At 34.1% G+C, this 72,089-nt stretch overlaps 4 protein-coding genes, 2 non-coding genes and 1 pseudogene across 7 annotated transcripts; 6 read left to right on the plus strand and 1 right to left on the minus strand.

Moving 5' to 3' along the window:
• The first annotated feature begins 16,371 nt into the window (after positions 1 to 16,371).
• LOC148563338 (small nucleolar RNA SNOR75) lies at positions 16,372 to 16,459 on the plus strand. The gene has a single exon (XR_015885276.1). It is a non-coding gene; the product is annotated as a small nucleolar RNA SNOR75 (small nucleolar RNA).
• Positions 16,460 to 16,573: 114 nt separating this feature from the next.
• LOC148563339 (small nucleolar RNA Z105) lies at positions 16,574 to 16,650 on the plus strand. Its single transcript, XR_015885378.1, has one exon. It is a non-coding gene; the product is annotated as a small nucleolar RNA Z105 (small nucleolar RNA).
• A 1,893-nt stretch (positions 16,651 to 18,543) lies between these two features.
• Positions 18,544 to 22,082, minus strand: LOC107640090 (uncharacterized). Its single transcript, XM_088486745.1, has 5 exons — positions 22,010 to 22,082; positions 20,039 to 21,318; positions 19,830 to 19,970; positions 19,107 to 19,355; positions 18,544 to 18,552 (listed from the first exon to the last, which is right to left on the minus strand). Exons 1-5 carry the CDS (start codon positions 22,080 to 22,082, stop codon positions 18,544 to 18,546), a joined length of 1,752 nt encoding a protein of 583 aa, XP_088342871.1.
• A 1,033-nt stretch (positions 22,083 to 23,115) lies between these two features.
• Positions 23,116 to 25,060, plus strand: LOC107642819 (CASP-like protein ARALYDRAFT_485429). Its single transcript, XM_016346296.3, has 3 exons — positions 23,116 to 23,708; positions 24,425 to 24,557; positions 24,671 to 25,060. The coding sequence occupies exons 1-3, from the start codon at positions 23,575 to 23,577 to the stop codon at positions 24,863 to 24,865; spliced, it is 462 nt and encodes a 153-aa protein (XP_016201782.1). The 5' UTR covers positions 23,116 to 23,574; the 3' UTR covers positions 24,866 to 25,060.
• A 1,212-nt stretch (positions 25,061 to 26,272) lies between these two features.
• LOC107640093 (pentatricopeptide repeat-containing protein At2g22410, mitochondrial pseudogene) lies at positions 26,273 to 28,437 on the plus strand (annotated as a pseudogene). Its single transcript, XR_015883618.1, has one exon. The product of XR_015883618.1 is annotated as a pentatricopeptide repeat-containing protein At2g22410, mitochondrial pseudogene (transcript).
• Positions 28,438 to 40,795: 12,358 nt separating this feature from the next.
• Positions 40,796 to 41,614, plus strand: LOC107642820 (uncharacterized). Its single transcript, XM_016346297.3, has one exon. The coding sequence runs from the start codon at positions 40,928 to 40,930 to the stop codon at positions 41,438 to 41,440; it is 513 nt and encodes a 170-aa protein (XP_016201783.1). The 5' UTR covers positions 40,796 to 40,927; the 3' UTR covers positions 41,441 to 41,614.
• A 23,340-nt stretch (positions 41,615 to 64,954) lies between these two features.
• LOC148563340 (uncharacterized) lies at positions 64,955 to 65,389 on the plus strand. Its single transcript, XM_088486746.1, has one exon. It carries the CDS (start codon positions 64,955 to 64,957, stop codon positions 65,387 to 65,389), a length of 435 nt encoding a protein of 144 aa, XP_088342872.1.
• The last annotated feature ends 6,700 nt before the right edge of the window (positions 65,390 to 72,089 follow it).

Consider the following 72,089-nt stretch of genomic DNA (forward strand, 5'->3'; position numbering starts at 1 on the left):
ATTTGTTTGATTTGGTTCGGATAATTTCAGCAAAAAATTCAAATTAAATCGAACTACAATTTTAATAAAGGATTAAATTGAATATTTTTTTTAAAATAATCGAACCAAACTGCACTACAAACACTCGTGCAAACTAGCAAGTAACCTCTTTAAACTGAACAAGCACAATGAAAGATAAGGATGAGACCTTTCAACATGGGAGCAGAAAAGTACTTTTACTAGTTACAAAACTATTGATAAAATAGATATCCCCTTTGCTTCCATGCCATTTCCATAAAAGCAATTTAAGCTTACAAAAACTAGGGGTGCATATGAGGTGGGGTAAAATCGAGTTCGTTTTGATTCGGATCCAATTTTAAATAATGATTGAGTCTTTTTTTTAGATTCTTATTCGATCTTAAACCCGGTAAAATCACACTATTTTTCAGCCACATTAAAATCCGGTCTCAACCGGATAAAGTTCAGGTCTTGATAAATTTTATGTCAAAAAATTATGATAATCATTTATAAAGAAGAAAAAAAAATACTTGTTATAGAGAAGTTGATAACCATACTTAAACTTGAATTTGTCCATAAATTATAATTTCATACTTTTTTTATCTATTTCCTAATTCAACAAATGTAATTAAAAATAAAACAATAAACTTATAATTAATATAACATAATATTGAAATTAATTAAAACATGTATATTTTTTTTATTCCTCTTATGATGTACATGGGTCGGGTTCGTCTTGACCCGAATTCGACCTTAAATAATATCCAAATCTATTTTTGAGACCATTATTCAACCTTAGACCCGATAAAATAATATCAAATTGATCCCAAAATATTTAGATACGAACTGAATCTTTGAACCGGATCAAATCATGTACACCCCTAACAACAACCACATGATTAACTCCATTATAGGACAAAATTCCTCATAATTGAGAATGGACGAGTGTTTACAATACATCTATCCAAAATTAATAATCAAGCCTTTGGATTTTTTTTCACAGGTGTTTTATGAAATTTCATTTTAAACGTACCTTCAATCTTTCAAACCCTGCACAGTATGATGATCAATAAAATTAAATAAAGTAAACCATTTTTATTCTTATAATTGTAAATAACAACTTTACACGTTGCAAGAGTGGTATCGAATGGCAACGTACCAGTAGACAAATGAGTACGACTAACAGATTGGGATTATTATTGTAGTAACAAAGCTATAACAGGTAGGCATTAACAATAATCCAATAACACATGATATAGGATGCTGATTTCCTAAACTGGTACTAACAAATGGTAGTAACGTATTCGTAGATAGATAGAGTATGAATTATGAAACGATAACTAGGTTTTTTTTTTGGACGTGGCCTTGGGCCAGCCAAACAACCCGGCCCAAGGCACCTGAAGCTAAGAGACCCGTAACCCACCCAGACCCACGCTCGACCTGGATACAATCTGACCCTCACGCCTCAGCCTGGTCTTCTCCCTCCTTCACTGCGAGCTATCCAGCGTTGTGTTCTCCTCCTCCAGCGATTGTGCATGTTCGTGATTCCGAGCTCCTCCTCTCCCATTGCCTCTATCGTCTCTAATCCTGAAGGTTTCGTGCTAAAGTAGGCCGTTGCTGCACTTCACGACGGGTTTTCTCTCCTGATCTGCGTCCCCTTGCCTCCCTTCAAACCCCGTTTCGCGTGCTGTTCCTCTATCCTTAGCCTTCAGTCGGATCTGCCTTGCAACCTCTGTCGGATCCTTGGGTTGAAGATCGCTACCCACTCTCCGGCATACCTCCTTCTGAATCTCTGCCCGATCGACTGCGCCTCCTCCTCTGTCCTTATCTGCTCTATCAGAGACTATCTTGTGGTTGTCGTTGGTGGGTAGGTGCATTGCTTTGAGGCGATGATGCTCCCTAATTATCGCTGATGGCTTGTCTCGGGTTTCCGTTTCCACCCCTCCAGGTAACGTCTCTTCAATTTGCAATTCTTGATGCAATTCTTGATGGGTGATTAAATCGGAATTGTTATTGGTTGGATTCTGTATTACTTGATTATGTATATCTTGAATATGCTGAATTGTTGCGAGACTTGCTTCTAATCTGATTGTATTCCTTAATTGAGTAGGTGGGTTCATTGTCCATTGTCTCCCAAGATTATTCCCCGCTGCCATCGCTGCCAGTTGGTGAGCTAATTTGTTGCCATCCCTTGGAGTCCAGGTAACTCCCACATCTGGAGCCTCTTCCAGCAGTTGGAGAATATCTCGAATGATAGCATCTGCTTCCGCTATAGGCGTTCTAGCGTTGATTGCCTGAACCAGAGGTAAGCTGTCAGTTTCAATTATGCAATTGGGTATCTGAAGATTCTTAATAAGTATGAGTGCTTCTCTGTATGCTTGAGCTTCCGTAATTAATGGTGATACTGTCTTGAATGTTACTGTTGTCCCAGTTATGACTTTTCCTTACCAGTCCCTTACTACTGCTGCTAGAGTTGCTGTACCGGTATCCCTGTGGAAAGCTGCGTCTGTGTTCACTTTCAACCTATTCTTTGGCAGCGGTCTCCAGGTAATTCTTTTTCTCACACCGCCCCTGCCTGTATCTGGACTGTTTGCTTTACTAGATTCCTTTGTTACTTTATGAAATTCTGCTGTTAGATATTCTGATTGAATAATTACCTTTTGTGGGCTAATTTTTGTTTGCTGGAATATATGCTGGTTCCTTGCTTTCCATATGCACCAACAAACACATCCTAGCTTGCATAAAGTTTTCTCTTGTTCACTCCCTGATTCAGTCTTTATTCTTTTGATTTTATCCATTATCCATTCTCCAAAAGATCTTACATTATAGGCCATAGGAACAATTTGAATACTGGATCCGAACCACACTGCTCTAGTCCACGGACACAATAATAGCGCATGTTCAATTGTTTCATCCTCTTTCTGGCATATGTTGCATGTGGGCATTGTTGTAATTCTCTGCTGGTGCAGATTCGTGTTTACTGGAAAAATTCTATGCACTGCTTTCCATAGAAACATTCTAACCTTTTGAGGCACCGGTAATCTCCAAATAGCTTCCCAAACCTCCCTCCAATCCTGACTAGTCGAAGCCTTGCAGATTCTTCCCTCTTCCTTCGAATCCTTCTCCTCCTTAGCGACATGATAACCGGTTCTCACAGTGTACTGTCCATTGACGATTGGATTTTTGACGGTTTAGAATTTCACAAATGAAATCTCGTTGCAAGTATAGTTTCTAAACCAATCACTAATCCTTTCATACAAAAAGTTGTTTGTCACTAAAACAAACCCCTAAAATTTATAAACCGAAGTATTCAAACCTCGGGTCGTTCTCCCTAGGAATTGTAATGGAGTGTCTTGTTATCGGTTGTGAGTTATATTTGGGGTTTTGATATGAAGCATGAAAGATAAATGGTAAGAAAGTAAACTAATGGCTAAAAAGGTCTTGGCAAGGGTTGGTGGTCAAAGATCTCTATCCTAATCACTAACCACAATATGAGAATTAGCAAGGATTAATCTCATTAAATCATCCTCTAACTAGTAGTAAAGGAAAGTCAAATGAGCTATATCAATCCTAGTCCATAAGTCCTAACTCTCCACTAATTCAATTAGTGAGAACTAGAGTCAATGAATCCCAATCATCAATTACTTGGACATTAGTAACTCAAGAGTTCCTAAGTTACCTTTCCAAGCCAAGAACATAAAACTCTACTCTAAAATCCAACCAAGCATTTCATCAAACACTTGGAAGGCATAAAAGAAAAGCAAAGTAAATTGATAACAAAAATAGAATCTAACAACAATTATGGCAATGAATTAACAACAACAATCAAAAGGAACACAATTATTATGAATTACCTCTAATTGAATTGAAAGAAAATAGAAGGAACAAAAGTAGATCTACAACAAAATGCAAGAACAACATAAAGGAAATTACAACAAAAGGATGGAAGAAGAATGAATGTAACAACAAGGAATTGAGAAGATAGAAGTAGAAGAAGATGAATTAAAATCTAGATCTAAGAACTAAACCTAATCCTAATTCTAGAGAGAAGTGAGAGCTTCTCTCTCTAGAAACTAATTACAAAGCTAAACTAAACTAATTGGTAACTAACACCTAAAGTATGAAAAGTCTCCTCATTCCCCCTTCAATCCTTGACTTAAATAACATCAGAAATGAGTTGGATTGGGCCCACAAGGCTTCAGAATTCGCTGGCCACGTTTTGCTTTAAGTGAACCAGGTGGCAGCAACGGCGCGTGCGCGTACTATGCGCGTACGCATCATCATGAGCGGTTCAACCATAGCAAATCTTATATCGTTTCGAAGCCCCGGATGTTAGCTTTCCAACCCAACTAGAACCGCATCATTTGGACCTCTGTAGCTCAAGTTATGGCCGATTAAGTGCGAAGAGGTCGGCTTGACAGCTTTCCGGTTCTTCCATTTCTTCATGAGTTCTCCAACTTTTCATGCTTTCTTTCTTCATTCCCTTGATCCAATCTTTGCCTCCTAAACCTTAAATCACTTAACAAACATATCAAGGCATCTAATAGAATCAAGGTGAATTAAATTTAGCTATTTTGAGTCCTAAAAAGCATGTTTTCACATTCAAGCACAATTAAAGGAGAATATACAAAACCATGCTATTTCTTGAATAAATATGGGTAAAAGGTGATAAAATCCCCAAAAATCAATACAAAACAAACCGTCAAATTGGGGTTTGTCAACCTCCCCACACTTAAACCAAGCATGTCCTCATGCTTAAACCAAGAATGAAGTAAGGGTATGGCATTTATTCAATGGAAACTAACTAAATGCAATCTACCTATATGCAACTATCTAAATGAATGCAAGTGCTTGGTCAAAATAAATCAATTCCCAAGAAACATATATGCACAAGGGCTAAGGACTAGCAAGTCTAATCCACAATTGAATTGAGTTATTAAATATTTTTACAAACTTGCATGAAGAATGATGACCATAGGTGAAAACATGTAATTGAGCATCGAACCCTCACCGGATGTGTTTGCACTCTATTCGCTCAAGTGTTTAGGGTTGATTCACTCAATTCTCCTCTATTTCATGCTTTCCAAGATTTGTTTTTCTTCTAACAATCAACATTTATTTCATGCATGCATACAAGTATCATGAGGTCTTTTCATTGGTTGTAATGGGGCTAGGGTCAAGGTAGGATGCATATTTGGTCAAATGAGCTTGAAATTTGAATCTTTGATAAGCTTAAACTTCCCACCTAACCTATGACATCCTATACAATTAAGTTCTAACCTAACTACCCATTTTCTCACTTTTTCACATACTCATGCATTTTCTTTTCATTTCACAACTCATATGCATTGATCTTATTGAGCTTCACCTCGGGGCATTTTGTCCCCTTTTTATTTCTTTCTTTTTTGTTTTCTTTCTTTTTCCATTTTTTTCTATACTTTTCATATATATTTTTTTTTGTTTTTCTCATTTTTTCTTTCTTTCAAACTATATACAAGAGTACCAATGCATAAGGTCTATACATTTAATCAATACATGAGCATGTACCCAATTCCCAATATTTACAATAATAATACAAAACTACCCTTTTATTCACCCAATGTCCCAAGGTTCCCACACTTGAATGATACACACACTCTAGCCTAAGCTAATCAAAGATCCAAATAAAGGACATTCATTGTTTTTTCGCTTTAAGGCTTGTAATGTGCTAAATTAAGAACAAGTGGGTTAATCGTAGGCTCAAATTTGGCTAACAATGGAAGATAAAATGTAGGCTATTTGGGTAAGTGAGCTAAATGAAATGATGGCCTCAATCACATAAATGCATGAATACACAAAATAATGGACATAAAGAATCAAACAAATCAAAGATTACAATCATAGAAAGAGAATAATACACACAAGAAGGAAAAATAAGTGGTTATAAGATGTAACCACACTATTAGGCTCAAGTCTCACAAGCTTGTATTCTTAGCTCAAAACATGATCCATAATATATATAATTCAAGCAAGTTCTATGAAAAGTTTTCACTCAAATCAATTGGTGCCCTATAGATAGAAATCCTTGGAAAATTTCATTATTTTGACTAAGCTTATTGTGTATATATATGCAAAAATAAGAAAATGCAACAAAAATCCAAAAAACCTAAAATGAAATGCAAAAGTGTTGGGATTAGAAATTTGTCACCCAAAATCGCCGACCGGTCGGACGACCTCCCCACACTTAAAAGTTTGCACCGTCCTCGGTGCACTCAAAGATGAGCAAGGGGGTACGGCGACTCTTCGGATTGCTATGTGTTCTTTCTTCCGCTTCCATGGTTGCTTGTGGTGCATTCATTATGAAAAACAAAAATATAACACCATAAGATGAGAAGATATAAAAGCAAGGAAGCATACATTGTTGGAATGAGGTAAATCACTAGAATGAGGTGAGTGAATTAGTGTGACATTAAGAAATATTAGGTGTGTGAATTCTAAATTGCGTGGTTTAGAATACACATTAGCATAAAAGCTATGTCACAAAAGAAGCATGCACTCCATTTATCCTAGTGTGCTTGAGATGCTTTAAGTAAGCTTGTAAGGTAAGACAAGCATTAGAGAAGCATGAAAGCATTCAAGTCAAACATATGGATGGATATAATCATGAACACAATGCATTAAGGTAAATGCACAACATCATCCATCAAGAGGTTGCCTAATCAAAGAATACGGTTCAAGTCACATGGTGGCTAGCTACAACATGCAATTCAAAAGAGTTATAAGCTCGAAGACAATTCTCATCACTTGGTATTTTTCAAAAGGTAAGCATGAGGAACTCAAAACCAAGTAGCAAAATATAACCTCAATCATAGAATCTAACAAAGATTATCTAAAAACATTCATGCTAAAATAGCATTTAGGCAATAAGGGATATAGCAATGTATAGTAAACAAAGTCAATACTCCAACACTTATAATGAAAAGAGAGAAAATAAAATGAAAACTAAACTAAAACTAACTAATCAACTAGCTAACTAACTAATTTGTTAACTAAAATAAATGGTTATCCATGGTGTTTGGAAGTGTTGGATGAGGGGTAGGAGAAGGGAAGAAGAAAGGAGAAGGAAAGAATTGGAAAGAGGAGAAGAAAAGAAAAGTGGATGGGAGAAAGAAATCCGCGCGTACGCACACATGGCGCGCGCGCGTCGTTGGCTTATTTCGAGAGTGGCGCGTACGCGTCATGTGCGCGTGTGCGCAAGTAGGGTTTGTGCCAGAGGCACAACGTTGGCGCGGCGCAGGCACAACTCTCTGGAAAATGTATGGAGGTTGGAACTTCTCAATCCGCGCGTACGCACGCATGGCGCGCGCGCGTGGATGGTCGAAAATGCTGGAAGTGCGCGTACGCGCCATGTACGCGTACGCGTGGATGGTGCTCTGTTTTTCAAAAAATTTTTCTATGTTTTTGCACCAATCCAAGCATTCCAAACCTCCAAACAGCTACCAAAACACCATAAAACCTTATTTAACATACTTAAACTACCAAACAAACTTAACTAACTAAACAAAATATGAAATTAAACTAATTCTACCAATATATACAAAAGAGAAAATGAAAGGATTTTACCATGGTGGGTTGTCTCCCACTTAGCACTTTTGTTTATTGTCCTTAAGTTGGACTTATGGGGAGCTCCTCTCAAGGTGGCTTGTGCTTGAAGCTATCCTTGAACATCCACCAATGCTTGAATCTCCAATAAGCTCCATTCTTCAATTTTAATATCTTCAAGCCTTGATGGAGTTCTTCACAAACCATGGGCTCCCAAAATTGATCCTCATATATTCCCGGATCCCATATCTTATTTCCACACCCATCTTCAAGTTGATTATCATTATTCCATTTGGGTGGCATGACCTTAGAATTCTCAATAAAGTGACCAAACATTCTCCTAGACCCAAACAATCTAGCTCTATGCCAAACCGTGCAATTAAGCTTTGAACATGCAACCATAATGAGCCTAGAATAATGTTTCCAACCACTAGCCATTTCCTTTTTGCTTTTAAAGCCACAAATATGTCTAAGTTGACCATCCGTCTCAAGCAAACCAAATTCAAGGGGAATAATAAAGCTTGAGTATAAGGAATTTACCCACTTGAATGAAAGAATGGATGGTGGTGGCTTGGGGAGAGGTATCTCCAACGTGCTAGCAAGCTTTACTCCCTTGTGTTCTTCCTTATTAATCTCCACCTCTTCATAAGCTTCTTCACTTCCAATCCTTTGTTCATCAATTTCATCTAACTCTTCCTCATCACTCAAATCATAAATGGGAGGTTGAGAGAAATCTACCTCCACATTGCTTTCTATCTCATTGGGAGAAGGTTCTTCAAATTCAAAGGATTCACCCCCAAGATGGTTGGATGCATGATCTTCATCACCAAGGGAACTCAATTCTTGCTTCATTCTCTCCAAGTCTTCATATAGAATATGCCTTGGAGGTTGTGCACATTCCTCCTCAACATCAAATTTACTCTTCTTGGAGGGATTTTCTTTGATTTTAGCTTCCCATGGAAGTTCCGCATCTCCTAAGTCTTCAACCACTTCTTCCTCTTCTTCAATGGTCATAGGTTCCTCCAATTGTTCTAACACAAAGTAGCCTTCCTCCTTTTCCACCGGAGTTTCCAATCTCTCCTTCATGCTATGCTCTTCTTGAGCCATGTGAGTTCCTTGAGTGTCCAAAAGTTGGGATGCTAACCGGTTTACCACCGCATCCAAGGCGGTCATGAATTGTTGCACATCCTTTGTCATATCCTCATGTCCTTGAAGAAGAACACCAAGGGTTCCATCCATTAGAGGTTGGAGTGGATAAGAAAGTTCATTGTCTTGGAGAAAGGGTTCATTATAGGAAGGTGGTTCTTCTTGGTGAGGTGGTGGTGTGTATTGAAGTGGTTCTTGGGAGTAGTAATCTTGGAATTGTGGTTCCATGTATGGCTCATATGGTTCAAAAGGAGGTTGGTATGGTGGGTAAGGATCATGGTCATATGGAGGTGTTTGTTGAAAATAGGCTTGTGAGTGTGGTTGAGGGTCATGTTGAGGATATGACTCATAGGCATATAGTGGTGGTTCTTGGAAATCACAAGGAGATCCACCATAGCCATTTGATTGATATGCATCAAAGAATGGCTCTTCCTCATAGTGCATTGGTGGGGGTTGTTGCCATGATGATTGATCATAAGCATATGGCTCTTCCCACCTTTGATTGTCCCATCCTTGATACACATCTCCATTATAGCCCTCATCACCTACAACATAGTTGTAATCACACTCATAGCCAAAATGAGAATTCATAATGGAAAGAGAAAACAAAAATCAAAAGATAATGGAAAATAAGAGAAATAAAATTCTACAACTAGCAAATAAAGCAAAAAAAGGAAGATATTCACACTATTCACATATGTACAATAACCAATAACATAACACCATTGCAATTCCCCGGCAACGGCGCCATTTTGACGATTGGATTTTTGACGGTTTAGAATTTCACAAATGAAATCTCGTTGCAAGTATAGTTTCTAAACCAATCACTAATCCTTTCATACAAAAAGTTGTTTGTCACTAAAACAAACCCCTAAAATTTATAAACCGAAGTATTCAAACCTCGGGTCGTTCTCCCTAGGAATTGTAATGGAGTGTCTTGTTATCGGTTGTGAGTTATATTTGGGGTTTTGATATGAAGCATGAAAGATAAATGGTAAGAAAGTAAACTAATGGCTAAAAAGGTCTTGGCAAGGGTTGGTGGTCAAAGATCTCTATCCTAATCACTAACCACAATATGAGAATTGGCAAGGATTAATCTCATTAAATCATCCTCTAACTAGTAGTAAAGGAAAGTCAAATGAGCTATATCAATCCTAGTTCATAAGTCCTAACTCTCCACTAATTCAATTAGTGAGAACTAGAGTCAATGAATCCCAATCATCAATTACTTGGACATTAGTAACTCAAGAGTTCCTAAGTTACCTTTCCAAGCCAAGAACATAAAACTCTACTCTAAAATCCAACCAAGCATTTCATCAAACACTTGGAAGGCATAAAAGAAAAGCAAAGTAAATTGATAACAAAAATAGAATCTAACAACAATTATGGCAATGAATTAACAACAACAATCAAAAGGAACACAATTATTATGAATTACCTCTAATTGAATTGAAAGAAAATAGAAGGAACAAAAGTAGATCTACAACAAAATGCAAGAACAACATAAAGGAAATTACAACAAAAGGATGGAAGAAGAATGAATGTAACAACAAGGAATTGAGAAGATAGAAGTAGAAGAAGATGAATTAAAATCTAGATCTAAGAACTAAACCTAATCCTAATTCTAGAGAGAAGTGAGAGCTTCTCTCTCTAGAAACTAATTACAAAGCTAAACTAAACTAATTGGTAACTAACACCTAAAGTATGAAAAGTCTCCTCATTCCCCCTTCAATCCTTGACTTAAATAGCATCAGAAATGAGTTGGATTGGGCCCACAAGGCTTCAGAATTCGCTGGCCACGTTTTGCTTTAAGTGAACCAGGTGGCAGCAACGGCGCGTGCGCGTACTATGCGCGTACGGGTCATCATGAGCGGTTCAACCATAGCAAATCTTATATCGTTTCGAAGCCCCGGATGTTAGCTTTCCAACCCAACTGGAACCGCATCATTTGGACCTCTGTAGCTCAAGTTATGGCCGATTAAGTGCGAAGAGGTCGGCTTGACAGCTTTCCGGTTCTTCCATTTCTTCATGAGTTCTCCAACTTTTCATGCTTTCTTTCTTCATTCCCTTGATCCAATCTTTGCCTCCTAAACCTTAAATTACTTAACAAACATATCAAGGCATCTAATAGAATCAAGGTGAATTAAATTTAGCTATTTTGAGTCCTAAAAAGCATGTTTTCACATTCAAGCACAATTAAAGGAGAATATACAAAACCATGCTATTTCTTGAATAAATATGGGTAAAAGGTGATAAAATCCCCAAAAATCAATACAAAACAAACCGTCAAATTGGGGTTTGTCATCCATCCTTTCTGTGCTGCCAAACAAGGTGATCCTTCTTGTTGATCAGGCTAATAGGAGTCTTAGTTATTAGTTCAGCTACGCTTCCATGAAATATTTCTTTAATCTTGTTCCTATCCCAACCCTCCCCTTCTCTAATCAGCTCACTCACTTTTCTAATACCTCCTGCTCCGCCTCTTCCCAATTTTCCTATCCCTACCGTCCAATTGTCTTCCCAAATATCTACCTCCGCTTCATTCCCTATACTCCAACTTCCTTTCCTACCTACTCCCGCCTCCCATAGGTTGCAATTCGGGTAATAAATGGCCTTTAGAGTCCGAACCCATATAGCATCCTCCTCTTTTAACAACCTCCAAGCTTGTTTAGCTAGGTGTGCTATGTTCTGGCATTCTAAATCCTTAAATCCCAAACCTCCATTTATTTTGCTTCTTGTCATTTTTACCCAACTCTTCCAGTGAATGCTTCTTTTCTTACCATTGCTTGTCCACCAGAATCTGGCTATTGCTGTTTCAATTCTCTTACAAAAGGATTTGGAAAATTTAATGATATTCATAGCATAGACAGGAATCGCCTGTATTACTGCTTTTATCAAAACCTCCTTTCCGGCTTGATTTAATAGCTTCTCTTTCCATCCTTGCATCTTGTCCAGCATCTTCTCCTGTATCCACTCCAATGCCTTATTCTTGGATCTTCCCTATCTTGCTGGTAGCCCTAGATATCTTTCCGGATCATCCCATGATGCCATTCCAGTGATCTCCTCAATGTTTACCCTCCTTTGTATTGATACCTGCCTTCCAAATATCAACCCGGACTTGTCAGTGTTAATTCTCTGTCCTGATGCCTCTGTATATTTATTTATAATTTGGATAAGTTGATAAATCTCCTCTTCTTGTGCCCCTGCAAAAATAATACAATCATCAGCAAAAAGTAGGTGAGTAATGACCGGTGCTGTTGGAGCAAGCCTAATTCCAGATATAAGATTTTCCTTCCTCGCCTTATCCATGAGAATAGTAAAACTCTCAGCAGCCAAAATAAATAAATAGGGTGATAGGGGATCTCCCTGTCTGAGACCTCTCTGTGGAATGATCTTGGTTGATAGCTTGCCATTTATTTTGAATCTATAACTCGCACTCTTCACACAACTCATCATCAATCTGACCCAATCTTTGCTAAAACCAAACTCTTCCATTACCCTTTGTAGAAAATTCCATTCCAGCCTGTCATATGCCTTGTTCATATCCAATTTGATGGCTATGTCATTGCTTTCATGATTTTTTTTTTTGTTTAACTTATGAAAAGCTTCCTGCACAATCACTATATTGTCCTGTATAAGTCTCAAAGGCACTTTGGACTGGAGATATAATAGCATCTAAAACTCTCCTTAACCTCCCCACCAAGACCCTCGTCACTATCTTGTACACGAAGTTGCAACAGCTTATGGGTCTAAGTTGATTCAGGCTTTTCGGTTGACTCGTTTTAGGAATCAACACAACAGTTGTTTCTCCCAAGTCCTCCGGTACGCTGCCTTCCCTAAAAATCTGTTTGACTACTCCACACACTTCTTTACTCAAAATATCCCAGTGTTGTTGAAAAAAATAATCCATTTAGTCCATCTAGGCCTGGAGCTTTTAAGCCTCCCATGCTAAACACCGCTTCCTTTATTTCCTCATCAGTGATGTTCGCCATTAACTCCTCATTCATCTCTCTTGTGATTCTCTTAGGAATTTCTGTTACACACTCCTCCAGGTTCCTATTTCCTTCCGACGTAAACAGCTTAGTGAAATGTCTTTCTACCAATCTCATGATATTTGCTTCCCCTATAATCCACTGTCTTGTCTCATCTCTCAATTTGTCAATTCTATTCCTAATTCTTCTCTGAATAGTTGTCGCATGAAAGAAAGCTGTATTTTTATCGCCCCACTTTAACCATTTTAGCCTTGATCTTTACCCCCAATATTTCTCTTCTTGTTTCCATAGCTCTGATATTTGCTTCTTTAATTCTCTCTCCCTTCTTTGCTTCTCTTCTGTCATACCTGCCTCTTGAATTTGATGTAGTTTTATTTTCTTCCTTTCTATCTCTTTATCTGCTCTTTTGAACTTCCTACTGCTCCATTCCATTATCTCCCTAATGCATCTGTTCTTTTTTTTTTGTGAATTGATTCCAACATTTTCTACTACCATCTTCCCATTTCCAGCTCCTTTGGATGACCTCTTTACACTCCTCATGTTCTGCCCAATAGGCCTCGAACCTGAAATCTTTTTTTATCCAAACTCGCCGCTGTGTATCCAGAATTAAAGCACAATGATCCGAAGTAACGGCCGGAGAGGCTCTTAAGTTGACATTCTGACATATTTGCAATCACTTCCAATTCACTAACACTCTATCTAGTCTTTCCCTAGTGATAGCATTATTTCTTGGATTACTAAACCATGTGTACTTACTGCCTTTAAGATCAATATCTATTAAACTATTATCATCTACAAACCTTCTAAACGTTTCTAAATAAATTCTAGGTTGTGGATGAATGCCTACCTTCTCATCTTGATTTAAAATATCATTGAAATCCCCCAAATAAGCTTGAGATACTTCCTTACTCATGTTGCTTACCGTAAGCTCCTGCCATAGTCTCCTTCGTTTTTGAAAAACTGGATTCCCATACACGAAAATACCCTGCCAATTCAAATCATTGTTAATGTTAATATTAGATTTAATGTAATTATCACACCACTCATAAACATTAATATTAGTATTAGATTTCCATAACAAACTTAAGCTTTCTTCTAACCCTATCCATTTTTTTTCTTTCTAGCCCTAGTTTCCATTAAAAAAACTATTAGCGGCTTTACTTTTTTACATATCTCATATAACTCAGAAATTGTCGGGACAGCTGCTATTCCCCAATAATTCCAACTTATAATACTCATGGCTGAGGTTAGGGCATGTTAAGACCCGCCTCCTCAGCCATATGTGTTCCCCAAATCTACCTAGACACATGCATCGCTAACTCAAACTCCCCTGTATCCACAGTTGTATTGTCATTCTTCATTTTCTTGAGCTCCTTGTCCTCTTGTTCCTCCTTCCTGTCCTTGTATGTGAGCATTGGCACCTGCCAGTTCTCTCTTTTCCTTTTTAGACTCAACTTCAATTCCAATTTCTTGGCTAACTGTGCTTTCCACTCAGCTTGTTCTTCAGCTGCTTTGTCTTCATCTTCATCACCTGCTAATTCCACAAAGTAGACATTTTCATCCTGATTAACATGTTGATTAACCAAATCTAGCTTTCTGTTCTTTGCCTCCTTAGATGGCTTGCTCAGTTCATCATCTTGCATTCCTATTCTCCCCACTTCCTGGTGATTCATACTCTCTATTCTACCTTTACTAACCTGCTCATCTTTCTTCCTTCCTAACATGAACCTTTTTAATTCCTGGCCTATGGTTTTTTTTTTCTCTTTTATTCTCCTGGCCCAACTTCCAGTCTTCAACTTTGTAGCTGTTCACCTCCATTTCTTCTCTTGGGTTTTTATTCAGCCTATTCCCTTTAATATTCTCTGCTTGCAAAGGATTTAAGTCTAGGATGGGCCCAAAATCCTTCCTTAGTCCATTTCCACTTGACTTCTGGGCCTCTTTCCCCTTCTATCCCTTCTGGGCCTTTGTGTTGCTGGCCCATTCATTCTTTCTTTCTCTTATATCCATAATAAGATTTTTAAATTTAAACGCTGCTTCTAGGTCAAATAGCATATCCCTATCATCCTGAAATTCGAGAATTTTTGATACTCCCTCTACCTGTTCTCCTGAGTCTGCCATTTTTTCCTCTCTCCTTGTTTGGTTTTTCCATCCGCTTTTTTTCTTGATTTTCTACTGTGGTGTCTGCTCAGCCCTTATTCTACTCTCCTCAGAGCTTTGTTCATCACCACTCTCCCGTCTAAGGCCCATTTGCTGACGCGCATGTTCCTCCTTTTCCTCCTTCCCTCCCTGTTGTTTTGAAGTTCCTCCTCTCATGGTTGGACTTAGTCTAAATTGGGTTACTCCCAATCCTGGTGAGCACTTCTTCTTGGATGGGTCCCAGCAAGCCATTGCTGTTGGGTTTTTGCACGATTTCTTCTTGTGTCCTAATATACCAAAATTGAAACAATAGCTGTCTGGTAGCCTTTCATACTTGAAGAAGACCCACAGTGGTGGCATTTCCTCTCTGTCGAGCCAGAATCCTGTTGGCAGAGCCTTGGTTATGTTGATGCTAACCCTTATCCTCAGATATGATCTCCTAAGAATGCCATCGACTTTTGGATCTTCTGCCTCAGCCAAAATCCCCCAGCATCTCTCTGATAACAATACATGTCTCCTTTTCCATGAGGTCATATGGGATACCATGCACTTGGATCCAAAATTCCATGAAGTCATGATCCACTTCAAACACCGATTCCCCCTCCCTCCATAATCTGAGGTTGACCATGTTTCCTTTGACATTCCAAGGGCCGTTCTGCATAATCTGCAGCCCTCTCTTCCTGTCCTTGAAGCTGAATAACAACTTTTTTGATCCAATATCAGTAACTGCCACTTCTTATGGGTTTCTCCACATTTCCAGTAGCGCATTCTTGTATGTTTTGAAATTTATCTCTTTCTCATTTATTACATTCCCTACTACATTTTAGCAATCTCTCTTGTACCCTAGCTCTCCAGGTTTGTTGAACTTGATGACTTTTCTTTCAATGTTGTTCATATTGTGACTTTCTGAGTAAAATGGCTGTTTATTTCAGGTTTCTCAGCGTTGTAGAAGACTCAAGTTTAATACTATATTTGTGAGGATATGACTGTGTGTGTTGAGAGAAAAAAGGCTCCCTGTTAGAGAAGAACCTAAAAGCTCACAGAAGTCTCTCCTAATGAGAGAAGAGAAGCTCTCCTATTGAGAGAATTTCTGAGAGTCGATACTCTTATATGATAACTAGGTTTTGTTCATGGTCACACGAGGGTAACTTTTTCTGTGTTTTTGGTGTACACACGAAGGTAACTTTAGCTGCACCAAAAACTAATTTCCTTCTGGGCCATGAGCCCACCGAAATTATTTGGCCCAAAAAGTGGCCTATAATCTACAAAACGGTGCGCTTAGCATAAACCCTAAAGCCTCTCGTCGAAACCTGGTCAGTAGTCAGCTATAAAGTGGAGGCATATTTGCCTATTCGGCATTGTAACCTTGGTCATAGCTTCTGTGACTGCGAGCTTAAATTTGTTTATTTGCGATTTGATCAGGAAATTATAATGTCTGTGTAGTTGTTTGTTTTCTCTTTCTGATATGATGATTATTGTTTGTTTTGGAATTGATTTTGAGGAAGGAACGGGAAGTGGTGTTTCTCTATGATGATGAATCAATGATGACGAGTCCGATCTTTCCATTCTTAACAATACTGACGACAAATCGAGGCATTTGTCTGAGAGGAACTCCACTCTTCCATATTCCTTCCATTTCCACCATCTTTATTTTTATAATTTTCTGTGTTGTTGATTGAATGTGGATTGTTATGCAGAGGAATTTTAGTTGATGCTGGAACTTTTGGGCATGATGAGGATATTTATGAACATTTTCATATGATCATTCATATGATGAAAACAATCCTCCTACTCATTCTGAATGCCTCATTTTGATTTTACGTACTAGTTTGGTAGAGAAAGATGATAAAGTAGCCATGATGATGAAATTGATATTTGTTGAGAGAATTCTCAGTGATTGTGTTTCAAGCACTTTTGAGCTACTACTCCCTTTCTCTTATTCCACTTTGTTTTTAAAAAATCTTTTTGGAGACAGATGGTGCTGCTGCCTGTCATTCCTCATTTGTGTTTTTGGTATTTTCACTAGAAATAACTTTTGATTTTACACTGGCACAAAACAGCTTATTCATTGTTTTCTTGCTTTTTCTCCTAAAATCATTCTCGGGCAATTGTGATTTGCTGTTCCAAACATATCTTTCTTTAGTTACACAAGCAAAACTAAGCAATGATAGCTTTATCATGTTTGTATGTCATATACGAAGAGTTCAATTATTATTTAGTAGTTATTAGTTTATATTTGTAAGTATTAGAATATTTAATTTAATTTTATGTATTTTAATTTTATTTATTTAATTATTAAATTGAACTTTATATCACTGGGGTTAGAGTTGTCTTTATTTATAATTTATGAGGAGTGCTAGGGGTCCGCAACTTTTGTGTTTTGTAACCATTAATTGGCCATTAATAGTATTTTTAATGGTGTGAGATTACGTCTAATGGTCAGAGATTACTCACTTTTCTTTTGATGGTTGATAGTTAAGTGCTGGCCACAAAACACAAAAGTTGTTGAATCCTAGACTTTCCCATAACGTATTTTATATCCATTATGTATATTGTTAAGCACCGATCACTATTGATTGATTAGAAATAAATGCTTAGTGGATGGAGGCACATGTTTGCATGGGAGCTCTGGCTGAATGAATCTTATTACTTTTTGAGGCTTCTGGTTGTGCATATCCATATAGAACAAGAAGTTTAGCTGCTGTATTTTTTTGGTCATTAAGTTTAGCTGCTAGTTGAATGTTGCAGCCTGAAGGCAAAAGGACACCTAACGAAACAAACTGAAGATACTATAAGATGGAATCATAGCTCGAAAGGTGAAGTCACCATAGCCTCGGTTTATAAATTGTTAACTCGAAGCAGTGAGAAAGAACAACTCCCAATATGGAAAACCATATGGAAATGAAAAGGGATGTAAAGAATAAAAATGCTCATGTGGAGACTAGCCCATGGGAGGATCTTAACAGCAGGAAGAAGAGCTTGCATGATGGGGACAAATCCAAACTGCCACTACTGCCCAAACCAGGCTGAGATCCTTCTTCATGCCTTCTGAGACTGCCCCCAAGCCGCGAGGACTTGGATGCAACTCATCCAACTGAATGCAACAGCTATTTTCTTTGGAATCGATATGGCAAATTGGATAAGAATGAATATGGAAAATAATTTAGGAGTATCATCTGTACATTCTTGGATTGATGAATTTTTTGTGACTTGCTGGGCGATGTGGAAATGGAGAAATCAAGGGAAGAGGAAAGCGTCTAGAAATGATATCCCCCCTAATAGGGATCGAGGAGTTTGGCACCCTCCAGCACAAGGGTGGTTGAAATTAAATACTGATGGTGCTTTCGGGGAGACTCAATGATTCGGGTAGTGGAGGATTGCTGAGAACTCATGAAGGGAAATGGATATGAGGTTTCATGGCAAGGCTGGGGAACTGTCCAGCAATACAGGCGGAACTCGGGGTAGTTTTTTATTGATTGAAAATGGCTTGGGAGCTAGGAATGAGGAGAGCGATGGTGGAAGTAGACTCTTTTGAAGTGATGATGGAAGTGAGTCTCAATTTGCCAATGGGATGGGTAGGGGTGGGTTTTTGCCCAACCCGTTCCTACCCACCTTACAATAACTTGTATAGAAATCGTCTCACTTTTATATGCGAGTATTAAAAAGTTAAATCTTAATCCGCCTATGCAAGTATCTATTCTACCTGTATAATTATAAAAATTTAATAAATAAATTAAATTTTAAAATTTATATAATCATCATTATATACATATCATAAATTAAAAGAAAAATTTAAATATAATATATTATTGTTAATTATTTTACCAATTATTGGTGCAGTCTACGATGCCCACAAGTTTTGGTGACTATGGTGACTATGGACAAACAGACATCAGATGTTGAAATTTCCAACCATACAAAATAAGAAATTGAAGCATGTTTTAATTACAGATCTATTGATAAATAATGGTATGTTTATGATCTATAAATAAAAGAACAAATTAGACCATCCATTATATTCTTTGACAATAAAAAATAGTCTATTACCGGAAAATCGTTCCCTCTCTCACTGGAAATGGAGTCGCCACCAATGCCAAGAATTGAAGAAATGGTCCTCATATTAATAAATAATTATTTATATCTTTTATTTTTAATTGAAATAACCATTTTATCCTGCAATAAAAATCTAAATTTTAAAGTTACTGTCGTTAATTAAATTTTAATACTAGTCAAGGAAAATTTAAAATTACTAATTACAAAAAGTATCATGTCATGTGTAGATTGGTAGGTTAATGTATAGGTATTTATAGCCACTGCATTGAAAGCCACCGTAGTCGTCAACATAGACCTCAAGGTTCTTTCCATTTGCTTACTGAAGACCTTGTCCATCAGTCGTTGATAAGTAGCACCTGCATTCTTAAGTCCAAAAGGCATAACCTTATAACAATAGTTTCCAGGTTTGGTGATAAAAGTTGTTTTATCCTCATCTTCTGGAAGCATTAGAATCTGCTTATATCCAGAGTATGCATCTAGAAAACTTAAGATATCGTATCCTGATGCATTATCGACCAGTTTATCTATACATGGGAGTGAATAGGCGTCTTTAGGACATGCTTTGTTCAGGTTAGTAAAGTCTACACACATTCGTCACTTACTTGAGGCTTTCCTTACCATAACCACGTTAGAGAGCCATGTTATAAATCGTAATTTCTTTATGAATCCTGCTTGTAGGAGTTTTTGGGTCTCTTCCAGACATGCTGCTCTTTTCTCGTCTCCCATGTTTCGTTTCTTTTGTGATACAGGTCGAACTTTAGGGTCGATTTGTAATCTGTGGCATATAAGACTCGGGTCTATCCCGGGCATGTCTGCTGCCGTCCACGCGAAGAGGTCGGCATTGTTTCGAAGCAAGTTGATGATTCGTTATTTAGTTTCTGAAAAAAGAGAACGACTTATGTAAGTGTTATTGTCATCTATTGTTACCTTTTCAAGGTCATCTGTTGGTGCAGGCCTGTCGTGGAGATCTCCTCTTGGATCAAGATCGGCAGTGTTCGAGATATTTGCCACATCATAGGTTCCTTCTCTAGCTCGTCCTTCTGGTTGGTTTCTGATCTTATTTTCAAGCTTTCATTGTAGCATTGTCGAGCTTCGATCTGGTAAGAATGTATAATGGCTATCTGGTCGTCTTGTACCTGAAACTTGACACATAGATGGATAGTGGATACAATAGTACCGAAGGAATTTAAAAAAGGTCTACCAATGATGATATTGTAAGGGCTAGTGTAGTCGACAACTAGGAACTGCACGTCCTTTGTTTCACTCAAGGGGTGGTCGCCCATGGTTATTTTTAGCCATATGCTGCTGAGGATAGATATTCGTTCCCCTGAGAATCTGACTAGCTCCCCCAAGGATGGTAGTATTGTGTGCTCACTAAGTTTCATTTTCCTGAAAGTAGAGTAAAAGAAGACGTCCGCGCTGCTGCTGGGGTCAAGTAGAACTTTCTTCACCAGGAGATCTCTCGCCTGGATGGAAATGACTACATGATCATCTAGGTTGGTGGCTCTTGCTTGGTAGTCGGACTGTTCAAAAGATATCTGGGATGTATGTGGTTTGCGAATGGTGGTCTCGTCTGTCTGTTGGACCATTAGCATTGCTCGGTAACTACGCTTTCGCGCCGAGCTTGTCTGTCCACCACTCACGAATCCCTCAGAGATGCAATTGATAACTCCTCTTGTCAGTGGAGGTTGAAATCTGGTTTTGTCTGAGGTATTTGGAGTTTGCTCTTGTTGCCGGTCGCTTGTGTTCTGCGTAACTGGTCTTATCCTGCCACTTATGTATTTGTCTAGGTGTCCCTGTCTGGCCAACCTTTCTAGTAGGTCTTTGACGATCACGCATTCGTCAGTTGTGTGGCCGAACTTTTGGTGGAAGGCGCAGTGTTTTGACTTGTCGACGTACCTCTGGTCTTGGTATGAACCGGCTCTGCTCGGTGGCTTTATTAGCTTGTTGTGTAATATTTCTTTAATGATGTCTTCCCTTTTGGTATTGAACCTGGTGTATGAATCAAACTTCGGAGTTAGCTTAAAGGGTTTCTTGGAATCCTTGTTATAAGACTTGTCTTCTTCCTTTCTGAATGATGGTCTCTCATTCCTCCGAATTTCGCGTAGCTCTTCTATTTCGATCTGTTCGGTCGCTTTATCCTGAGATTCCTCCAATGTCTTCGGTTTTGCCACAGCGATAGCTTCCTGAAATTTTTTAGGTCGAAGACCGCTCTTGATGGCGTGCAATTGCACTTCTGGATTGAGGTCGGGAATTTCCATGGCTGCTATTGTGAAGCGTGTCATATAGTCTTTCAAGTTCTCGTGCTGTCCTTGCTTGATCGTGCTAATATAGTCTGAGTCTCGCACATAGATTTTGGATGCTGCAAAATGATTAATAAACAATTTGGCGAACTCATCAAAACTGGTTATGGAACCTGCAGGCAAATTAGAAAATCATAATAGGGCAGCTCCATCTAAAAAAGTTGGAAAAGATCGGCGAAAAATGGGATTGGAGTCGCTATTGAGGAACATCATAGATTTAAATTTTAGGTCATGAACTTTAGGAACCTGCAAAAGAGACGCTCAAGTCAGTAATGCGTATAATAAACGTGAGAAAAAAAATAAAAGAAAGTATCATAGAGGCGAGGTTGCTGTTGCTTTGTTTGATTGAGAATATTTTAATGTGTGTGTTTCTTTTTCATACCCTGACGAGGTTTGCTCGTTTGTTGAAATAGATAGTGTGCTAGGAAATATTTATTGAGTAAACGTTCGAGTAGTGCTCGGTCTTTGTGGGGTTGTTATTAAGGATTAGTTTAGGTGCTTGAATGGTGCGGAATTCTCGGTATGGAGTTTTGTTTGAAGAGTTTGACTTATTTTCAGTTGTTACTTCGTTTGGCCGAGGATATTAGTATGGTACAAAAAGTATATATATTTATATATACATGATATATACTGGATTAGATATTATCTAAATCCGACTCCACCTCGCCTTGTCCAAAAACTCCATCACTAAAAAATCCGCTTCGAACAAATAGGAATAGTCAAATAAATACCCGCAAATTCGGATAGTGTTGCCACCTTCAAATTCCAGCACCCTCAAATAAGGGACTTGCGCTTACTGGTTACCCAAGGAAATCCCCAAAAGCCATAATGGATTCCATTTTATTGACTCCTTCCCGATAGGATTTGTGTCTTTCATTGTAAATGATAGTATGGGGAGTGTTTCTTCTTTTTGGATTAGGCCTCGTTGGTTTAACAAAATATACAAGCTGTTCAAGTGTTCAACCAAACACTTTTTCCTTTGGGGTCTTTGCCTATGGACTAGGTAACTGGGCCAAGACCCAACTCAATTTTATTATCTTCCACTACATGTATGACAAATTCGGGTGATGCTTGCTTTGGAGATTGGCCTTTTGTTTCTGGTCCTACCGTCTAATGTTCGACTCTTCCTTATGACGATAAAATGTACAAGTGCCGTGTAATTATTCTGACAAAAAATTACTACGTAATTATAGTATACTTTAGTAAATAATAATATTAAAACAAAGAGTTGCCATAATGGAATTGTATTTTTTCCTTTTAACATTCTTGTTTTTTTTGTTGTTGTTTAGTCTATGTCTTCGTATTCACTATTGAGCAGTATATGAAAGCGAACAAAAATTCAATTTTTTTTTACAAGTTTGTTCCTATTACTTTTTACTGCATATTCTAAGAGCGAATTTTATTATTAGTCATTAAATATGAACATAAGTTACATTTTGTGTTTCATAGTTGTTAATTTAGCAAATAACATAAACAATATATATTGCTACATTAAGCATTTTAATTGTTTATTAAGATTTGAATAATGCTATATGACCAATAAATATTATTATTTTTAATAAATATTTTATTAGTAATATATTGCATCTATATTTATAAAAATGTTATACATAAAAAATATATAATTTATACTTATATTTATATGCACCTATATTTTTTTAGAATTTTATACATAGATTAATAAAATTTATTTATTAAAGATAATTTAATGATTATATTAGTCAAATAGTCAAAAATACTAAAAATTACTGATTTTCAAAAATTTTTTTAAAAAGTTATTCATGAAATAAATATTATATGGTATTTTTTCATTTTTGTCACTACATATTTATTTACATGAATTTCTTTTGATGCAGTCCCTGCACTAGTATTTTATTGAAAGATGAGTGTATTATGATGTTTACATAATTGTTTGGGATGCTGAGCATTTATTCACAAATTACAAGAGGATTGAATAGTCACTACTTCCCTATCACACTTATCCGTATCGGTATCCGAATCCGAATCCAACAACCTGGTATCCCGCCGACAGAACATTTTCTACGTACAAGACAACCGCACGATCGAAACCATTATTAACCAAAGACCTCTTTACCAATTCTATTCCTTGATTCCACTTTTGTCTGTCACTCTCTTTTGCAACTCACCGTAAAATCTAAACCAATCAAAACTAACATTAATTAAATAATTAATGAATGCACTCACTCACTAATTGTGGCGTGTGGCATGTATCACTGTATAATATTATGCTCTTCTTATGCCGTGTTTCCTATATAAATTAATTAATTAATATGGTTGAATTTCACAAATCACAATCCCAGGTTCCACTTACTTGTATGGGTATGCAGAGAAGAAGATAAGTGGTGCGAATGATGGAGGAAGTGGCAGGGGCGTTTGGCAGCAGCGCCAGCTTCGCCCTCCGCTTGGGGCAGACCGTCTTCTCCTCCGCCTCCCTTCTATTCATGTGCTTTGGCGTCGATTTCTACTCGTACACTGCTTTCTGGTATTCACTGTTCCCAACTATTTCTTTTTCTGATTCACTCTTTAGTCTTCAATGTGTTGCTTTGATAACAAACACTATTTTGCAATGTCATCTGAATGCACACCTACTCTCAACTTTCGATCTCAAAATTGGTTTTTATGTGGGGTTACATGTCAATTCAATCCTGCTATGTCGCAGATCTATTCTTCATAAGAAATGAGGCAGTAATTTACACTTCTCAAATTATAGGCAAGTCACTGCAAGCTTGCTGGCCCTGAAATTGGTTTGCAAATTGTTCAAAGTCTTACATACCTCTCTGATTTTGGGATAGAAAGTTTACAAATGAATTTATTGCTGAATGGTGATGGGAAATTAATTGAAATTCCCTATAACTAAATTGCGCATCTAATAGGTCCAGAGTCTACAGCATTTTTGGATTTGTGTAGGATGTAAGAATGCTGAGAACAGATCATTTCTAGTTTCTTAATGAGCATGAACAATTGATTGATTGGGGTTCTTAATACAAAGCTGGAGTTCCCAATTTCTTTCACATTTTTTGTTTGATACATGATTTGATTGTGATGAGTGTTTGTGTGGAGCTTAGCCGCTTAGCATGTTCAAGGTCTAAAACCAAGAGGAGGAAAAGGATTTAGGTTTATGCAGCATGCTTGTCGTTACAATTGGCATGCCTTGCAGTTTATAAATTCTAACTGATAATAAGTTATGCTATTCTGCAGCTATTTGGTGACAGTCATGGGTTTGGTAATTCCATGGAGCGTAACATTGTTAGTAGTAGATGCTTACTCCGTCTTCATAAAAGACCTACAAATTCAGCAAAGGATTGTAATGATAATCTTTCTGGGAGACATGGTATGTAGTTATCTGCAACTTATGGCTAAGACTTGAAGAGGCATTAATAAGGTTACAATACTGAACTAATAGTTTTGAGGTTTTTCTTTTCGTTTTCCTTATCTACTATGCAGGTTTTAGCGTATCTCTCGCTGGCTGCAGCATGCTCTACAGCGAGTGTCGCGGATCTTCTGCTTGAAGCTGGTGGATCCCTTTGCCCTGCAAGACTATGTGGTAGATATCAAATGTCTGCTGCTATGGCCTTTTTGTCTTGGTTTCTTTCATCAGCTTCCTGTCTTTTCAATTTTTGGCTCTTCTCTTCTCTGTAAAATACATAGCTCACTGTTGATATATGTGTAAATGAATGCAAAGGGTGTGAATGTGAATGACAAAGTCATTTGCTTTTTAAGTACATATTTTTTGAAATTTCCTTGTGAATAAAATTCTGGCGACTATAGTCAACAATGTAATAACTGCTCTTTCAGCAGGGCAAGGGAAAAATACTAAAGGTTTATTTCTTGGTTCTCAACTGCTTCCAGCTTTTCTTCCCAGTTTTTTGCTGTTTTACTAAGTTACTTGGGAAAGTTAGTTGAAAATCTGAATGATTTATATAGCATGGTACTAGAAGTTCCACTGTTCCAAACTGTGTGTACTGTGCCTGCGATAATCTGGCGCAACATCTGTAACATTCATTTGGTGCTTATGCAATGTGAAGAGTTCTATTCTATATTGTTTCTTTATGACGTTTGGAGTCACTTTTATTCCATCCTTAGGGGGATTTGAGGGAGTTTGATCCTTAAGAATTAAACTTGACTCCATTCGAATGACTAAAACACTGGTTATCATTTGAGACACTGTCTAATTCACTAGCTGGTCAAACTTGATTCATGCTTATATGATAGCTGTATAAATATGAAAGGAAAGTGTGGAAAGAATTACTAATTAGTTTTGCATAATTTATAGTCAAACAATGTCCATTGGATCAGAAAACTAACAATTTTAAAATAAGAAAATAATATGCGATGATGGTAGAAATAAAGGTAAATTATAACCATATAAAATTAAACTATTAAAGAATTATAGATGTAGATATGTAGTAGCAAAATGAAATCCGACACTAAAAATCACTCACTAAAATAGTTATTTAATCATTGATTTGTATATAATAAATATTAAATATAAAATACATATTAAAAATATATTGAATAAAATATATATTTATATACAAATATATTATAACTGATTTGAGTAGTTGATTTTTTAGGTATTGCCAACATAATAATTCGAGATAACCAAGTTTGATAGTAATTCTTACAAAAGTGCCTAAATTGAGATAATACAACAATCTATTATATCTATGAAACATGATTATTGACTAAATTTCTATAGTAGTCTTTTAGATTTACGGCTTTTACCAATTTAGTCTCTCAGATTTAAAATTGTCTATACTAATTTTTGAGATTCATTTTCGGATACTATGTTAGTCTTTCCAGTGGTGAATTTGCGAATGAAGTGTTAAGTTATCTCTTCTTTATCACGTTGAATTGCAAAACGACTAACTAACGCGCAAGATTAATTTTCTTATCCAAATTGGTCCTTCCTATTTATAAACCCTAATTCACTCTATTAGTGATCTGTTGTATTTTTTATAAAATCAATTTTATCACGTCAGCCAATCCTTACAGCATGACAAATCTTTGTTCACTAACTCAGCACTGAAAAGATCTAGGGACCAATACAGGATATGAATCTTGAGACTAATATAATAAATTTTAAATTTAAAGACTAAATTGGTAAAACTAGGGAATAATACGAGAATTTAGTCCATGATTATTTGTAATTGTAGGGAAGCTAGGTAGGTAGATTTATTTGATTTGATTTGATGTCAGCCGCTCTGAAACACGCGACCGTTGGTTCCCGCCTGTTTTGCGTTCACTCAGCACAAAGCATTTGGCATAATTTCAAGTCACCCACTCACCAAACCCTTCACCATCTCTTAGAGCGATGTTCCTCCATGAGAGAGCTCAAGCTCCTCCATGCCCAGACTATCCTCCATGGCCTATCTGGTCAGGTGCTCACAATTGGCAAGCTTGTCTCTTTCTGCACTTCTCCCGAAATGGGGGATCTCCGTTATGCACAGCTTCTGTTCGACCAAAGTCCCCAACCTAATAAGTTCATGTACAATCATCTCATAAAGGGTTATTCAAATAGCGATGACCCAATAAGGTCTTTGTTACTTTACCGCCAAATGGTAAATGCTGGGATTTCCCCTAATGAGTTTACCATCCCCTTTGTTGTCAAAACTTGTGCTTGCAAATCCTTATATTGGGAAGCTGTTCTTCTTCATGCTCACGCTATTAAGCTTGGGATGGGGTCTCACGCTTGTGTGCAGAACGCTTTCTTGAGTGCCTATGTTGCTTGTCGCCTTATAAATAGTGCAAGGAAAGTGTTTGATGATATTTCTGATAGGACCCTGGTCTCATGGAATTCGATCATTAGTGGGTATGCTAAGCTGGGGTTTTGCAAAGAAGCCATCTTCTTGTTTCGAGAGATGCAAAAGTTGGATGTGGTGCCTGATGTGATCACCCTGGTTTGCTTGCTCTCTGTTTCCTCGAAGCATGGTAATTTGGAGTTGGGAAGATTCATGCATCTTTACATAATCGCTACCGGAATTGCAATTGATTCAATTGTGACGAATGCCCTCATTGATATGTATGCCAAGTGCGGGCATTTGCAATATGCCGAATGTGTTTTCGATCAAATGCTTGATAAGAATGTCATTTCGTGGACTTGTATGGTTAATGCATATGCTAACTATGGGCTTATTGATTATGCTTTGGAGATGTTTAATAGGATGCCAGTGAAAAATGTGGTTTCTTGGAATTCAATAATTTGCTGTCATGTTCAAGAAGGGAAATACATGGAAGCCATGGAACTTTTCCACACAATGTGTAGTTCAGGTGTGATGCCAGATGAGACCACTCTTGTTAGCGTTCTTTCATCCTGCAGTCACATGGGTGATTTGGAATTGGGGAAACAAGCTCACAATTACATCTGTAACAATAATATTACACTAAGTGTGACCCTTTGTAACGCCCTAATTGACATGTATGCTAAATGTGGTGCCCTTCAGACTGCCATGGACATCTTCTTTGGGATGCCAAAGAAGAATGTGGTGTCATGGAATGTTGCTATTGGGGCACTTGCTCTGCATGGTTTTGGAGAAGAAGCTATTGACATGTTCGAGAAGATGCAAGGAAGCGGGCTATTTCCTGACGAGATTACCTTCACAGGGCTACTTTCTGCTTGTAGTCACAGTGGTCTTTTGGACAAGGGGAGATATTACTTTGACATAATGAGTTCCAAGTTTGGGATTTCTCCTGGTGTTACACATTATGCATGCATGGTCAATCTTTTAGGGCGTGGCGGGCTCTTGGGAGAAGCGATGGCCCTAATCAAAGGGATGCCCATGAAACCTGATGTGGTGGTTTGGGGTGCTTTGCTTGGTGCTTGTAGAACCCATGGAAATCTAGAGATTGGTAAGCAAATCATGAAGCAATTGTTGGAGTTGGGAAGATATAATTCTGGGCTTTATGTGCTTCTCTCAAACATGTATTCAGAATCTCAAAGATGGGATGACATGAGAAAGATCAGGAAAATAATGGATGAAAGTGGGATAAAAAAGTGTTGGGCAATAAGTTCCATTGAAATCAATGGCTTTTGCTAACAGTATATACTAATGCTTTTGATCAATAAACAGATCATCTAAAGTTTGTAGGATATCTATGCAAACCTTTGTAGTGGAAATATACTTGCAATATTTGATTCTCAGTAGCAGTAAACAGCTTAAGTTTTAAAAAAAAAAAAAAACATATCTTCTTTTCAAGAGTAAAATTTTCAATGTATCCAAGTCATTACTGGTAAATGGGTATTCTCTCTGAGTTATGTGACCTTTATTATCAGGCTTTATTAAAATGTCTACACTGTAAATAAAAGCCTTATTCATCCTCTGCATAAAATAAATTTACTCAATCATTGACCAAAGAAAACTTGTAAATGGGCGTTTTAGTATTGATAAGTTTCAAACTGAAATGCACTTTAGGCGATATGCATGCCATTATTGTATAATTTAATCATAAGTCACACACAGAGCAAACCAATGATTTTTTTAAATCAATACATCTAACTGCATCAAGGCTACATATATTTTAAAAGGTAAGAAGATTCATGCTTGCTAGTGAAGGGACCTTCCTTATTAAAATCATACTCAATAATAGGACAACCCATTATCTTGCATAATGTTGATGTATCTTGGCTAAATTAATTGGATAAGGAGAGCAAACAATCAACTCCACCAACCGGCAATAACACATTGAACATAGTACAATATTATGAATCAAGACACCCTCAAAAAACAATAATCTTTGTTTTGTCAGTCCATTAGATTTTCAAATCCATTAAAGATGTTATATGGTCTTAGAATCATTGATCAAATTGGATATCTGATTATAAAGTTTGGAGTTGCCATTACCATGAACCTTCCTTCCTCCGCTAACACTTTTTGCCAGCAAGGTTGGCATGCCCAATTTGTTTGACCTCTAAAGAAAGAGGACACTTGAGTGGTCAATTGGAATGTACAAAATGGGTACCATTGCCACCAAATCCAATCTATAGCGTATCGGCGGTGCCATGGAATCATGCACTCTATACTCTTGTGTTCAATGTACAAATAGGTAGAAATTAATCAAATCATACTTTTTAAATTAATAACTAATCATATGTATTAATGCCTAATGAACTCCATCTAACACTCCAACATCAAGAATACCATCTCCCAAATACTAATAAGAAAACAAAATAAAACGGTTTTCTAATTAGAAAATTATAAGACATTACACTTCTAATACACAATATCTAAAAAAATTATGGAAATTCAAATAAAGGAAATAAAAATATTCTAGAACCAAGTAAAACAATACTCAACAAAAGGTTAAAGAAGCCAAAAGATGTAGTTCTTGGTGGCTACACTTATATATATTTGACATGTATTATATTAAATAATTTAGTTAAATATATTAAATTATTTATTATTATTTTTATGTAAAGATATTTTTAAGTAAGTAATATTTTTTTTCTTTTCACATTATTTTAAATTGAAAAGCATGAGATTTTAAGAAAATTTTCCTTAAAACATTATCGACATTAAAGATATTGATAATTAAAGTAACTTATATAACATTCTAAGATGGACATTCAGAAAATTGCTTCATCAACTATATTAGGTAAATACTAAAAATAGAATATATATTAAAATATAAAATATATATTAAAAATAAATTAAACTATATATATTTATATATAAATAAAAAATGACTGATTTTGGTAATTGTTTTTTTTTTTGAACAAGTAATATTTTTGTTTTATAATTATTTAAGTAGAATAATTTTAATATCATTACTATTTAATGATCTTAATTTTCTTTTTTCTTTTTTTTTTTATTAATAGTCAAATTAGTCCTTAAAAAATGAGATTCGTTTTCTAAATTCATCTCTAAAAGATTTTATCAATTAAATTGGTCCTTCAAAGAGTATCAATTAATCATATTTGTCATTCAATTACTCAATTAACAATTTTTGTCAACGAATAATGATATAAAATGTTAATTGATAGTATACATGACACCTAATATATCTAATTAGACGCTAATCAAATATATTTTGAAAATCTATTAATTTAGTAGCTAGATGATATTAGAAATAGGATTTATGTAATTGGAAAAAAAACTAAATTAATAGATTTTCATAAACATATTTGATCAATATTCAATTAGACATGTCAAGTATTATGTATGTTGTTAATTAATATTTCATAACATTATTCATTGACGAAAATTATTAATGGAGTGACTGAAGGACAAATATAATTAATTTGTATATTTGATAAACTAATTTGATTGAAAAAATATTTCCATAACGAATTTAAAGAATATATCATTTTTAAGGAACTAATTTGATTATCAATTTTTTTTCTTTCAATTGCATTGTTACTTACTTGGACAATATGTAGTCATAATATTAAGTAAAAAAAGTATAGGTAAATAATTTTAAGAGTAAATACCCTCTTCGACCCCTATCCTTTTTGAAAATTGACTAGTCGCACTCTAACCTTTAGAATTTGACAAATTGGCCCTGAGTATTTGCTCCGTTAGACACATTGATCCTTCCGTGGCTCCCTCGCTTAAAACTTGACGGAAAATGCTGACCTATAACGGTGAGCAGGTGACCTAGCATGTACACATCAGCTGGATTTGTTAGGATAATTTAACTCCTGCCCAGTCATCAAAACGTCGTCGTTTGAAGGAAAGGAGAGAAGTGCGTTTTAGTGACCTTCTCCCACTGAAGATGAGCCCTACAAACCCCTTCCACCTGATTTCTGTATCCAAGAGGAGATATTGCTTAAGGCCACCAGCAATGAAATGACCAACTCATACACATGGTTACAGCAACATAGGATTGGTGTCTTTTTTTTTTTTTTTGTTATGGATCCACAATGTATTAAAGGCTGGGACCTATTGTTTAATGACTTAAAGTATGTAACAGACTACTAGTGATCTTTTGTTTAGAGAGTAAACATTTAACTCAACAAAATATTTTTTTTTTGTTTCCAGCTGATACATCAGCAGACTAAGCTATGCCTATGTGTATAGCATTATGAATGAAATTCTTTTGCTTTTGGATATAAATCACACTGTCGAAGATTTCATAGATCCGTAACTATTACACAAAATTAGATTATCATTAATACAACGAAATCACAATCTATCCATATATAACATAGTTACTACATATCCAAAAGCAAACTTTCTATATATTAACATTAACCATACATCCCATACTGCAACAACATACAATCTATGTCCTAGATAACAACGTATTTCACTGCTGCTAATACAATTAACATGGCTACCATAACATAGACCTTAAATCCAATACTCCATTTCTTTGAATTTTCTTCAATTGCCAAATCCACTTTGTGCTCCAATTGCTCAAATCTATTCTCTAGAACATTCTTTCATCTACATCAATGTCTTCCTCATGTGCAAAATGACAAGAAATCAGCTCCTCCAGCCATCTGAAGTAGTTGCAGTGAGGTCGTTCCGTCTGCAATTGCAGTTATTATGAAGATCATTTGTTCAAGCACAAAGGCAAATTGACTACAATAATCAAGCCTGAAAGAACACTTACACGATAGTGACAACAATCGAAGAAAATCCTGTCTGAGTTCTTGGCAGTTGCAGATCCTTGCATAATTGCATAACTTCCACACTTGTATTTAGGGTGTTAAAACTTCACCTTCTTTCCTCCACTAGCATTACTCGAACCCATCCTACCCTTCCTCCAACCACAACGGGTCTGAGCGGCTGAGGATAGCTCTGCGTCACTCATGGTTGCTACTTGAGTTAGGGTTCGAAGAGGAGGATAAAGGGGAGAAGGTCACTAAAACGCGCGTCTCTCCTTTCCTTCAATCGACGACGTTTTGATGACTGGACAGGGGCCAAATTGTCCTAACAAATTCAGCTGATGTGTACATGTCAGGTCGCCTGCTCATCGTTATAGGTCAGCGTTTTTCGTCGAGTTTCAAGTGAGGGAGCCACAGAAGGGTCGATGTGTCTAACGAAGCAAATACTCAAGGGCCGATTTGTCAAATTTTAAAGGTTAGGGTGCGGTTAGTCAATTTTCAAAAAAGACAGGGGTCGGAAAGGGTATTTACTCTAATTATAAATAACTGCAATTAATAATTATTAATTTTGTATTTTTAAAAGATAAAATTTAAATAATTATTAATTAATGACAATTAATGAGTAGACTTTGTTAGATAAATAATAAATTTTGTAAACAATATGGATAATGGATTTTAAAATTGGCCCAAAAAAGTAAAAACACACTACATTTTCAAATTATCCACCTAAATCTTAATATTAGGATAACTATCCGCACACCTAATAAATTGAACATCAAATATATCTATTGTTCACATTATTTAGTGTTTTCATCGTCTACCTATATTTTTTCTTAATTAATATAGTGTGCAGTTTAAAATAATTTGTTGGCCTGCTACTTATTACCTAGTGGGATTGTATTAATAAGTAAGCTACTAGCAATTATTAATGACGCATGTGTTTCCTTATTAATTGAAACGTTAGTACAAATTCATACGACATATATAAATGTAATTTCTAAGATTTCTTATAATCACATATCCAAACAATATAAAGAAAATAAAATAAAAAATGATTATACTTATAACTACATGAATATCGATCCATTGAATCTCAATTAAAATTAGGTGAGGCAATTGTTACAAAAACATTCAAAACTCTTGCCAAAGTTGGCAACCATCCCTATTCATCCTCTTTATTCTCGACAAAACATGTGAACTTTAAACCTTGTAATGGCAAACAAAAACAAATGCAGAGACTGAAAAGGATGCTTAAACTAATTCGTTACGTCCCCCCCTCCCCCCAAAAAAAAAACCCAAAAAAATTCCAAAAATGTTTATATATAGGTCAAGATATAAGGCTCTGAATAACAAAAAATATATATATTTATTACTAGCGAAGGCAAAGGTAAGCTCGGAAATTATTAATTACTCTATACTTTTGAAAGAATATAAGGATACTAATCCGAAAAAAAAAATATTTAACTAAAGGAATCATGCAAAAGACTGTCACTTTCTATTTTTCTCATGTATATCACAAAATTTTAAAATATAGTGATGAGAACTGAGAAGCTTTGGTTGCATTATTGTTTGTACATCCGGTCTTATTTGGTAGACATTATTGCATGCAACTTTTCTAATTCAGTAGTCTAGCTAGTATGGAAATACTCAAAAGCCCTTAGCGAAAAATGTTAGCTTTTTAATCAATATATCACAATTTCTAAAAGCCTTTGATACGAGGACACTATGTCATTTAAACTATAACTTATTAGCACAAATTTTAAAATTTAGTATCAAAATATTATTATTCTTTTTAAATTAGTTATTTAGATACCATGCATAATTTTGACACAAGTACACCTATTTTTCTTTTACATGGTGCCTGGAAGACGGTTATTCCAAAAATACTTCTTAACAAAAAAACATTAATTCATAAAGTATTTACTGTAGTAAAAACTCAGGTGCAGTCGATTTCACGTGAAGTTGATAGCTGAAAGCCGTTAGATGAAAATTTAGTCAAATTAGTCAAATTATCTAACGACTCTCAATTATCAACTTCACGTGAAATCGATTGCACCTGAGTTTCTACCATTTACTGTTCTGAAGACACTAAATCAGAACTGAATTTCATAAAAAAAAAAAAAAAAAAAAAGCGTTGAACGCAAAGGCACCTTCTCGTAAAAAGCTAATAGGTGCAACCATCATGATAAATCGGTAATATCTGAATAAATAATTTTAAAAATATATTTTAATAATAAATTTTGAAATAATGACATATTGGTTAAAAAGTCTTCAGTCTCATAATTTTCTTATTTAAGTTATTTGTTCACCTCTACTTTGTTACTCAAACAAAATCTCATGAACTTTTAAAAAAATATATTGATAAATACAAAAATTTGTTTTTGAAGAAAATGAATAAAAAAAAAAAGATGGATTGATGGAATACTGTAGAAAATGTATATCCTTTCAAATTTGAACTGGTCTCATCGATAAAAAGTTTGATACAATATGTTACATATTGAAATTTTTTTCGAGCTAGATCTATGTATGTAATTAGTTTATGTACCTAACAAAGAAGAATGCCGAGTAAGGAAATTATAAAATTTAAATTATTAAGTAGAGATACGTAAATAATTTAAAAAATATTAGAGATCAGTATTTTTGGTAAAAAAAATGAAAACTAAACTCAAATATAAGGCAAATAAAAAATATTGATTATTTAACATTTGTGTAAAAAATTATCATATATTTAATATGTTATAATTATGGTAATTAAATAACCATAGACTAATATTTTCATTTTAACACCACAGGTTAATTAAGTTTGATTATGTAAGCCGCCAGTATAGTGTAGGGAGAAGATAATGGAAAGAATTAGAGAATTTAATAAGAAAAAAGACATTTAGGTGGACCTAGAAATTCTTTTAAGATAAAAAGGCCAAATCATTGTGTGGGGGAAGGAGAATAGTGAAGATTGAAGAAGCTTCTTGGTAAGCATTGAGGGGTATCTCTGATAATTATTTCATGCATTACAACCAAAGCAAAAGCCAAATAATGAAATTGTAAAGCTATGGAAGAGAAAGACATACATGCCTTTTTTTAACAAGATATCATATTGGACCCCAAGTTTAAATTTTATACAAAAAATAAATTCAATTAAAGTAAGGGGTTCTCTTTATTAGCCCCCACCATCTTTAACCGCCACCAAAAACCACATAAGATAAGGCATTATATGTACCTTCTCTCTTTGCTTCATAGAGAAGAATTTCTTAACATGTGCATGCATGGTATCATCAAGTGAAAAGTGAGTTCAGTATATAATGAAGATTGTGCAACCATTTCCAACTTTGATTGTTTGTTTGCTTTTAATGGCATGGGAGATGAGAAGAAAATTTTTCCTCTACATAATTTAATATATATATATATGAATGTGAAATTATAATTAATCATTATTTTTAGGGCAAATCACTTATATAAACCAAGGAGAGAAAATATTTACACAAATCCGCAAAATCAAAATTTGGTTCATGAATCCACCAATGCATGATTCGAACTATGTACACACCCGCATCCACTAATTCGAATCAACCTGATTCCAATTACACATACACAGTAATTCGAATTACACCCACACACACGTTTCCAAGTAATTTGAATTTGACTGATTCGAATTATTCATGGTATAATTTGAATTATGCTGTTAAAAAATTAATAATTTATTAAAAAAAATTATTAAAAAATTAATAATTTATTAAAAAAATTTATTAAAAAATTAAAAAAATATATATTTTATTTCATACATTAAAAAAAGCTAACAAAATATTTAATTACGAGAGTTCTTTAAAATATTAATGAGCTATCAATTTGAATTCCATACAATACTCTTTTGTCCATTTTTAATAGCTCATAAATATTTTTTAACAAATTTTTTAATAAATTTATTTAAATTATACTACAAAAAATATTTTATTCTATGCAAAACAATTTTTAAAAAAATGACTTAAAAAATGTTAGGAGTACTATAAAAGTTTGTAATGTTCTAATGACTTAGGTAAATACATGTATGTACTCAAATTTTAAATAAAATACTCTACATAGTCAATAATAATTTAGAAATTAAAGAAAATATTTTATTCCATACAAAATAATTTAAAAATATATTTTATTTTATACAAAATAATTTTAAAAAAATAGCTTAAAAGATGTTATGAATATTATAAAAGTTTGTAATATTCTAGTGATTTAGGTAAATATATGATAAAAATATATTTTCTTTAATTTCTAAATTATAGTGATTATGTAGAGTATTTCTTTAATGTCCTAAGTCATTAGGACATTACAAATTTTTATAGTACTCCTAACATCTTTTAAGCTATTTTTTAAATTATTTTGCATAGAATAAAATATTTTTTTAAGTATAATTTAAATAAATTTATTAAAAAAATATTCATGAGCTATCAAGAATGGGCAGAAGAGTATTGTATAGAATTCGAATTGCTCACCATATAATTTGAATCAGAGTGATTCGAACTTCCCCATGATAATTCGAATCATGTATTATCTCACCATATAATTTAAATAATTTTATTAAAAAATTATCATGAATATTTTTTAATAAATTTATTTAAATTTTTTGTAAATAAAATACTCTACATAGTCAATAATACTTTAGAAATTAAAGAAAATATATTTTTATTATGTATTTTCTTAAATCACTAGACTATTACAAACTTTTATAATACTCATAACATCTTTTAAGCCATTTTTTTAAAATTATTTTGTATAGAATAAAATATATTTTTTAATTATTTTGTATGGAATAAAATATTTTCTTTAATTTCTAAATTATTATTGACTATGTAGAGTATTTTATTTAAAATCTGAGTACATGCATGTATTTACTTAAGTCATTAGAATATTACAAATTTTTATAGTATTCCTAACATTTTTTAAGCCATTTTTTAAAATTATTTTGCATAGAATAAAATATTTTTTGTAGTATAATTTAAATAAATTTATTAAAAAATTTTGTTAAAAAATATTTATGAGCTATTAAAAATGGACAAAAGAATATTGTATAGAATTCGAATTAATAGCTCATTAATATTTTAAAGAAGTGTCGTAATTAAATATTTTGTTAGTTTTTTTTTAATGTATGAAATAAAATATATATTTTTAATTTTTTTAATAAATTTTTTAATAAATTATTAATTTCTAAACAGCATAATTCAAATTATACCACGAATAATTCGAATCATCCTGATTCGAATTATTGTGTATGTGTAATTCGAATCAGGTTGATTCGAATTAGTGGGCGTGTGCGTGTATACATAGTTCAAATTACATTGATTCAAATTACATGTAGTTTGAGTTCGAATTGATCTAGTTCGAACTATATAGAAATGTACATTAGTGAATTCATGAACTAGATTTTAGTTTGACGAATTTGTGTAAAATTTTATTCTTCTTGACTTAATAGAGTGATTTGCCCTTATTTTTAGCTTGCCTGTTATTTAAAATGTCAAATGATTTTATGTTTTACTTTTAAGAACATGTAAGATCAAATTGGTACCTAAACCTGATATTCAAATGTTTAGATATTTTAGTTGCATTGTAATAATATAGAGATGTCATTTTATTCATTACTTTAATTTATCAATGAAAACGACTAAATTAAATTCATCAATTATTAACACATAATTCAATGTCTACAGTCGATCGTAGAATGATAAGGAGATGAGCTTTGGTTTCTTGTGGCAGCAAGAATATATAAAGTTGGTGGGGAATTTGATCCAAACCAATCCAGGAGATTATTAAGTAAAAGAAACGATATTTATATTATTTTTATACATTCTTTTATTATAGTATGAAAGATATAAATTTATTTTTCTTATTTCATATAATAATAATAATAATAATAATAATAATAATAATTCTCACTAACAAAATTACAAATATCACTATATACCAGCTAGACTTCAACTTGCTTTGGAAATGGAAAAGGAGAGACAGAAGCAGAGATTGAGGCTGATGATATAATTCATGAAAAAAATGTATAGCTGGAATAGATAGTGATAGAGTTCCTGGTAATATTCTGATTTCAGCTGAGAGATATATTATGTTTATATGGGCAAAAATCTAAAAACTATAAATTTGAAACTAAACATTTTTGCGCACCTAAAATTTATACTCATTGATAGTTGATTAATTTTTTTTATTATTTTCCATTTTTGCTTATGCTATATATTAATATTTTGGAAGCTTTAGTTCATTTTATGCCAAGACAATATATATAATAGGGTGGCCAGTGTTATTTATAATTACTACAATTGCTCGAGCATACATAAATGATATTTGTTGGCTGGCATCAATCCCCTGAATTTATTAGTCATTTGTTGTTGTTGGACGTATTTGGTTGAATAATAAAGATATTTTCAACTTTAGGAAAAAGACATATAATTCTACATCATGATGTATCTTAATCTGTTTTCGTCATTCAATGATTATTGTTTTGGTGGTTATTTTTACGAAAATATTTTAATGTAAAAATGATATTATAAATGGAGTATATTTTAAATATTTGTGATATAAAGAATTTAAATATTATTTAAAAATTATGAGTTTATATTTTAAAATATTTAATTTAATTTGATGTATTTTAATTTTATTTACTTAGTTATTAAATTAGATTTTATGTTTAAGATTTATATTTTTTTTATTTTATTCTAATAAGACATTTTAAATACGTCATAAATGATTGTAATCGTCGTTGAGTAATTAGAAATGTAAATTTTTTTTTTGGTTTTATAATGAAATTATAATGTAGACAAATAAGATTGAGTAAATTTATCTTTTGTTGTATTAGAAAATTAGATAGAAGGTTAAGTGAATTTTTTCGATTCAATTCTCAAACTATTATATGAACAAATTAGATTGAGAAGTCACTTTTTTATTATATCAAGAAATTAAATAAAAAATTAAATAATTTTGTTTGTATTTAATTTTAATTTATTCTTTTATTTTTTATTTTAATATATTTTTAGTCAATTTTAATTCATATTTTTTATTTATTTTTTATTCGTATCATAAATTATTATTAAATAATTTAATAAATTTGATTAAACATATAATTTTTTATATAAAGATTTTTTTTATAGAAATAGTCAGTTAATTATATGGTTTAATTTACACCATAAAGCACAAGTTATTATGAGGGCCTTACACTACATATGAAGATGCAATTGTTAAAAAGCTACATTTTTTCGTATACATTCGCACACAATTAAGGGAAAATTGAATAACACTTTAATATTCGAATCAGAATAGAGAATATGTTATCATATAGAAAGAAAATTTAGTATAAAAAACATTATCTTCCTCACAAAACTATTAATAATTTAGTAACGTATTGGTATAGTTTTGTAGAGTTTACTGTTGCGAAAGTCATATTGTTGGACGTGAAACGTGGCTTCTTGTGCGCCTTGCACCGAAGCACTAGTGGCTTCAATGGTCGCCACGTCGTTTTCCCTTCTGACTCTTGCTTTATATAACTCTTCCACCCTCCAATAATCCATCTCAACTTTATTTTGTTTCCTTCCTCGTTAAATTAAACAATTTAAAGTTCCCCCAATAACGACAATCAAAACTGGGTACGTAATGGATGATATATATGTCCAATTATTTCCCGCGCCCTATAAACCAAAAGCAACCTCATTCAATAATGATACGCTTCGGAATAATTTTCCATGCACAATATAAGAACGCTAATTAAACTACTTATGCCTTCATTAATATTCACCTAACAACCCTTTATTTTCAACGTCATATCACCAAAACCGGGATCTCTTACCTTTTTATTAGCATGTAAGACTCTCTTCTAATCCTCATTTTAATTAATTAATTAATCAACGCCGTACTAACGTTATCCATAATAATGGCTGGCAAATCTTTCTTTTATTACTTTTATCAAACTTATAATCCTAGTTCTAAATAGATCCATGATTTAAAAGAATGGAAACTGTACAACAATAATGAAGAGCACATTTTATATTATATTTTTAATATTAGTCGATTTCCACGTGTTGGAAAAGAAGCAAGAAAAGAAGCCATACCCTAAAATTTCATATTATTATTAGTTAGCTTTTCTACTCTAATACTCGATCTTCATTGATAGACATAAGATTTATCGTTTTGCATAAATCCAGTGAAATGATTGCTTGGCTGCTTGCTATTCAGAAAAATGATTATTGTAGCAGTTAGCACAAAAGGGAAATTGGTGATTATTTTTTCATTGAATCCATTAAATAGGCGACAAACATTTAACATTAAGATATGTTTTCATTTAATATTATCATTTAGCAATATTAAAAGAAAAAAAATAAAATAAAACTGAAGGAAAGTAATCAGTATAGCACGGAGTAATGTAGATTGTAGAGGTAATTCTTTGAACAAATTGTATTAGGAACGAAGAATAGGCAAAATTAAAGTTCGATTTCCCATCCATCCCGTGAAGAACCTAACACGATGCTGAGAATCTCGAAAAAAAAAAATGAATGGCAGCACTTTTGGGTGTGGCCTGAGAGTGACGAATAGTGCCTTTATCCAAATTTCGCAAACTTTACCATCCCACTTTATTTCGCCATACCCCAAATCCCACCCTTAATTCTCCTAACAACAAGAAGAAGCGTTAGTTCATCATCCACGGTGTAAAATTAGGTACCACCATAACGAACAACACTGCCCCCCACTACAATCCACGTGATCTGCTCCACATTCTCATCAAACGGTTGAAATCGCTCCAAAAAAATATTTCCCAAATCCCGAACCCCCAAGTGGCAGGGTCCGTAATTTAAGAGAGAGTGTATTTCTATGTTATGACACACACTAATGCGCGCGCTACTAGTACAACCTGTCAACAACAACTTACAGCCTGGAAAGCCATTCCCACTGTTCAAAAATTTTAACAATTTTAAATAATATCCGACGTGGCAAAACGGTCCAAATCACGAGGTTGGTTCGTTCTATATATAATCTCCGCCTCGTGTTCCTTTTTCCTCCAGCTAATGCTCATTAACACCTCCCTTCTCGCAGTACCTTCCACCCTCCGACTCGCTGACTCACTGAGTCACGCATAGAACATAAAAACAGAAAGAAAGAAAGAAAAGAGAAAGATAATGGGAAACTGTAGCTCAGCCGATTCAGCGGAGGTAGTTGCAACGGCCAAGCTCGTTCTCCAAGACGGGACGTTACAGGAATTCTCGTACCCTGTGAAGGTCTCGTACCTCTTGGGAGAGAACCCTACCTGCTTTATATGCAACTCCGATCAGATGGACTTTGACGACGTCGTTACCGCAGTTGACGAAGACGAAGTGTTGCAACCGGGACAACTCTATTTCGTTCTTCCTTTAAACCGCCTGAGGCAACCCTTGCAGCCTGCAGAGATGGCCGCATTGGCCGTTAAGGCCAGCTCCGCTCTCATGAAGAGCGCCGCTGCCACCTCCGACAAATACGGATATCGCCGCAAACAGATTGTCATAACTGCCCAACCGGATTATAAGTCTTTACGGAGTGTTTCTGCCGCAGCTGGTGGCGGAGCTGCCGTTTCTTCACGTAGGTCCAGGAGAGCCAGTAGTAGAAGTGGTGGTAAGGAGAAGTTCGCGGCGTTGTTGACTTCTATACCGGAGTAGGGGCATTTTTGGAAGAAAATGTGCTTCGGTCAACTTTTTTTTTTAAATTTCTTTGTGAATATATTAAATATGGAGAAAATTAAATATAAAAAAATTTTGAAGATTAGTTTTTATGTAGAGCTTGTAATTTAGTGAACCATCGAAGCTATTAGATTCGTGAAGAGAATTAGCCAAGTCTTGTGGGATATTCGAATCTTTAATTTCCTGTCTCCTCTTTTCCATTTTAATTTGTAGTAGATCTGAAGTTTTAACCCGGTGAATCGGATAGCATTGAGAGTTGGTGCAATATTTTTGGTATGAGATTTAATTCTTGAAGGAATTTTATTCTTGAAAACGACATCAAACTAATCCAATACGGTAACTTAAGCGTCCAAAATGTAGCATATTATTTATTGTATTAGATATGTAACAGTAGTTAATACAGTAACAGTAGTTAATACTGTGGCCATTGACAGTAACAGCATGTGTCCTGTGATTTGTAATTACCGACCTTCTCTAAGTGGAAACTTAGCTTGTATCCATATCTTAAATTAATGATTATCAAATACTAATTTCAACTACAGAAGAGTACCTTGTCCTTGTTCCCGTATCAAACGTAGAATCAACATACAGTAGTAGTAGAAGACATAAAAAACAAATGGGTAAAGTTTTTTTTTTTTTAATTTGTTAAAAATTTTAAAAATATGTTTAAATTTTATTTTGTTTTAAAAAAATTTTATTTGTATTAAATTTATCTCTAACGACTAATTTTTAAAAAAAATTATGACTAATTTAAAAAGAATTTCATAAGAACAGTATTTAACACAAGTGAATTAAATATATTTATTATGTATTATTGTTGAATTAATTTTAATTTTTTTAAAATTTAATTATTAAAAATATATTTAAAACAAATCAAAAAATTTTAGAATAAAATTAAAATAAAATAAAACTTAATATTATTTTAAAATTTTTTAATAAATTTTAAGGGCAAAAATATAGTTTACCCAAAACAAGTTAAGAGGCTAAATACAAAAGACAATGAATGCTATTTGGATATGATCTGTTTGTAATAATTTGAGGCATAACAAAAACGATTATTTTGATTTTGGAAGTGCCTGTTTGTAAATACCTTTTATCATCTTATTGCATTGGCCGAGTATTGCTTCACCAAAAAAGCTGAGGTCTTACTAATTTCAACTGTTTTTATCAGTCATTATTTCTGCCACTAATACAATATCATCGTTAACCTTAGAACATAATCTATATTGAAATGTAAATATATAAATAACAAGGTAAATTTGTATTTTTTATCTCTCTGTTGTATTAAATATCCTAATTATCAAATGCAACACTTTAAATGTCTACATTCTACACTCAATTTTTATAAACACAGACACACTAGACAACCCGAATAATTTTTTGGGGGATCTAGGATCTTACTCTTGTTTTTTCCAAAACTTTTTTTTGTCTATATATTCTGGATATTAATAGCTAAAATAATTTCAAATAGGTATATATATTATCATTCAGTGTCAGACAAAATTAAACAGCCTTGGGATTAGTTTGCCAAAGGATTAAAATATGCAAGCCTATATGTCTAGGCTTGATAGAATGAATATGAATATCACCTTATCCTTATCCTCCAACATTTATTTACAGGCAATGGCTCAAATTAAATATATAAATATTCGTCTAAAATGTCTTTATTTCCCCGTTTTGGACGACTTACCTTTCAAAAGCCAATTCATGCAGGATTGACAGCTGAAAGACTAGAGTATATTTTGTAATGCCATAATGAAAGTGATCCATAAAAAATAATAATTTAGTTGGTTGCATTATGGATAAATATTCAAGGGGTTGAGTTTTGAGGATGTTGACGGACTAATATATGGTATAGAAAATATTGAGTGAATATATAATATTGTTATTTTTAAATTGATAATGTTATTTTTAATTTTAAAAAATATTGTTATAAATATGATTTATACTGATAGTAGTATTTCTAAGCAGTTTTTAAAGCAATTAAAATTTTTTCAATTATAATCGGCCAACAAAATAATGGATGAATAAAAATTAAGAAGAGAAAAAAAAATATTGGATGTTTCAAATGCTTTTATATTTTTAAATTAAAAAAGAAAAGTATAGATAAACAATGAAAATACTAAACAATGTAAACAATGAATATATCAGATGTTCAATTCATTGGGTGTGCGGATAATTATCCTAATATTAATATTTAGGTGGATACAGGGACGGAGCCACCTATAACCAAAGGGGGGCAATGACCCTCCCAAATTTCAAATTTTCTTTATAAATTGTGTACAAAATTTATTTTAGTCCCCTTAAAAGTTTTATTTTACTTTTTTTTCTATTACAAGATTAATTTTTGGCTCCTCCCTCAACTTTAACCTAGCTTCGTCCCTTGGTGGATAATTTGGAGTGTAGTATGTTTTTATTTTATTGAGCTAATTTTAGAATTCATTATTCACAAAAGTCATTCTCTACAGTAGCAAAATCCAATTGAAAATGACATTATGAATACGGTTGCACTAAAAAATTAACTAGGAGAATAACCAACTAGAACCAATTAGTTAAAAAATAAGAGATTTATTATTAAAAAAAAAACAACTCCTCGCTATCTTAATTTTTTGAATTTTAAAACTAAAATTACAAAAAATTAACTTGACTTGGCTTATATTGTAATTGACTCCCTGTACTTTTCTTTAAAAATATGGACACGAAGTGATAGTATCTACCTCTAATAAACAAAATAAAAAGAAAATATTGGAAAAGCTATCCAAAAACAAAAGGATAAATGAAAATTGAAAAATAAACTTTGATAGCTAGATAATGAAATGTGTGCAATATTTTCTTAATATTTCCTTTAATTTTATGTAAATTTATTTTAAACAATGAGATTGGACTTTAATTTAAAATATGTTCTAACAAATTATGTTATACGATATGTTGATATAGTATTAATAAAACCGAAAAATGCCATCGCTGTTTGGACAATAGAATATGGGTAGCCAACAAAATTCCCCAGAGGTGAGGGGTCCGAAGGGTACGAAAGGCGCAGAGTTTGGAACATTTTTCATTATTGGCTTTGCGGGATCCAAGAATGAATTGAATCGGTAATACAGAGACAAATAATTTGTTTAGATAGTTTAAATTTATTTTATTTAATATTAATTTATTGTAAAATATATTAAATAAAATTTAAAATAATAAATTTAGTAGCTTTTGACTAATATTATTTTGTTATTAAATATTTTCGATATTAAAACGGGAATAATGGGTATTGGCTGATGTAAGAGATTTATGATTTTTGGTTGAGAAAATGGTTCATTATTTTTTCTGTGTTTTGGTAGAGAGCTACTTAGATAAAAATGATTAAAACGTCTTTTTTTAAAATATATTTTTTATTAATTAAAATTTAATATATATATATATATATAATCGATTAAACTATGTTATTTTTGTCAAAATTAGATCAGACAAATTGATTTGGTTGAAAAATCGACAAACCAAACTTTAAACCGATCTAAATTAATATTCTTTTTTTATAAAAAATAACTACAATAACTCTATTATAAAAAAATAACTAAAATATTTTTATTATATATATTTTTTAATTTTAAAAATCTTAAATTCTAACCTTATAATGACATAGAAAAAATAAAAGGGTTAGAATTTAGGGTTTTCAAAAAAAAAAAAAAAAAAATATATATATATATATATATATATATATATATATATATATATATATATAATAAGAGTATTTTAGTCATTTTTTATAATAGAGATAATGTAGTTATTTTTTATAAAAAAAATATTAATTTAAACCAGTCCAAGGTATAGTTTACCGATTTTTGTACCAAATCAATTTATCTAATCAAATTTTGATAAAAATAATATGATTTATTCAATTATATGTATTAAATTTTAATTACTTAAAAACATCTTTAAAAAAAAAGACATTTTAAACGTCTTTATCTGAGTGGCTCCCTTCTCAGTATATCTACAGTCTGAATTCATCGTAAATCTTAATTTTATTAAAAAAATTATTGCTAGTCAATAGATTGCTGTTTATATAACACAAAATTAAACCGGTGATATTTATATAAGCGGACTAATGAACAAACTATTAGATGAATTTAAATTAGTTTAAAGTGGCTCAATATTATTAATATTAGAAAAAGATGAAAAACTAACTTTTTTTTTCAATATTTTTTTCACTTTTATTTTTCGTCTCTTTTAATATTTGTGTATCTATTCTTTATGGCTGATTGTTGATTAAAAAACAGTTAACTATCCAACAAAACCATTATTAATATTATGAGGAAATTGTTTACAGCTGTAACAAGCCTGTGGTGGTACGGTTATAAATAATAAAAACAAAACTAGTCAGAATGGCCATGCAATGAATGTTGTACATAGGTCCAACCCTTTAGTTTATGAAGTAAACCAATGCAATGAGATGAATTAAACATGTGCATAGTGCATACAGTAGAAATTTCCAGTTATATATGTGCATTTCATATTTAGCTTTGTAAGTAATCTGATCTGATGAGTCTCCAAACAGCATCAATATTCAATAAGATGACATTTTGTTTTGTATGTATTCATCACTTTGAAGTGTGGTTTCTGTTCCATCTTATGCTAATATAGTTCTGACTTCTAAATAAATATTGCACATACAAAATGAGGCACATTCACATTTCTCGCGTCAAAATAACGTGCACACATAATTACTCATACAAAACTATTTAACATAGGACTTTGTTAAGTATACAATAATTTTTGTGAATAATATGAATAAGGAGTTCTAAAATTGGTCCAATAAAATAAAAATACACTATACCTTAAATTACTCACATAAATCTTAATATTAGAATAATCATCCGTACACTTAGTGAACATCCGATATATTCATTGTTCACATTGTTTAGTATTTTCATTATCTACCTATACTTTTTCTTTAACATAATATATGTTAACATCTTAACTATAAATTTTATACCAAGACATTTTCATATGAGTAGCGGTGTCTTTTGTTTTGTAACGTCGTTGAGGTCTGTACTTGGTTGATGACATAACAATGGCAAATGTGATGAGTCAGCATGGAGTGCAAAGATTATGGCTTTTATGGCTGAATAGGTTGTTTATATGGGCCATGATTATTCTGCTATATATGACTGATCGAGAATGGGGGATGAGTGAGTGAGGTCACACGGAGTTTGGTAAATCACACATTAGGTTGTCACTAATTAATATGACAATTTAGTAACTAGATAATGTATGTACAGCTGTTGCGATGTGATTCGTCATGCCAAATCCAATTTAATTTGAAATAGACTAATGCTACCTAATATCTTTGGCCCCTTCACATTTTAAGACTTGGAATTTTTACAGCATCGTCAAATTTAGAGGTTTAGAAACAGTTAACATTGTTCAAATTTACTGTCACATTGAAACATTCATATTTAATTAGGTCTACATAAGAGTTATCCATACAGTACAACATTTTTATTTAATGTGATTCTTATATCAAACAGAGATGCAAGTATGAGCAATAAGCAAAGGATCAATCTTAGAGACAGCCATTAGTGAGTTTACATATTTGGAGATTAATTCTAGTTGAAATTGACCTAGAAGTAACATGCATTTGCATAACCGGAAATGTGGGGGAGAAAAAACAGTGTCATTCTAGTTGAAGTTAATTAAAGGAGTCCAATCTAATTCTCTGTAATGAAAACAGAGCATTCTAGTGGCATTATAATATATTCAAAGTAGTTGATACTTTAGACTGCGTTTGATTACGAGAACATCATAAGATAAGATACTGAAAACAAGATATAAAAAATAAAGATACAAAATAAATAAATAAAAAAAGCCTTATTTCTTGTTCGTATTCTTGTGTTATTTATGTTATGATGGATACAAAATATACTAATTTAATGTCTCTAGAGTCTAGACACTAAACCTTAAATTCTGCCTATATATTTTCTGTCAAACATAATTTTATGTCTCTGTATCTCTACCTCAATTTCAGTATCCATGTCTATAAATAAATGCAGGCTTACATACAAAAAGCACCAACAAACTCTCGTTCACTAAATTGTGTTGAGTATATGGATGTTAATTATTCGGTGAATTATATGTGTGGTTATGAAATTTTGATAATATTTAAAAGTATAGCAAAAACTGATATTATATTTTAATTCTTTGACAATATTTTTAATTTTAATTTTTCTACAACTAAAAAATGTACAACCTTAATTTTAACTAATTTTAAGTCTTGTCAAAGATTTGTAATTATCTTCGCACATAGACATCATTCAATGTACCTAATTATTATTGTATCTTATCATGAATCACTAATAAATGATATACAATATGTAAAGTTGATTAACTTTTATGTTGCAGAGGCAGTACAGAATTGAAGTTGAAGCTTGTAGGGGAGCTTAAAGAAAGAAATTGAAGTACAAATAATTGGAATGCATGATTGGTTAACAAGGTTTGAATGCGAAGGAAAGCCAGCTAATAGAGTCCGAAAGGTGCAGATGGAAGTGGTCAAAAACATGGGATGGGTCATGGTAGTAGACTAGTAGGTGAGGGGCAAGTAGCGGTTTCGATGTGGGGCTGGCTCATGTTCATCATCAAAGTTCAACCTCCTCGATTGACACTAAACAAGTTGCATTATAAGTTTATAACATTACAAGTACACCAACAAGAACCTGCTATACATCTATCTATCTTGTTGGACATGTCAAACCCTTCAACTTATTTGGTATCGCTTCTTCATCACCATGGGTTAACCTAATTATGAGATGGCTCCATTCACCTGTCTCGTACAATGTAAATGCCTCCTAATTAGTTCATAATGTGGTAAAAAAATTTTAGAATAAATACTCAAATTAGTTTTTCAAAAAATTATAGATCAGATGTTTTAATCTCTAATAAAAGTTTATTCTTTACAAGTTTTGAAAATTATTCTCACCGAATAAGATCAGTCCCTCTATTATTTTGAAAAATAACAAATTTGTCTTATAATAATAATTTTTAGGATTTAATTGTTTTATAATAAAACTCATTAGAAATTTATTTATCTAACATACATTAAAAATTTGATTAAAAACAACTGAGAGACTAATTTGTAGTGCGTCCCATCTAAAATTCTTTGCAGATTAATTTAGATGTTTATTCATATTTTATTTTATTTTATTTTACTTTAGGATTTATATTTGTGGGAGCCTTAGTGGATTTTTGGGCTGGACCAAGTTAGAATGTACTTGGGCCTACTCGTACTCTCCGAAAATGATGCAATTTCTTGACAAAAATACTGACTCAATTTGCAATTTATTGTGGTGCTTGCCATCAAGTTCTATGGATAAGAAAAAAAAAAGGGTTAGATTCATTGCTTCTTTTTCTTTCATTTTCATTTTTAACTCTAGCAATATAAACTCACTTCTTTTAATTATATTTTGGAACTTTACACTTAAAAAGGTTTAAATACTATTTCTTAAAAGAAAAAAATAGCTGCGTAGTGTTTGTTTTCTTTTGTTCTTTCTCCATTTACCCAAAAAAAAATAAAGAAAAAAAAGAAAAGAAAAGAACCATTTGTTTGTTTTTCCTTGTACAACACTTTTATTTATTTATTTTAAGCATGCGAATATATCGTTTTAATTGAAGTCAATGTTAGTATTATGTATGAATAGTCAAAGAATCTCGTTATAGAGAGCTAATGGAATATTTGTACAATAGATATAATGAGTACAATGGGCTGTTTATTTGGCCTAATATTGGTTAAAAAATGAACATCTAGAGTAAAATACTACTAATTTTTTAAACACAATACACCCATACTATCCACAATAATCATCTGGATACCAGTGATAATAAACATCTGATATCCTACTGAATCGAATATCTCTAAATCCTATTGTACACATTGTACATATATTCTATTAGTTTCTTATACTTCTTCATAGTAAAAACGGCAAAAATAAATATTATGCTTTGACTTTTGTTAGGTAGCTAGTAATGACTAATGAGTATTGAGTAACGCCAACCCGTCAAACAGATAACAAATACTAAATAAATAAACAAAAAAAGAATGAGTAATAATGGCAAATCTTTGCAGCCTTCACCGCATAAACCGTCCATCATTTGGTGAGTCAATATCTGGGAAGGTTCAGTTTCAAGTTTTTCAATAGCTTATACGGGGAGTCCTATACCTACTTTCACACCACTGAAGCTGAAAGTTTCATGTCTCAAAATTCCCCTTCAAGGCTTCAACAGTTCAACCCCATTCATTCAACTCGTATGTATATAACAAATCGAGAGCCGTTTTGACGAAACTCAAGCCATTACTTAATCTATACAAACTCGTTTGTAGAAGAGTCATTTCTGTGAATAAGCTTTTAAATTGAATTTTGTATAAAATTTCACAAAAATTTAATAATTATATAATTTTTAAACATATTTTTTTTATTTATTTTATTTTACACTCGTATATATATATATATATATATATATATATATATATATATATATATACTTAATCTGATTTATTTTTAAATAAAGATAATTTTATTAACAAATATTATTATAAACAATTCTATTAAAATTAAAAAATTAAAAATATTATATTATAATTTGATTATTTTTTATTTATATTTAATTTTTAATTATTATTTTTAGATTCATTTTAATTAGTTTTATGACTTTTATCATTTTTTTTAAATAGGAATCAGTCATAAAATTCTAGAGAGAAGCTTTTGCTCCTGCAATCCACTTCATCAATTTATTGTCCATTACTGTCATGAATTTTAGCTTTCCAAATCAATTTTTTTTGGCGCACTGACTTAAAAGGAGAAAAGAGGCGGCAGCCATAATCAAGTTAGACTTCCAAAAGGCATATGACAGAATCAAGTGGAGCTTCGTGGATTTTGTACTGGAGAAGATGGGGTTTGGACGCAGGTGGAGGGCATGGGTTATGGAGTGTGTAACCACAGCTTCAATGTCGATTTTGATTAATGGTTCGCCGTCTAAACCGTTTACAATGGAAAGGGGCTTGAGACAAGGTGACCCGCTTTCTCCTTTATTGTTTGTGCTGGTTGTGGGTGTACTTCATAGGATGGTTGGGGAGGCGGTCAGGAACGGACGTATTTTCCCTTTGGTGGTTGGTCGAGACAGTGTGGAGCTTTCACACCTTCAGTTTGCTGATGACACCATCCTGTTTTGCCCACCAGATGATGAGACTATGCAGAACTACAAGCGGCCATTGCGATGGTTTGAGTTGATGTCAGGGCTCAGTATCAACTTCGATAAGTCCAGCTTGATTCCTATCAATTGTGAAGAGCAGTGGGTACGTCGTATGTGCAGTTTGTGGGGTTGCAAGGAAGGTACGCTCCCTGTTAAATACCTCGGAGTCCCCTTAGGAGCTAATCCAATATTGGTTAAGACTTGGAAGCCGATAATAGATAAGGTGGAAGAGAAACTAAGCCTTTGGAAAACTAAGGTGCTAAATAAAGCGGGAAAGCTGGTGCTCATAAAATCAGTCTTGAATAGTTTGTCAGTGTATTATCTGAGCTTATACAAAATGCCGAAGGCAGTTGCTGAGAAGCTAATTTCCCTACAGAGAAGATTTCTGTGGAGTAAGGAGGATGGGAGGCAGGGTATGGCGTTGGTGAAATGGGAGTTGGTGCAGGCCTCGAAGAAATTCGGTGGGCTGGGGGTAGGAGATGCTATGATTCGGAACACAGCACTGTTGTTTAAGTAGTGGTGGCATTTTTCTAAGGAAGAGTGCCCATTGTGGAAGAAGGTGGTCTGTTCCTGTAATAATTTGAGGCCGAATGAGTTATTGTCTTCTCAAGTGCTGCCTACTAGAGGAGACCCATGGAAGGATATTTGCCATATAGAATTTAAGGAGCAACATTTGAGGGATAAGATGGTTACAGGTCTGGCAATGGAGATTGGTGACGGACGAAAGACTCGATTTTGGGAGGATGTTTGGTTGCAGTGTGGTTCCTTGAAAGATCGCTTCCCCAGGCTCTTCTCTGTTTCAAACCAGTGTGGGTCGGTGATTGGGGATTGTGGGTTTTGGGATGGGTTAGAGTGGGTTTGGAACTTCCAATGGAGGAGGGAGCTCTTTCAATGGGAGTTAGATCTTCTGAGTCAACTACATGAGGCTTTGAGACCTGTGAGGCTAGCGAATAATAGGGAGGATAGAGTTGTGTGGAAATATGATAGACTTGGTATCTTTTCAACTAACTCCTTTGTGCAGGTGCTACAAGAAGGAATGCTGTCCGAGGACGTAACCAGCTACAGCTTCACAAAGACCATCTGGAAAGGTTTGGTCCCACCAAGGATAGAGCTGTTTGCCTGGTTTGTCCTGATAGGTAGAGTGAACACTAAAGAACGGCTAAGTCGGCTCGGGATTATTAGCCAGAATGATAAGAGCTGTGTCTTATGTGATAAAGATGTTGAGCAGGTCCATCACTTGTTTCTTGGCTGTGATTTTGCTTGGCAGGTGTGGAGTGCATGGATATCTATGTTTGGCCGGGTCTGGGCTTTTCCAGAGTTAGTGAAGGACCATTTCCTGAGTTGGACAGATGAGCTGCGAAGAAAAGAAGATAGAAAGCAGCGATTAAGATGTTTCTGTGCGATCATTTGGCACATTTGGATGGAGCAAAATAGGAGGATATTTCATAATCAAAAGAAAGGCGTAGAAGATATCATCACAATGACCATCCTTAGCTGCGACGAGTGGAGACGTGTGCATCCCTAGGGTTGTTGATGGCTATGCCAGAGATGACGTGGGAATTTTGTTTCTTTGTCTAAGGAGTTTGTGGAAGTTGTCTGTTGTTTTGTTTTGTTTGATACTGTTTGCTCCACTCTAATATGTTGAGCTCTTTTACTTTTAAAAAAAAAATTTTTTTGGCAAAACTTGGTCCTGGACATGCTAAAAGTCTTTAGGTGCTTGTGTTTTTTCAATATTAGACCTTATAACAAAACTAAGATGCAGTTTCGATTAGAGGTCTGTGTTTATTTAGATTTGGCACCATAATACAAAGGGTTTAAGTGTTTTATAAAATTTGGCAAAATACTCATTACCCATAATGTGATATTTGATAATTTAAAGAGAAAGTGTTCCCATTAAAAAATTTTAGCTATGGCTTTTTTTACTACCACTACTGTATCTGTCCCCATATCTCATGTACCAGCAATTCTAATTATCCCAACACTAATTTTCACAAATATCACTCCATAGTTGCTACCTCTATTACCCCTTTTAACTTGAACTGCATTCAACTCAACCCAACCCTCTTTTTTTTCTGTCTTGATTTTGTCCTACTCTAAATACTCATCTTATGGTCACAAGAGCTAAAAATGGTAAATTCAGGTCCAAATTATTTTCAGCTGAACTCAAACAGCTTGAACCAAAAATAGCAAAAGAAGTCTTTTTCATACTTCATTAGAAGCAAGACATAAATGAAGAATATGCTGCCTTAATGAGGAATCATACTTAGGATATACAAGGCACGACTCATAACTCAAGACTTTCACCAAAGATTAAGGATTGATTTTATAGAGACTTTTAGTCCTGTTATTCACCCTACCACTATAAAGATTCTGCTCACTATTGCACTTACTCATGGTTGGCCTATCAAACAGTTAGACGTTAATAATGCTTTCTTTAATGGAGAGCTTTGTGAAAAAATTTATATGCAATAGCTCTATGGTTATGAAGTTGGTGATTCTAAATTAGTGTGCAAGCTAACCCATTCTCTCTACAGCTTAAAGCAAGCACCATGGATCTGGTTTGAAAGGTTGACAGGTGAATTACAAAACCATGATTTTACAGCAACAAAGTCTGGTGTCTCTCTTTATAGGGATACATCTTCAGGCACCATCTTAACAGAGACATCAACCACTGCTATTTCTACTCTTATTCAGCAGTTTAATGCTAGTTTTTCTCTTAAAAATATGGGTGATTTGTATTTCTTTCTAGGTGTTGAAGTTAGACCGGTTAGCAATAGCCTTTTACTTACCCAATCCAAATATATTTTGGATGTTCTAAAGAAAGCCGATTTAGAAAATTGCAAGCCACTTCCTACATTTATAACATTTAATTTGAAGTTACATCCACTAATGGTGAACTCTTTAAGAATACAAGTCTCCACCGTTCTATTGTGGGAAGCCTCCAATACCTTACTTTGATTAGGCCTGAATTAGTTTATCCAGTTAATAAGGTTTGTCAGCTCATGCAGCAGCCTTGAAAGCCACACTAGAAAACTTTAAAACATATCCTTTGGTACCGTCAAGGATCAGTTACTTTGGGCTTGAATCTTCAACTAGCATCTTCTTTCAAGCTTGCCGGTTACACTGACTCAGATTGGGTCTCAGACATTGAAGGTCGAAAGTCCACCTCTGATTTTTGTGTTTACTTCGGATCGAACTTAATTTCTTGGTTCTCCAGGAAGCAAGCTTCAGTCTCTCGCAGCAGCACAGAGGTTGAGTACAAAGGGGTGTGCAACTTAGCCACTGAACTACTTGCTAACAAGAAACTTTTGTTTGAAATTCACATTACACTGCTTGTTCCTATGATATACTGTGATAATTAAGGAGTAGTGCTCATAGCAGCCAATTTGGTGCAATACTCATAGTCTAAATATTTGAGTTTGATCTTCATTTTTTAAAAGATCATGTTACAAAAAGAAGACTGCAAATCACTCATATTCTTAGTGATGCTCAGGTGGTAGACATTATAACTAAAACTGTCTCTTTCACCAAATTTCTAGAGTTTTATAACAAATTTAGGTTGTAGAATTTTAACATTTTAAGTTTGAGAGAGGATAAAAAGAGTAAAATATAGATAACTTGTAATTAGCTATTAATAATCTGCATAACTAATAACTAGTTATAATTAGTAGAGTGTATATAAATACATTAAATTTATAATTATAATTAGTTAATCAACATAATACACACTCTTATATTCAAAATCTTCTCTTCATCTCTCTCTCTCTACTAGAATCTAATTCTTTCACCTATCAATATCAACTCTATGATACCTTTGAAATTCTTTTACTGTAATGCAATTTTGAGTAATCTCTTTTTTTTGGGTGACTTTTTTGTGTGTGACTTTTGAGTAATCTCCTTTACACAACAACAATAATAATAATAATAATATATTTGAGTAGTTAAAAATGATGATATATTATTAAAAAATAGTAACAAATATTTGATATAAGTTTAATAGACGAAATGTATACGATATACCACATTTAAAACATTGTATACATTTTATGAATTATATCATTCGCATCTTCAATGTCCTAGATGTGTCACTTTGATATAGAATTCCATGGATATAATGTATTATAAATTAAAATTTTAATTATTTTGTTCGTATTTTTAGTTTTATTGAATTTTTAATTATTAGATCTCTATATTTTTTTTATTGAGTTTTTAATTATATCAAATTTTATAATTAAGTTTTTATCATAACAAAAACGTTAGAATTAATAGAATATTCTGTTAAATAAACGAATATGTCTAACACTTAATTAAATATTAGGTATAGTTTAACATAATATTTCATTAATTTCAATGTTTTTGTTATAGTAGGAATTTAATTATAAAATCTGATATGATATAAAGATTTAAGTGAAAATTTAGTGAAATTATAGAATTCGACAGAATAATTGCACTACAAGACCAAATGAAAAAAAAAATCAAATTTAATTAAAAACAATCATTACATAGAGGAATAAAAATATCAATTGTTTGATAAAAAAAATTTCAATAAAAAGCAAAGATATATTATTATGTGCAAAATAATTTAATAAAAAAAAGAAAAAGACAAAAGACTAGAAGAGGCACTCATGATGAGCTATAAGAACTTATGATGAGTTATAAATAAACTGTTTAATGGCTTGGCGATGGAAGCAGAGAATGGAAGATAAACTCTATTTTGGGCAGACAACTGGGTGCAAGGTGGTCCTCTGAAATTGACTTTTTCAAGACTCTTTTTTATTTCAAACCAACAAGGATCTGTGATAGGGGACTGTGAGTTCTGGGATGAGATAGAATAGATTTGGAATTTTCAGTGGAGGAGAGAGTTGTTCCAATGGGAGTTGGAATTGGTTCATCAACTTCATAAGAGATTAAGGTCGGTGAAACTATCAGCTGGTAGAGAGGATAATATTGTGTGGAAATTTGATAATAAAGATATTTTTTCTACTAACTCTTTTATGCAGGTGCTGCAATCAGAGACTCTTTCGGAAGAGATTACGAGCTACAATTTCACTAGTTCAATTTGGGGAGGATTGGTACCTCCCAAGATTAAGCTTTTTGGTTAGTTTGTTCTAATTGGTAGGGTGAATACTAAAGAACGGTTGAGCAGATTAGGCGTTATTCATCAGCATGATAATCTTTGTGTCTTGTGTAAAAAGGAGATGGAAGTTGCACACCATTTGTTTCTATCGTGTGACTTTACGTGGCAGGTATGGTGCGCTTGGTTCAGATATTTAGATATACCGTGGGCTGTTCCAAGAACCATGAGAGGGCAGTTTGAGAGTTGGACTTGCATGCATAATAGTAGAGAGGAACAGAAGATGTTGCTGGCTGGATTCTTTGCAGTGATCTGGAATATCTGGTTGGAACGAAATACCATAATTTTTAGCAACAGAGAAGCAGGTGTTGAGGACATTTAAGGATGGATGTTTTTGAGCTACAATGAGTGGACTGGTTCTAATCCTTTTGGTTGTTGATGGCAACGCCGGAGATGACAAGGGATTGATCCTTTTTGTTCTTTTTTCTATTTATATTTTTTACTGCTCCACTTTAGTGTGTTGAGCTTCTTTGTTTCAAAAAAAAAATAAACAAATAAAACACTATATAATATTCCAGAGATATAGGAACTTAGTTATTAAAACGATATGATATAAAATCATGTAATTTTTTTTTATAAATCTCAATATAATTAATTATTAATTGGCAACAAATTTGATCATTAATATAGAATTCTTTTTACTTAACGTTGAAAAGATGGGCGTGTGAAGACTAACATCAAAACGTACTACAGCAATATATTTAATACCAAAATGTTATGCATTTTAGAATTATATTTTTAATAATACGCAGCATCTAAGTTATACTAGTTAGGCTTTTTTATATAAATAAACATTGGAAACACTTTAATTCCTGGAATACGCATGCTTTGAAATTTTTTCTTAAATACGCATGCTCATATCAAGACCGTCGGCCACAAAATGGAGATGCCTACCATCTCACAACCGGCGCCCGCGAAATGGAGGGGACAGGTGCAGGGTCTGCGAATTCGTGGCTGCCACCAAGGAGATGAGGCACTTCCTGGACGGCGCACACGAAATGGAGCATCTCTAGCTCACCGGCCACGAAATGGGCCATTTAGTTGGCGGCGACCACGAATTGGGATCTTCATTTCTGGCGGGCACGAGTTGGGTGGTCAAAGCGGCAGCAGCAAGAAGCTCACATGCATTGGCGTGTTGGGTGGCAGGGGTGTATTAGAAATGGAGCCAAGAGTGTTATAAAAGGGGGGTGGGGAGAGCCTTCATGCGCGGTGAAATTGGAATAGGGATAGAAAAATAAAGTTGTGAGAGTGGTAAATGAAAGCTGATAGGGGGTGAGTTTGTGGTGGTGAGTTTTAAAAAAAATTAACTTAATATGAGTGGGGGAGGGGTGAACGTGGAGGAGAACTTGAACCGGTTGGACGAACTTCACATAGCGGCACATTTATTCCATAAGGTTAGTTTACGTCATTAATCGAATTGCTGTTGTTAGGGATTGTTATAACTAATTTCTTCGATATTTAAAAATTTTATATAGTATTCGTAACTGTTGTCTTTCTTGGCTTCTTATGTTGTAGCTCACACATGTTCTTACTCCTCATGGCACGCTGGTTGATGTTTTCATGTTAGAGGCTGAGGATCCAACCATGGAAATTAGGCGGGAGAGGTTTGAGCCTTATTTGAGACGCACCGGATTTTATCATGCCTCGCTGATCAAGCGCTTCGAGTACGACAATCCACTTATTAGTGCCTTTGTCGAACAATGGCGACCGGAGACTCATACTTTTCATCTCCCTTGGGGTGAGTGTACCATAACCCTGGAAGATGTAGCCATGCAGTTAGGTCTACCTGTTGATGGTCATCCTGTTAGCGGTACGTTAAGGTCATGGAGTAAGTTTCACCAAAGAGATATTTGGGAATGGTGTCATGAACTTCTAGGTGAGGTTCTTGCCGGCCACGTAGGGACAACGAAGTACAACATCAAGTTGAAGTGGCTCAGAACTCGTCTTCAACAGATGCCGCTTGACTTAGATGATAATGGCCTCATGCAGTATGCACGATGTTACATACTTTACCTGTTGGGAGGCGTGCTTCTTCCAGACAAGGCCAACAACACATTCCATGTTCGATATCTGCCTTTATTGGCTGAGTATGATGCCATAGGTACCTACAGTTGGGGTAGTACCGTCCTCTGTTGGTTATATCGTGTTATGTGCCTAGCAACAGATTATAGTGTTGAGGGTATGGCTGGGTGTCACACGTTGCTCATATCGTGAATATACTACAGATTACCGTTCTGGGCCCCGAATGTCACGACACCGTACAGTTTTCCTTTAGCCACGAGGTATTTTATCGGTCTCCACACTTTGTGACTTTTATCAATTATCCTTTCATGTCGGAAATAGATTTTTTTATTAAGTTTGTCATTGTCAAACAGGTGGGCAGGGAAAAAAGGACAAAATGACTATGCTGAGCAGCGCTTACTTAGGCACCGTTTGCGGTTGGATAATCTGCAGGTCGACGAGGTTGGTGCCCGTAGTTATTAATATGTATTCAATAACACCTTATATGGCTGTTGTGACGGGGTTCCTTTTCTTTGCAGTTTGTTTGGCAACCGTACTTGGAGCCCTGGATTCTGTCTAGAGTTCCTGCCGAATTCCTCGGCCACCCGCATGGAGATTTCTATACCGCCGTTGTGCCTCTAATATTTTTCAGGTGGATTGAGATCCTAAATGTTGATCGGGTGTTGCAACAGTTTGGGAGAAAGCAAGGACCTCCAAACCCTCCGCTTAATATAGATACCTTCCATCGACAATCGGCTCGTAATGATGACGGATGGTGGCCGGTTCGACTATCCGAGTGGTTTGAGGTATGGGCCAACCGGCGCACGGATGCATACCGGCTGCGGATTGATCGTGCAGATACATTGCGTTCCAGCCAGGATTACTATAGGTGGTACTCTCAGAGAACAAGGAGGTTTCTGTCCACCCCCGATGCATTGCATGACCCGAGACCATCCAGCGACATTGATCCCCGAACTGCTTGCATCGACATACATACCTACTTTGGTCTGACTCTACCACCTTATATTCTGCACTCCTACGAATGTTGTAGTTTTTTACTGCTAGCATCGCTGTTTCCCGATTAGGAAATTTCAACCCAATCTCGAGCTCCATCTCTCCTGACAAAGGGTAGCTGCTCGGTCCGTCCTCTGCGTTACTGGAATGCATTGCTCCAAGATTTAGGGACAGGTAGTGTGCTGGTGTGGATGAGGATACACCACCACCTTCCGGTTCGACCCTTGTTGCCGGAACAGCATCGCCATGCAGAGGCTGCGTCTCCGGAACGGCTTCTGCCTCACCATCACTGAAATCTTCAATGTCATCCTCGTCAGACGTATCTGCAATAGCAGCATCAAGAACCATATCGACCCCAACATGTGTAGAAGGGGCGGGGCGTGCTCCACGAATACCTACACTCTGTTCCCACGGAACGAACGCATTGAAGCTTGGACTTGGGGCCCTACTAGTATCCCGAGCCAGAACAAAATCAGCCGCCCCACGATTTCTCACACCCTCCACATTATTCGAACTGGATGAGCTTCCACCAATATCTTGAAGATTTAGACAAAGCTCCAACGAATAGATGCTTCCTATGCTGCGATGATAAGAAAACATCATCGACACATGCTGATCGGATTTTATTTGCATTTTTTGATAGGAAAACGAGTTGGCCACTGCAACCGGTATCCTGTAAGTCAGCTTTCTGATTTCTTTTTTTCCAACCATGCCGGTATGCATCAGAATCAGATTCTTCAACTCTTGCAACGATATCTGTGGCGGAATCATTATCCACAGTGGATCATCGCAAACGAATGTAATACCTTCTGCTGTATGAGAAATTTCACCGTTTGGGTATATAAACGTAAACGTTCTCCGAAGCCATAGAAATAGCAAACAAATCTTAATACCAGAAATTCTTTAAGAAAGAAAGGGGGTGAAGAGATTGAGAGCAACTTTCGAGAGTGAGAGGAGAGTGAAGATAATGGCTTCTTTCGGGTCATCTACGAGCCTTTATATAGCCAAATTCTGGTCTCAATTCGTGGGCGGTACACGTGATTTTCATCCAATTCGTGACCACCGCCCCAGGTTTTCCCATTTCGTGGATGGCAGCCACTAAATGGCTATCCCTCCATTTCGTGTGCGCTAGAGTTGAGTTGGACCCTGCACCTGTCCCCTCCATTTCGCGGGTGCCGGTTGTGAGATGGTAGGCATCTCCATTTCGTGGCCGATGGTCTTGATATGAGCATGCGTATTTAAGAAAAAATTTCAAAGCATGCGTATTATTCCAGGAATTAAAGTGTTTCCAATGTTTATTTATATAAAAAAGCCCTAGTAATCAAGTCTAATTAAGTTATTTATATATATATGCGTATACGTTTTTTATTTTGTATTCTTCTTGTTATTATTTTTTTTTTAAATTCGTTCACGCAGATTCTTCTTTCTCTTTCTTTTTTCCTCCTCCTTCTTCTTTGCGTGTTTTTTTTTCATTGTCATTCTTTTGTTGCTGCTGTTATTATTGCATTTTTTTCATTTTTCCTCCTCTCTTTGGTGATTTGGCAGCATTATGTGTTTTGAATTGTGCAAAACAATGAGACCAAATGCACCTTAATTCACCAAAAAATGAACCGAAATTACATATAAAATGAACTGAAATTTTGAATTTGAATAGAATGCATGAGTTTTTGAGTTTATAAAATGCACAATTTTTTGTTTATTTGTTATTATACAATGGTGTTGTTATAATAATATTTTGGTTCATTTATAGTTCAAGTATGTTATCGATGAATAATTTGTCCCAATGGTTGGGATGACTTTCAAGACAAATTGAATGGAACGGAATGAAATCTAATATAATTGAATAAAGTGATAATGAATAATTTCATTCTTCTTTGCTAAAAAAAGACTCAATCATCAATAAAAACACATCAAATTTATTTTTGGACCCAAATGAACCTCAATTAAACTAAGAAATAAACCAAAATTACTTAAAAAATAAAAAATTTTATCAATACTTATCAGCAGCATCAAATGAATCTTAATTAAAACAACAAACGAACCAAAATTAGTTTAAATTTGAACAAGCAGTAAAAAAAACTCAATCATCAACAAAAACATATCAAATTCATTTTTGGATCCAAATGAACCTTAATTAAACTAAAAAATGAACTGAAATTACTTAAAAAATAAAAAATTTAGTCAATACTTATCAATACCATCAAACGAACATCAATTAACATACAAATAAACCGAAATTAGTTCAGATTTAAACAAGTAGTAAAATGGACTCAATCATTAACAAAAACACATTGAATTTATTTATAGATCCAAATAAATCTCAATTAACTAAGGAATGAACCGAAATTACTTAAGAAATAAAAAAATTGGTCAATACTTATCAGTAGCATCAAATGAAAAAATATGAAAAAATCAAATAAAGAAGAAAAAATGTATAATGTTGCAAAATCACGTGTTGGATTTAGATGTGTTTTTGTTCATGATGCAATTTTGTTTTTGTGCTTGTTTTCGAATGCAATCATTAAGTAATTTTGGTTAATTCTGGATTTAAATAAGGTTCACTTAGTCTGTGTTTGTTTTGAAACGAATTTGTTTATATATCGTCATCATTAAGTAATTTCAGTTCATTCGCAATTTAATTTTTGGTTCATTTTAGATGTAATTTCAATTCATTTCTGAGTGAATTTCTAGTTATTCAATTTTTTGTTTGTGTGCTTGTTTTCGAACACAATCATTAAGTAATTTCGATTCATTCTAGATTTAAATAAGATACATTTAGTATGTGCTTGTCTTGAAATGAGTTTATTTGTGTATCGTCATCATTAAGTAATTTTGGTTTATTCGAAATTTAATTTTCGATTTATTTCTGAGTGAATTAAGGTGTATTTGGTTTTGTTGTTCTACACAATTCAAAATATGTAATGCTGCAAAATTACCAAGAAGAGGAGGAAGAAAAGAAAAAAAATGCAATAATAACAGCAGCAACAAAAGAATGACGATGAGAAAAATACATGAAGAAGAAGAAGGAGGAGGAGGAGGAGGAATACAAAGAAGAAGGAGAAGATGACGAGACAATAATAATATACGCATGCGTATAATTATGCTCTTTTAATGAGAGTAATTTTTGTTAGTATTAAGTTTACTTTATTGAACTTGGATGACGATAATGTTAAACAAGGCAGATTTGTTATATTTTTATACTACTATATATTCAAAAGAAATAAACTTTATTTTTAATAAAAATAACCTCAACGAGTGTCCTACAAAAAATCCCATAGTGTAATACTAACAAAACAAATAGTATTCTCAATCTGATCGATAAATTAGAGTATTCTGAATCTGTATCTGCGTGAAAGCAGCACACACACACGAGAGATTACATTTTGAAATACTGAAAAACAAAATCAACCATCCACATTGTACAGTACACATAATAATGTTAGGTGTATCTGCCGTTTCTCTTTTTAATCTTGTTTGTGGAATTGATAACGATTAATCTAGAAGGCACATCAGAGCGAGGACGCACGCGCGCACACGATAGAGACAACTCATCTCATATGTAGATATCACTATTAAGTATATAGTATTCACATTTGATTATCAATTGCTAAAGTCTACTACATAATGCACTTGTGTTATGTCAATATATATGAGAGACCCTGACCCAGTTACATTTTGCAACCTAATCTTTGGACGCACGCACCATAGAACAAACTAGATCCACAACCCACACTACAAAACAAATAAAAAATTAAAAAATATTAAAAATGATTAAATTTTTTTTATCATTATGTAATTATTAATTTAATTTTTTAGTCTAATAATTTAATAATATATTTTATTTTAGGTAGATACTCTCATGAATCATGATGACATTTTCACATAAAAATAATATTACAAACTATTAGATGAATTGATATGTTTGATTAATCATCTAAAGATTCACAATATTATTTTTATAGAAAGATATCATCATGTGGGTATTTCTTTTTTTTTTAATATTAATAATTAATTAATAATAATAAAAAGAGAAAATTTCACTCCCTTCTTCTGCGAGATGCTAAAATGACACCCCTTCCCCTCTATTTTATAAATATACATTCTCCTCCCTTTTAACTTTTAAAAAACTTTCTCTTTAATCTATTTTAAACTTTTTGTATTAACTAATGTTAACTTTATCCATTTTTAAGAAAAAATGAATTATTTTTTAAAAAATACCCATTAACAAAAATTTTATTTTTTATCATTAAATTTTTCTTACCAAAATATCCTTTAATAAATTATTCTTTTATTGATTAAATTATATTTTTAAAAAAATTTAATAATTATATTATTTTTTTAAAATACCCTTCAATAATTTTTTAATTATTAAATTATAAGTTTACCAAAATTTTCGTTAACAATTTTTTTATATTTTACTATTAATTTTTTTATATCTATATATATTATTTTAATATTAAATAAAAAATTTTAGTAAGATTATTTTTCAATATCAATATGTATTAATTGTTATACATATTAACAGTGGTAAGATTTTTTTATTTAATGTTAAAATAATATATATTGATATCAAAAAATTAATAGTAAAATATAAAAATAATGGTTAACAAAAAATTTGATAAAATTATAATTTATTGAAGGGTAGGTATCTTAGAAAAAATAATTTATTTATTAATTATTTTAAAAGTATTTTGGTAAAAATATAATTTAATTCATAAAAAAATAATTTATTAAAAAGTATTTTGGTAAGCAAAATTTAATAATAAAAAATAAAATTTTTGCTAATGGGTATTTTTTTTCAAAAATAATTTATTTCTTTTAAAAAATGGATAAAGTTAATATTAGTTAACACAAATTTTAAAATGGATTAAAGAGGAGGTTTTTTAAAAGCTAGAAGGGAGGAGAATGTATATTTATAAAATGAACAATGCTAGGGAACCAAAAGGGTATTAGCCAAAAACCAGCTAAAATACCTTTGGGTGAATCCAAAATTTCTACGAGTTAATATATATGGATGTTTTTTCTATTAAGTATCAGAATGTTTCTTTTTCATACTAAATGGATGTTCTTTTATATATTTTTCGAATTTTTTTGTATTGCAAATGTGAATGCCTCTATTTCTTTAAGAATTTCATTTTTTTTTAAATTTTATAAATATTTAATTATTTTTGCTAAAATATAACTGAATATTTCTTTTGTTAAGTACTAGGATGTTTTTTTTATATTAAATGAATATTTTTTTTATATTTCACACAAATTGCCACTAATTATTTTTCTAAGGCTTTGACATTTTGGATCTGCAGCGAGGAAGTTCAAGAGGGGATTCCGGCGGTGCTGATAGAGTGTTGAACCAACTACTAACAGAGATGGATGGAATGTCTGTTAAGAAAACATTGTTCATCATTGGAGCAACAAACATACCTGACATTATAGACCCTGCATTGCTTCAGCCAGGACGTCTTGACCAATTGATATACATTCCTTTATCGGATGAGAGTTCATGTCTCCAGATCTTCAAGGCGTGCTTGAGGAAGTCACCAATCTTAAAGAATGTCGATCTTTTGGCTCTTGCTCGTTATACACATGGATTTATTGGTGCAGACATTACTGAGATATCATCACGAGTTCTCGATCTGGTAGAGACAGTTTCGGCTGGAAGCGGAAGCGATCGGAGGAGTGGGTCGCGGCAGGGAGACAGAGAGAGCCTGACAGTGAGAGAGAGAGATCTGTATGTGTAATTATTGGAGGTGGATAGGTTAATGTGAGAGAGAAGAGGAAGATTTTTATAGGTTTTAATTATGTTTACTTAATTAATTTTAAATTTTTTTAATTTTGAATTTAAAAAATTTAAAATTAATTATTAATACAAATTGATGTGGTTTTATTTAGTTTTTGACTGATAACCTCTTAGTTCTATATACTTTTTCTTATAAAATACAGAGAAAGAGATGTCATTTTAGCATATCATAAAAAAGGGAATAAAATTTTTTCTAATAAAAATAATAAATTTCGATAATTTTTTAATATTTTTTTAAAAAGGAAGCCGCAATAAAAAGGTAGAAGCAAGTGGCGAAGTTACGAACTCATTAAGTCATAAACATCATACATCTCCAATGGGTGCTTGTGCGTCTTCTCATTCTCACTCCAAGTTTCCGACCACACCGTCAAAAACAAAGGCACCTTCGTCATCATCGCTAACCGCCAGCAAAAGCCGCGACGCAGTTTTCGAATCTTTCCGGAGACCGTCAAGCATCATGGTGATGGACATGGAGGGTAAAGGGATCAAGGAGTACCACCGCCCAATCCCAGCCAGCCACGTGGTTTCAGAGACTCCTGGTTGCTTCCTCTGCAACTCAGAGTCATTGCATGTAGGCACGTGCATGCCACGCGTTCCCGACGACGAGGACCTTCTCCCTGGCCGAATCTACTTCCTCGTTCCCGCCTCCAAATCTCGTGAGCCGTTAACTCTGCCTCTCCTCTGTGATCTCGCCGTTAAAGCGGGTTCTGCACTCGCCGCCGCCACCACCAACTCTGTTCAACGGCGTTAATTAACGCCCGCGCTTCTCTTTGGCTCTATTCCATTTCTTTCTGTATATGTTTCCATGCCCATGTAATTGATGCAGTCCATATTAAATTAATTATTAATTAGTTACTTAATTCTTCACATTTGTTGATTTGATCCTTTTAAACTCTTTTGTCTGAACATCTTATACCATCTATTTATCTTGTATTGTGAATTTTGTATAAAATGAATGATATAACATATAAGATGTAGTGTTTAAATAAATAATACTAGCTCCATTTTTTCATACAGAAAATCGTACTGGCAACATCAGCATGAATGGGTGTACGATGTAGCTGGCTGGATATTGTAGCAAGTGGGCCTAAGCCCAAGTAGTAGTATTTGGCTGTACATAACTACATATACAACCTGGCTGTTAATTAAATACGTTGCTGAACGTTTCCTGTTGATGGTGCCATAAATTAACGACTCGTCGATGCTGCATAATCTGATTCCATCGCTGAATTTTCTTGAATTAACATCATGATTGAATATGGTTAAGTATATACTCTGACTTTGTTTGTTTGGAAAAGTTTTTTGAAGTACAGCAACTTTGTTTTGTGTTTGATAAATTAAGAACATAGTAGTGTTAGAAGATCAGTACATTTTATAATTTGTAGTCATTAATTAATTATTATTAATATTTTTAACAGCATAAAATTATATTTAATAATATAAAATTATATATTTTTTTATGGTTAAATGCTAGCTAAATTTTAATAAAAGTGTTAGCTTTTAAAATTTTTTCTTATAAAAATTTATGTACTTATATTTGTAATCTTTAAAAATAAAAAAAAAATTAAAAGTTTGACTTGTACTTATCAAAATTAAAAAATCTAATATAATCTTATTTATTAATTAACATCTAAATTTGATACTTATATTAATATCTATTATAGTATTTTTAATTTTTAAATTTTAAAAGTTATTTTACTAAATACTTATTGTTGTTCATACTTATTAAAAATAATTTTTAATTTAATTTACCAAATATAAATATTACAATTTTCAAAAAGTTTTTTTAAAGTAAAGTTGGTCCGTTATGTTTGAGCCTAATCATGTTTTGGTCTTTAAAATTTAAAATATTCTATTTGAATCCAAAAAAAAGTTTTATTTAACTTCAATGTTGACGTCAAAGTTAAATAATCAACGAAGCTTAGTTTTTAAATCTAGAATACTCATAACCAACCTCTTCGATAGCCGAGTAAAATTCCGTGATAGAGATGACAATGGCCTTGTCCTCGTTATCGCCGGCGAACTTTTTCACGGAAAGCGGGTATGTTATCCATGTATTTGAGTTAAGGTTAGCGGCTCGCGGAGATGCATCCGTTGCTAATTTTATACCTCTCGAGCTTGTACATCTTTTTCAAATTATCGACATTGTTCTTATACTGTTGTAACGTAAGATATTCTATTAATTATTTAATATCAATCTTGAACTCACGGTAGAACTATATTAAAGTTAAATGATTTTTTTTTAGATTTTAAATAAGACACTTTAATTTTAAGAATTAAAACAGGATTAAGTCCAAATGTAAGGGATTAATTTAAGGGGACAACTCAAATAAAGATGCCTATTTTATCTTTTATTAAAGATATTTTTATATTACATTTTAATTGGTTTATGTATAACTTATTCAGTGTTCTTTATCACATTATTAAATCTCTTAAAAGATTTTCTTTCCAAAAACAATAAAAAACATTTAGATTGGATTAAAACCAAAAAAGTAATAGATTAACTATTAAATTTTTTCTAAAATTGTTTATATAAAAAAATATGTCACACTCATAAATATATATAATTTTTTTAAAATAAAATTTATCATATGATTATATCAATAACAAGGTTCAAGCCTCATAAAAGTTTTGCAAAAAAAAAAATAACTAGTTTATATTCGTGCGCTATATAAAATAATTACTATATTATTATTACATTATAGATTAAATTTTACTAATTTAAATTTGTTTTTATTTTTATTATAAACATTAAAAATAAATAAAATTTTTATAACTAGATGTCGTGTAACAAAATATATATAATGTTAATTAATTTTTAAAAATTCTGAAAAAATAGTTTCTTTTATTTTAATCAAATAACTATTTATTAAAATAAACAAACTAATTAATTTCTTCTCATATATATTTTTTTAAGACAATAAAATTAATTGATTGGGACATTAGTTGAAATAATTAAAATTACTGTTTTATTAAAATTTCAATTTAAAAAAAATATTAGTTAATTTTGATATAGAAATTTTAAATTTAAAAGCATTGATAAAAATTATATTAAATTTTGATTTATTTTATTCTCATTTAAATTAATTACTACATAAGTTAAAGTTCTGTTTTAAAGTTATATTCAAACTTCAATCTAATTTTTAAAGTTACAATTTACTTAATTTGATCTTTTAACTTGGTATCCGTGATTCGCATTAGGATTTTAAGTGCTTTATGAAAAAAATTATGGTAAAAAAGTTTCAATTGTCACATCAAATAGTCGCTAGAAAGTACAGCGTAGCCGTCGTCAGTCCATCTTAGTATGCCGTTAACGATTCTGTGAGACTCAAAACATACAAGGACATTTCTTGAGAGAGAGAATAGAGAATATGAGTGAGAGAGAGAGAGAGAGAGAGAGAGAGGGGTGGAAAACACTGAGAGGGGTAGGAGTAGGTTTCTTCGTAGAGATCCTAGGGTTTGGAATAGAGAAGAGTACTATCGTTTGGAAAATGAATCGTTCTCTATTTTTGTAGATCACCTTCCAGAAGATATTTCCAAGAAGGAGCTACATCACTTGTTCAATTGGACTGGGCGGATAAATGATATCTATTTGTCACGAAAGCAAAAAAATGGTACTCTGTACGTTTTTGCGTTCATCCGATATACAACGAAGGGGGGAGCCCTGAAGGCAATTGCGGAGATGAATAAGATGAGGTTACGAGGAAAGATTGTCACAATAGGAGAAGCTAGGTATCGACGCACGAATGGAGTGAAGAATACGAAGGGATATCAAGAGGAATACGTCGCGCAGAATTCTGCCAAGATTCAACCTCAACATGAAGTGCGCCAAAGGGTTGGACGGAACAATGAGAAAGAGCTGATGACGAAGGTCACACCAGACGACCCGCACGAAAAATGGGGGGACGAAGAAATTGGAAGTGCCGGTGGCAAAAGCAAATCTTAACTGGCTATAGAGGAGTTTAATAGGCGGAACGACAAAAGAGATAGACTATAAATCCTTGAAGGCCATGATTAAGAAGAATTTACCCCAAGTGGTGGAGGTCAGGGAATTAGGAGCGTACAAAGCACTCCTGACATATGAGAGTATACTCAGTGCTGAAGAAACTTATACGTTCGGGTTGAACAACCTCCTGAAGTTTTTTCATAATGTACGGAGATGGGATGAAGAGGAGCGTAGTGAAACTCGAAGGGTATGGTTAGAGTGCTTTGGGGTTCCCTTGCATACATGGTCAACTGAGACATTCAAGTTGATAGGAAGCCAATGGGGAGAAGTTGTTGGGTGCGACAAAGCCACAGAATCATGTCTCTCTTTCAGTGTGGCACGAGTGCAAATTGACACCCGTATTATGGACAGAATAAATGAGTGGATTTACATCACTGTTGGTACTAGTGGATTTAATGTCCTAGTTAAAGAGGTTGGCCACGAGAGTTTTGGATTGGAGTGTAAGTTTGAGGAGATAGGTGAACCTTATATCCGAGGAACTTGCGATATCTCAGGTGCTAGCGGTTTGATAGAGTCATTGGTAAACAGAGATCCAGCGGCTGAGTTGGTGATGGCGGTGCCAAAGGAGGAAGAGGACGGAAAGGATAGTTTGGTAATTCCTGAAAATATATTGAATGAATGGAGTAATGGCAAATCAATTCAAATTCAAATCCCACGGGTAACGGATGGCATTGATATAGGAGGAGTTGCTAATTTGATGGGATGCTGTGATTTGGTTACTGATTCAGGATCAGAGCAAACGGTTAGTTGGGGATATGGTAATGTTGGGCTGCATGAACGGAGCAGGTCAAAAATAAAGGATGATCAAATACAGGTAATTGATTGGGCCAAAAACAATGTGAGGTCCACCTGTGATAAGGAGAGAAGCTTGGGTTGTCCAGTTTATACCAAGGCCCCAACCCATGCTGAGGAGCACGCATGTAACCCAAGCCAAGTGGAGGATCAAGCAGGTGGAGTACTCATGCGTTTGTGCCGGGTTGGTGTTCATCCGGGTTGTAGCCCGCCAATTGGGAAGATGGGCGCCGCTGGTGGGATCCAAGTCGAAGGGGAGATTCCGCAGCTGAACCAAAACGAAGCCGGGAGTGCACGAAGAGAAGGAGTCCACCGTGATGACAACCAAGGCCGTAGATGGGGAGAAGAAGGGATCGGAGATCTTGTGACGGCACAAAGGGTGAGCCTCCATGAGCCAACAAGGCGCTTCTCCATTGAACACGAGATTGAAAGAGACGTTGAGGATGCTGGCTCTCTGCCCGAGAAGGAATTAGTGGGACGGGAGGACTTGGACGGTAGTATTGACGATGGCAGGTTCCTGGGTTCTGCTAGAGTTGATGACGGAAGCAGTCAAACTGGGGCGGGCATGGAAACCGACGGTGGGCAACAGATAATCAGAATTGACAATGTCTTGAAGAGGGAAGAACAGATGATTGAAAATAGGAAGGCGTGGGAATTGGCCATTGAATCCGGAGCAGTGCAGTACAATGAAGAGGACAATTTGATGATGATTTTGCAAGAACAGAATGAAGCGTTAGCTGAGAAGAGGAGGTTAGCAAAGCAAAAGGAGAAGGCGCGAAGAAGCAGACCGAAAAAACTCAAAAAGGTGTGTAGCAATGTTTTAAAATGATATTTTGCTCTTGGAATGTTAGGGGTTAAGGGGAGTTAGAAAATTGAGTATGATAAAAGAGTTAAAAAAGAAACAAAAACTGAATATGCTAGGTCTGGTTGAAACAAAAATGCAAGTTATGACTAAATTTGATGTGGTACGGATTTGGGGAAGCGATGCGGTGGGTTGGGAGTTTGTAGAGTCGGAAGGCTCGTCTGGAGGTCTATTATTAATGTGGGACGATATGCTGTTCAGCATGAGTAACTGCTACAAAGGGGAGGGGTGGTTATGTGTTGAGGGGGTCTTATTGAAAAATGAGTTCCCTTGTGCTTTCTGTTTGGTTTATGGTCCTCATACGAGACTGGAAAAACTTGCTGTATGGGAGGAACTGAGCTTTCTAGCTGGTCTATGTCAAGTCCCGATATGCTACATGGGTGATTTTAATGAAGTTTTACAGGTTGAGGAGAGGAAAAATCAGGACAGGTTAACAGCATCTGCAGAAGAATTCAAGAGTTGGATTCAAGATATGCAGTTAGTGAATTTACCGCTGAACGATCGTAAATTTACATGGTATAGAGGCGGATCCTGTAGTCGTATTGACAGAGTCCTAGTAAGTATAGAATGGACTGAGGAGTTCCCGGAGATTCGCCTAAAAGGAGGTCCTAGAGGCCTTTCAGATCATTGTCCGATAATAGTTGAAGGTACCATATACAGAGGTGGCCCGCGTCCATTCCGGTCACTAGACTCCTGGTTTACACATGAAGGATTCCTAAGAATGGTCAGAGAGGAATGGAGGAAGATCAGAGGGGGGCAGTTCACAGATAAGTTGAAGGCTCTAACGGTTCCCCTGAGAAAATGGCATAAAGAAAAATTTGGTGATATGGATAAGAAAATTCAGTGTTTTGAGGAGGAGATCAAGAAGGTAGATGACGCGGTTGGGAATGGAGACTATGATGGTACAATGGAAGCTAGAAGGAAGGCTCTTGTAAGTTGTTGCAAGCAGTGGTATGTGAGGAAAGAGATACACTGGAAACAGATGTCGCACTCTCGGCATGCGAAAGACATGGATAAAAACACGAGGTACTTTCATAACTTGGCATCGGCAAGAAGAAGGAATAATAGAATTGATGCCTTGGTGATTAATGGAAGGTTGATAAGAAATCAAGCTCGGATCAAGATCGCCATCGAGGAGTTTTACAAAGACTTGTATCATCAAGAGAGATCACCGGTGGTGGGTTTTAGAGACGGATTGGTAAACCGGATTAATGAAGAAGAATCGGGTGCTTTGGAGAGAATACCGACTTTGGAGGAGATTAGAGAGGCTGTTTGGGATTGTGAATCATCTAAGGCGCCAGGTAGCGACAGGTATAATATGAACTTCATCAAGAAGTGCTGGGATGAGATTGGTACAGAATTTACGACATCTGTTCTAGACTTCTTTCGGACATCAAGGCTGCCTTCTGACTCCAATATTACTTGGGTGGCCCTTGCGCTGAAGTTCACTGGGGCAAAGGAGATAAAGGACCTCCGGCCGATTAGCATGGTAGGCTGCATATACAAGGTAATATCTAAGGTAATGGTTAGAAGGATGAGGTCGGTAATGCCAGGTCTAGTTGGGGAGACTCAAAGCGCATTTGTGAAGGGTCGGAAAATTCATGACGGGGCACTTATTGCGTGCGAAACAGTGCAGTGGTTGAAGATGAGGAAGAAGAAGGCGGCAATTATTAAATTAGACTTTCAGAAGGCTTATGATCAGGTAAAATGGAACTTTGTGGATATTGTGCTGCAGAAGATGGGCTTTGGTTGGAGATGGAGAGGATGGGTTAAGGAGTGTGTGGGTACAAC

The sequence above is a fragment of the Arachis ipaensis genome, chromosome B5, assembly GCF_059453495.1.
Source record: "Arachis ipaensis isolate K30076 ecotype BB chromosome B5, ASM5945349v1, whole genome shotgun sequence".
NCBI classification, from domain to species: Eukaryota; Viridiplantae; Streptophyta; class Magnoliopsida; order Fabales; family Fabaceae; genus Arachis; species Arachis ipaensis.

Bases quoted from the DNA above. Each gene is read 5' to 3' on its own strand.
- LOC107640090 (XM_088486745.1), bottom strand. From the start codon at position 22,082: ATGAAAGACACAAATCCTATCGGGAAGGAGTCAATAAAATGGAATCCA. The intron at 21,319-22,009 runs GTAACCAGTAAG...ATTTGCCTGCAG, and splicing joins GCTTTTGGGGATTTCCTTGG to GTTCCATAACCAGTTTTGAT. The intron at 19,971-20,038 runs GTACAAGACGAC...CTACAATGAAAG, and splicing joins ATCTATGTGTCAAGTTTCAG to CTTGAAAATAAGATCAGAAA.
- LOC107642819 (XM_016346296.3), top strand. From the start codon at position 23,575: ATGATGGAGGAAGTGGCAGGGGCGTTTGGCAGCAGCGCCAGCTTCGCC. The intron at 23,709-24,424 runs GTATTCACTGTT...GCTATTCTGCAG, and splicing joins TACTCGTACACTGCTTTCTG to CTATTTGGTGACAGTCATGG. The intron at 24,558-24,670 runs GTATGTAGTTAT...TCTACTATGCAG, and splicing joins TAATCTTTCTGGGAGACATG to GTTTTAGCGTATCTCTCGCT.
- LOC107642820 (XM_016346297.3), top strand. From the start codon at position 40,928: ATGGGAAACTGTAGCTCAGCCGATTCAGCGGAGGTAGTTGCAACGGCC.
- LOC148563340 (XM_088486746.1), top strand. From the start codon at position 64,955: ATGGGTGCTTGTGCGTCTTCTCATTCTCACTCCAAGTTTCCGACCACA.